We start from the raw sequence: 72089 nt of genomic DNA, 5'->3' as shown, positions 1-72089 counted from the left end.
CACTGTTAGCCTAGAAATATGTGACACATTCGAAACTGGAGTAAGTGCGTTTTGATTGGGTCCAATCTTATATCTAAATGGTTGAATGTTGATTTGAATTTCGTACTGTTGATTTTAGATTGAGATTTTACATAGTTGCAGTGTTGAATTCATTAAAAACTCATGAACACACTTGACCAAGCAGGTGTAATTGTCAAACATTGTTTCCTTTCCATGGCTGCCCTGGTATTTCCTTTTTACGGATAGGAAATAATAACCTAGAGCAGTACATGTAGCGAAATTTATATCCAAATGTCGAAGCTTTGTAACCATGAGATGGATAGAAAGATTTATATATTATTCATGACTAATATACGCCTATTTAACAAGTATTTTGTGTTTTAATGCCATTTCGCAAAATATAAAACACAAAATAACCATACTTTAAGCTGCTTGAAATTGGCTCTACTTTCAAATTAATTCATTTTTGTAAACATGAAAGCAAATATTAACACAAAGGACATAACGCCCTTTCAGATCCAGAAATACTGCTATGCTGGGACAAAATCTACTTATTCAAAAGACATGGTACAATTTTCTCTTCCACGTGCTGGTTGTGATGGTGAACCAAATTCTGGCAAAGAAATGATGCAATGTGGCTGCGGTGATGATCGGTCTTGTTTGGATTGCTTTGGTGAACCAAATGGAGGTAAGTTGAATTGAGCCACGACATGACAAAACCAGCGTATTAAACATATATGATATGATACGATATTGATATGATGTAATATGATTTTGATATGATATGATATAATATTATAGTATTACAATACCTATATTAATATTTTGTTTTTAAACTATAGATGCCCAGCTGGATGAATGTGGTATATGCGGTGGTACGAATAATGAAGTCAATTGTGATGTCGAAGAATGCAAACAAATAAGAAAAGGCTATTGCGAAAGGTTGGGCCTTTCCCTAGTATAAATCACAGAATTATATTAGCTTTACTTTATTCTTTTATATGTATAATGAATTTATGAAACCTGTTTACTAAGTAGTATGAAGCTTTCACTGTTGAAATACATAAAGATACATGCATATGTTTATCAAAAAGGGAATAAGCCTTTCAAAATATAAATGTTCTATTATTTTGATAGAATAAGCAATAATTCATATCATGCAACGCTCTTTCTTATGTGTTTAGATAAAACAGATGCATAGTTATGCAAACAAAATAGAATTTGATTTGTACATTGATTATTGGAAATCAACAGATATGTCAAACTCTAAAACAATTTGATTTATTTCATGTATGTTTTTAAATAGTTTAAGCTGAAATATATAGAAATATGTTTTATTTTGCAGACAAGAAGAATTTAGTGATAGTATGTCTGAAATCTGTTTGGAAGGTGAAACTCTTAACTCTGAGCATATAGACACGTAAGCCGCTCAAGTATTTTTCTGACTTATTTTCTTGTACAAATACCACGCTTTGATTGTTTTTAATTGGCAATCTTCTGCTTTTAAGACAACCAATAAACAGACAGTATGGTTGTTGGTTATCATGTTTATTTTTCGTTTATACATTTGCTGCCCTTCTTGTTAACATTCCGGTTGTATAACTAGCCCTGTCATGTGTGTGAATACCACTCCACATTTTTATACTTGCATTAATATTCGACCCATTTTCAGTCACCTTTGATAAATGATTCGAACTTAATATCAACGGAACTCTGTCGTCGTATAGCAAAATTACATATTATTCCATTTATTCATTTACTATAGGGTTGGAAAGGAAAACATAGAAGATTTTTTATGTTCATGATTTCATTTATAAAAAACATAGTTTGCCTCTAAGGGGCATAAAAGGTCATGTGAATGACGAATTAGGAATATATTCTATAATAAGTGAGTGGTTATGCATTTTTGTTTTGTAAAAAAAATATAATCCAATACTGAAATAACTGAATAATTAAATTAAATTTTGTTTGTACAAAGTACACAGTTATTGCAATAAAATTTCAAGACTTCTTTATGTTTTTAATTTACAGTTGTGGTTTTTGCATAGCAAAAGGAACAGTTATTAAGGAAGATCAATGTGGAGTACCCTGTGGTAATGACGATTGTCTAGATTGTGCTGGAGAAAAGGGTTTGTACGCTGAAAACACATGTGGTGATTGCAAACCGATCGCACAACTCAATGAAAATTGTGGCAATGATGCGATAAAGATAGGAAACATTCATCCTCCTACGTCAATACCTTGGGCCGTTATGAATATAACTGTCAATGTCAGTGGACTGCCGGAAAATGACAGTCCTGATATTTCCGAGTGCCTTTTAGAACCCAAAGAAGAAAGTGAAGTACGTAACATTTAAATTCACTACATCACTTTGTATATGTACATCACATGTACTTTAAGACTTAGTGTTATATTCAGCAATGCAGTAATTTTCAGGAAACCACAATTTGAAATTCATAATATACCGGTATTATTCATCAATTTACAATTTTTCAAATGCATCAAATTTAACATCAATACACAGTCATACTGTGAAAATAAAAAACCTGTTAGGCTAAGAAAATATTTAACGTTTCTCTCAAAATTTATATAAAACTGCTTGCGTTAGTTCCGACGAGATATATGAACAAAGCAGTTGCTGTAATAGGTATTTTTCATTTGAAAGAAACCAATACATTTGAAAGCGCAACGCAATTCTGATTAAGCTAACTCTTGTTAAACACATCAATCATTTGTTGGATACTGATTACAGAAATTAAGACTTGTTGAATGAAAGATTTCTTGATATATCATAGGCGTATTAAACGAAGTAAACGTATGGCTTAGAAACTAAACAAAACAGTTGTTACTAGTTAGTACTTGATCTTAAGATGTAACAGTAACACAAGGCTTTCTTAAACATAAAATAACATGTTTTTATGTTCCTTTTACAATTATCTTTTCAGGAAAACGCCGGAGCACCTGTCGTAACAAAGATTACGTATATAGCAAATAAGCCCTAAATTATCCTGACGATTCAAGCAAAACCATTTACAGGATTATTTGGTATATCTTGTACGATAAACGGACAAACTGCCTCTACAAAGGATAATGACCAGTATCTACACTTACACAATAATCCAGTACTTACATCTGTAGATCCGGTCAAAAGTCTAATATCTGATATAGGGGATGTAAGAATTAGTACAACAATATATTATTCTATTGTTTGGTTATTCAGTTTGAGTGTATCCTACTACAAAATAAGATATTGTTTAAAATTCTGTAGGGTATTGGAACAGAAATACGTCAGCTGCATTCTTTGAGAATCTTTTTCTAAGTAAAGCATTTGAGTAAATAATTATCCTGTGTTTTATTGTTTTAGATAAGACTAGAACAAACATATCATTGATAATAATTGCTGAACATTAGTAGCTCCATAACTTAAGTCTTATTCAAATTAACATTTTTCAAGTTGTTTTTTTTGCAGATAACCATAACAGGAAGTGGTTTCTTGGATACAGGACTGGTTATCTGTGTTAGACCGTGTTTATCAGATGAAGCTTGTTCTTATAAAGATGCCAAAGGAAAGCGTATCAATGATGCACAAGTGATTTGTCCAGCAAAAAGACTTCTCACAAGAAAACGAGGACAAACTTACAATATTTATGTTGTTTTGCAAAAGCTACAAACTGTTGATATTGAAAGGTAGCTACCAATTTATATTTATCTAAGTCTCATTCATGTACATACACAAGCAAAATTCAAAAGCAAACATAAAACACAAAATAGTACATGACCATTCAATCATTGAATTATAAGAGACTAGTAAAACATTATAATAACACCATAAAATATCATACTAATTATAAAATTACATCCAATAATAAATTTTAACTAACTACATAGTACAGATACTATAAATTAATGGAAAGAAATATACATTTATCTATCTATATGATTAAAATAAGTCACTTTTTTATTAGATTGACTTTCAAATTAAAAAAAGAAACAACAATAAATAAAGACGTACATCAAAACATAAAAAACGAAAACAAAACATTACTATACAAATAAAGGACAATTAAAAATTTAAAAAACTGATTTCCCTTAGCTATGTACTGCTTTCTTTACCTATTTTGATAGTAGAATTGCTGTGACGTGTTGATACTAGCATTGTTTGACTTCATAAGCTTGCATTTAACATTCATGTCGCATGTAGTTGCATGAAGATTTAACTTTAGACATTTTAGAGACGTTTAGAACTTCTTACCTTACGTTGCCATTTATATTAATGGTTTAAAACAACAGTCTGTAATATCACAATTAAAACGTATCGGTGTAATTTTGTTTTTGTCTTTCTAAAACTTAAGGATAATTTGACACGTCCGGTGAGCATTTATCTTCATTTGCCAAATTATTTGTATCATTGGGGTGGGAGGGAAATGCAATGTACTTTCATTTATTTGGTTGCTTTTTAGTCATTCTTGTACATAATGCAGTCGACAAAATGGGCAAGTGCACATACGAGTATTTAAAAACTTTGCCCTTGCTGATGCAGGGTTAATATTCCATAATATGATGCTAACCTTATGCCGTTCTAACAGAAAAGCTATAAAGTATGTGCATCAAAAATAGGCCCTATATCATAAAAGTTGAAAATATCATATTGTTTACATTCAAGCTTATTTAAAACGCCTGGTGTGCAGTTTTCTGTGGTTTTACCGGCACCAAGTGCGGTATCAGCAGTCTTAGATAAATATGGATGTCCAAAGCTTATAGTAACATTCAGTACAAAAGTAATCGGTACATCTGGCGATTCATGTGGGGACTACTTTACGGCACCAACACTTATTGGTGAGAAGTTCTTAAATATATCAAGAGGAAAACATATTTTATAATTAGTTCATTTTTTACAATTTTCAGTAACTGACATTAATCTTCTCTTTGGCTATTAATAGTATAATATTCTGCCAATTATGATATATTATGACAGGATATAAAAAATCAGTCTACTTTAAAAGTAGTTATAAAAGAATATTTACACATTGTTGACAATAAAGCGAATCTTTTACTAAGTAATAATTAAATAAGCAGTTATTTTATTCTTGATGTTAATTAATCAAAATTATTACTACATTGATTAAGTGGTAGCAAAATGTTGTATTAAATTATGTCAATCAAGGCCAATTCTCATAATAATTGATCATAATATTGCAGATGACGAGGACAAGTGCCTTCTACTAAAAGGAAGTAACAGAATGCTTATAGAATTTAAGACACCTATAGAAGCAGGAGGGGATCTCATCTTTAAGCCAGGAGTAATTTCAAGTGCAGCTGAACATCACACGGACGATCAACTTGTTGAAAAACTGACAGGCTCTGTCACAGTGACAAATGATGATACAGAAGAAAAGGTGGAATAAGTGTTATGATATTGTTTTGTTGTTTTTTTATTTTGTGTTTTTTTTTATCTTTCTTTGTTTTAAATTGTTATTGTAAACACACCAGTTCTTTAACGACTATATGACAAATTACCCGCTTATTTAAAGACATGAATTTTTTCTAGCTCAAATATACACGGACTTTCTGCCAAACAAAAAAGACTGGAACATTTCATTCATTTATTTATTTTTATCGGTGTTTTGTGGCGGTGATTTATAGAGACCCATTCCGGTCCTTATATTGTCACGATATATATCTGTCGCTTGCTTCCTGTTATAAAGTCATATTAGAAATATACCCGGTAATTTACTTGAAAAGTTTCAAAGAATCAAACACATTCAAATCCTTTATGGAACTAATTTTCTCATAAGACTTCTAGAAAATCAAGCCTCTCAAAATCAACATTACTTACAGTACAAAATCGTTTACATAAACGTATTTGACGTGTAAAGACTTTGTTTTGTCAACGTGCAATCTACAAAACGAATGCATTTTTGTCCAACCTTAAGCGATAGTTTACACTAAACGTCCCTCATCCTTGGTTTTCTATGTTAATAATATTTCTTCTTTTATTTTCTCATGCACACCCCAAAGATTAACTTTTTTCGTCAAATTAATTGCGAAATGAATTGGTTTTTTTTATTTCGGTGCAATACAATTTTATCCATTGGCTTACCAAATGTGATATATATTGTTGTTTAAACTGGGGGTACTTCTCCAGAGCAATCAGAAAAAAAAACAAGAATAAAGATCAGCAAGGCAAAGGCAACGTTCACAGGACGCGGCCCCCGACACACTCGGATTGACTTTATACTAGAAATATAATAACAATACAATGAATATTCATGTAAAATTTCAGAGATCAAACTTGAACCTTTCTTATCATTAGTTCAGGCAGAAATGTTTAACTAAATAAACTCAATATATTACCAATTTTTACATTTACATGACAAAAATTGGTTTTATAGATTAAGTATTTTTCAATCAAAATGGCTATAATCCAACTTTAGTATTAGTTTTATTACTTTTTTTATCATTCTTATACAATATTATTTTTAACAAAGGGGAAGCCCATTGTAAAGATTGACTCTCAGACAATGAAGAAAGTTGGCTGCTCTCCTGTAACAGTGAAGCTAAAAATTAGAAATCTTGGATGCTGGGATATTGTTGTCAATTGGATAGTGTCAGCGACTGGCGCGGGTGAGCATTTTACATTAAATGGTGCAAGACGCTATGGAATATTAGAGTTCATTGACTTTACTATTGCAAATGAATACCACAAAACTGGTTGTTAGGGACGTCAAAAGTTACATGCATGCATTGAAATAACAAAATTGGCTTTAAACAAACTGTAAATTGGGAAACCTAAATATCACACTTTGTTTTATTTACTCTTTAACTTCTTCGTTGATATACTGCAATGGTTCTGGAGGTGGAAGCTATTGCCAATGCTCCTTAGCAACGGCTTAAACTATAATAGAATATCAGCCATTAAATATCAGGAACAGTTATGGCCTATTTACCAGTAAAACAGTTACGTGACAGTATCCTATGGATTACTTATAACTGATGTTCTTTTTTATATCTATGGAACAAAACTTTGTCTCACAATAATGTACAATATGTCTTGAATTAAACATTTATGTACATTCTAATTACAAAAGCGAATGTCTTGATAATGAAAGACGAAGAAAGCCAGTAAAGAGATTGCAAAAAAATGTTCCTGAATATGCCACTTAAGTATCTTTTATCTATCAGTTGTATATTTGTTCGGAAAGTAGTTGTGTTATTTATTTTTAGATGCAGCACATGTCACTTCTTTACAAGAGAAGTTAGGTACATCAACAAGTTTCACAATCACGGGAAGCGACGTATGTTTTACGTAAAATTAAATAATCATATTTTAATATTTGAATCTTCTCATAACAAATACACGTATAAATAACATATATATACATATATACATATACGATATTTTATGATAAATAAATTCAATAAAAATGTATCGCTTATTGTTTTAGAAATATACAATATTTAGAAATAATTAGTATACATGTATATCGCACAATCTGATATAAAAAATGTATGACATGTATTCAAAAGAAGGATTAACTATATGTTGTATGTTTCGAATTAAATCATAGCACAATGAAGATGTATAATTTTAATGATTCTTCATTTCGCTTTGCAAGTGGACTTCGATTCAATTCTTACACGCTGCATGCTTATTTAATAGTTTTTCTCACTTAACTATGACATACGGCAAATTCAATAAATTAGCAAAATCAATCATTTTGTACGTTTTCTTTTAAATTATTATGACTCGTTTTAGCTGCAAGAGGGTGTACCCTATATTTTTACCGCTAAGTGGACGGCAGGAAAGTACAGTGGAGAAGATTCGACTACAATCATAAAAGACTCGGATTCGACGGCAGCTGTAAAAATACGTGGAATTATGGAAGATGATACTGATATAAATGAAGCTTTAGTTATCAAAGCTAAGCTTAGTCTTTGTGACGGTGATGTAAGTATATTTTTACAATTTTGAAAGGGCATTATTAAAAATAGACACTTTATATAGCATAATCAATAGGATTTATAACAATTGTGATTATAATTTTGATTAATACCTACAAAAAGATAAATTCCTTAATTTAATTCATTTATTTAATAAACACGTCAGCGGTCTTCTATTTGTCTGTGCAGTTCATGTTTTGTTTTTTGTTTTTTCTTCAATATTTCTATCGGTGAATATACTTCTTTCAGCATAAAACAATGATAATGGGTCTTTTCAAATACAGATTAAGCCTTTCACTGATTATATATTATTTCCATTAATTAAGGTGGAAAATTAAGAAAGTTGTATCTTGTTTCTTTGAATTAATGGTGAAATAAAGATTAATGCAATGTCAATGCTTAAGGAGGGGAATTACGAAATATGCATTTTCCTAATTAAGGTGAATGTGGAATGACAAAAAATGTATTTTAATGGAATAAGTAAGTACCTCTTCACAGGTAAATCGAAATAAAATTTACAATTAAACATGTGATTATACTTGTTTTTTACGCTTTAAATTTACATTGATATTTAGATATTTCTATATTTACTTTATGTACTTTTCACCGGCCTCTCAGCTTCCGTATAAATTGACGGTTTGCAGGTTTGGTTTCGAGAGATACTGGATGAGAAAACTATTTAATAAAGTTTATAAATTGGGGTTTATAATGCAAGTCATCAATTAATATGATAAAGAACAAAATCTGAATTTATATTTAATATATCCAGAGATAATTGATATTTTTAATTGCACAATAAAAAGCTTATACAATTTGAAAAAATGTTTGACTAGACTTTCTTGTTGTAGAAATCCATCCCAGCCATAACCTGGTCGCTAACTCCTCCTGACTATAGTTTAGAGCCGAAATTTAAGACATTTATACCAAAGGGACAGCTTAAACCACGCACGCAATATAACCTCACTTGCAAAGGTAACAAATTAAATATAACTGCTTTAACTTCTGGCCAGCAATAAATCAAAAATATAATTCATCTTATACATATGGAGTTTTTTTCTTCTTTTTTCAAAACTTAAAAAGCAAAAAAAAAGGAAAATTGCTTTATAAGTGAAAAAAAAAATGAAAACAACAATTTATACTTTTTTACATTTTTTTACTAATAATCTGTGTTTATCTTTATGTAACATTCATTTGATATGCAACCTGTTTATATCTAAAGGAATAAGACAATACATTTCCATTGTACAATTAAACATAAACATCGTTTTTCTATGATTTATGTTACAGTGACAAGAGATGGTGCCAGTGAAATTAATAGATTTGTTGCATTCAAAACCAGACCCCTTCCAATTAAACCACTGATTGAGACAATCACTGGGCGCCCTACTTATGACGACACAGTCACGTTGACATGTTCCGACATATTTGATACGGCAGCTGATAAAAGTGATTATGAATATTCATGGAGCTGTAATGTGAGTTGCTATGAATAAGTAATATACATGTGCTCTTTATGAATATCTTTATGAATAGCAATGCTCCTACTGAATATTCAATAACTCGTTATATAAGCTCTTAATATTTATTGATATTCAGAGTGAGTTGATATGAATATGTATAGACTTGCAACGTAAGTTCTATAAATATTCATTCATTTTGTGAGTCTGTATGAATATTCCTAGACTAATTACGTCAGTTTTTGAATATCTCTATATGCTTCAAGAGGTAAAAGGCAAAATTTTTTTGAAAAAGGAAAAGGAGTCACTCCTCGGAGGCAATGAAAATTACAAAGATATATGGAAATTCCAGACACGGTTTCATTGAATCTATTTTTGAGAGATGGTGTAAAAGTTCAAAATCTGTCACGCCTAGACTTAGTGGAAAAACAATAAAAATAATTGTATTTACTGATATGGATAGCAGGATGCAAACATTTTTTTTACTCATCACATGCTTATTAAATTTCAGGATAACGTTATCACAGGTACAGAAGATGAAAATGATTTTAGACCATGCTTTGAATACTCCGACGCTGACAAGAAGTATATTCCAATTGAAAGATCTGGACATACAATTTCGTTGGGAAAATCTGACAGGATGCAGCCTAGAAATGGACTTAACCTCATGTAAATTTTGAATATTTCATTACAAGCCTTTTTATGCAACAATTTGTATTAATATTGAAAACGTGATAAATATCAGAGATTTTAATGAAATAAAAATATCCAAAGCTTTTTTATGAGTTTGTTGTTAAAAATATGTTACTAAAGTGTAAATGTTTATTTGTAAATAATATTATTGAAAGTTAAGGGGTTTTATTGTTAATGTTTGTTCTTATATAGACCAACGTGTTTATGTACTTATGATATCTTTTTATTTTTATTAATCATTTTAAATAGCCAATAAAAAGATTTAAACATAGATTGCACCACATAACATAAGATATTTTAATAAGCATAAATGAAATGTTGCTCTTCCTTGTTGATCTTGTGTTTTTCATATTGTATAAACATTGAGTAATTAAGTAATGCTCGATTATGTAATAATTTACATGTCATGTAGTTGTGGCTTATTAAAATTTCAGACAAATATGGACTTGTGAAATGAGGCGAAAATCGGAAATGGACTTAATATACCGCTCTAGTCAGAAGCTTGAGTTTTCAGAAGAATTGATCCAGCTTCAGGTCCCAGAAATTGACAGTAAAACACCAGAGATGATATATCTATCAGAGGATGACAGTTTTGTTGTTAAGATACATGCAAAGGTTAGAAAAGGCACAGGTTGCAAATGGTGGACCAATGATATGGACGGTAAATTATCAGTCTTACCTCGCAAGACTTTCATAACTTGGTGAATAAGAAAAATAAACAAATCTAGCAATTTTACATATTTGAATTTAAGGATGCTTACTAAAGTTCAAATGATTTTAGTCTCAAATCAGATTTTTTAAATATTGAATAGATATTATTTATTTAAAATGAGGAGCTAGTTTGAGTAGTATTTTTGAAAGAGTATGATAAATTGCGTCATTTGATCTGGGACATACGATAACTCGTATGTCCCAGATTTGATTAAACAGTATAAAACTTCAAAAATCATGTATTCCTTAGATTTATAGATATTTCTGTATTTAATCATAGAAACGCTTTTACAGATCGCTCAGAAGCATCAGAAAACATTCTACTTGATCCTACAAATTTTCGAATCAGTGGCCGTTTGGGAAAAGAAAATATCAAATACAGTGAGACGTCATATGAGATGTGCCACATAAAGCTAAATTTACACGATGCCAACCTGATTCCAGCACAACGTTATGTTTTGAAACTATTTGCTTACAATAAAGATAGTAAATTCTTAGTACTGAATTCTCGAGAATTCAAAGTAATGGTTGTGCCGCATCCCAAACCTGGAATAATCAAGGTATGAATGATTTGTTGATTTTCAAATCAAAACTGTTTCTTGCGTATTTCTTTCTGTGAATCCAATAATTAACGTCATTATTTTTGCTTCATTTTCATTAGATTTTTATATTTTTCTATCGGTAATTGGCGACTGTAAAGCTTCTCAGGAAGCTTCACTGCTCCGTGCATCCTCTCCATTGATAAATTGTGTTTTCATTCATTTGATTTTAATTGTGTTTATTTTGACAATTATAACTTGAATATCAACTTGCACAATGTAGTGCTTTGTGTTTATTTCTTAGAATTGTATCTTTCGTTGCTAATAGCTTCATCCAAATAAATATTTAAATATTTTTTTCTGATTTAAAGCGTAAACCTACAAAGCAGTTTTATTTCAGAAGCTCAGCAAGGGTACAAGCGGTTTTCACATACATAGATAATATCATAGTTTAGGTATGTGGATCACATGTTCCGGTAGGGATTTTTGTTTTCAGATTGAAGCAGATGATGATACCATTATTGCTCTGAAAACAAAAGTGAGAATTCTTTTATCTGGCTGGCAAGATGACCTGAATGATGCTGCACTTCAATGTAATTTTTATTACACGAATCTGGACAGCCAAGTGAAACAGATCAGGAGAATGAATACAGTACCAATAAACATTGATGAGCAGAAAGAAACTACGCTCTCCGAGGGTAATGCGTCTTTCACGTAATAATTCCACTGAGATATTTAATTGACCAATGCATCTTAAATCTACATGCCTCCAGATGATATAAATCAAACTTTGGAAAAATGTACTTAGATGTTAGGAAAAGTAAAAAGTTTCAACCTTCAAGTAATATTTTACATATTATGTGCGATTAATGACTGATTTTTCAGTATATACATCTCTATTTCTACTGCGTTACTAACGCAGTAAAGCTTATTTATGCATATTTTGACCACTTTTTGGTAATTAACCTGGTTTGTTAGTGTCATTAATAATGTGTAATTTGCTTTCTTTTGTTTACTTCACAATATTACACTTTCAAATACATTTTCAAAATTTTCATGAAAATTAGCATGAATCTGGAGGCGTGCTGCTTTAATAAATGAGCCAAATTTGTCAAATTCTGGGTCGTCTGTACTATTTATCGCATTTTTTTGCACACTCTTTCACATGAATTATCACATACCGGGTCGTCTTTGCTTTGTATCTAGAATTCTTGTAGGCACTTCAAGCATAAATCTTACAAATTGCATTGTTAAAACAATACCGTGCATTTAAATTCTTACCTAAGCTGTTCAAACAATACAGTTTTTACCTTTTATATTCATAGCATGCATCTTAATGTTTTCAATCAGTTTATACCTTTCATATTCAAATTTCAGGTAGAAATAAAATTGAGGTGGAATGTTGCAATATCTTCAATAAATGTTCGCGAAAAGAAGCTGACGAAATTATTACAGCAGACCCCATTGACCAGGAAGAAGTTTTGAATGTGATTAGTACCACATTGCCTCAATTATTGAGTTTAGGTAAGAGTATGCATATTTCTGAAAAAGTCATTGGATAAGTATATTGCTTAATGACAGATTAATTTATAAATTTGTGAGTTTAAAACAATTCCAAATAAGCGGCGGATTTTATTTGGCAAATTAAAAAGAAACAAAGTAAAAGACGTATTTTGGAATATTATTCCTTGAACAGATATGTCATTTAGTTGCATGAAATGATCGTTCAAAGACGCAAAAGCCTGTTTCTTAAATCTTAAATAGACTAATAAATGGTTAATATTCCTATGTCATCTACTTGTAAATATAGATACTGAAGGGGTTTTATCCTTTGTTGCGGAATTAAAGAAATCAATGAAAAAGAAGGTTGTCGATGTCGTCAAGAAAGAAAACGCTGAAAAGAGTCTTAAACAAGCTATGCAGAAAGCCATCAAACGAGCGTTTGAAACTGCTAGGTATTTGTTGTACCATATTTTTCAAGTCTTTTATTTAAATATTATTTAGAATTGTACGAAATTAAGAACCAGTTATATGATAAACTAGTAAAGTGCTCTAATGTGCTTTGTATCAATGATTTTATCAAAGACTAAACTATGGTAACATATTCTAACACTTAATTTTTAGTTTTCCATGAACAAATCTTAAATTACCATACAGTAAAAGCAAAATAAAAGTCTATAACTATAAAAAGTTATAATTCAATATGAAAAAAGCGTTTTCATTTAAAAAAAAAGATCATTTATAGAATTTATCAAATTATTACAATGTATACACATGTCTTTGAAGATCTTTCATCACGACATTATTGTTGTGCTTGTGGTATTTTTAGTTTCAACTTTTTGGCATTTTCTAGTTGGGTGGTTCCAATATTCCTACTTGAATAATGTTGAATCACCCTTAGGATATGTTGCCTGCTTTTTAAATTTGTCTTTTGACGTCTTATCTGTGATACGCAGGCTTCATAACCTCAGATCCCCTTTCAAAATTCCATTTTATTTAGTTCCGCCCATTGTTTTCTCGTTTAGGACACACGCATTTGTTTACTTGGGGACCATATGCCGCTTTTCATGGAATGGCACAAACGTGTCACATTGAAGGTTCCATGATAACCGCCATATGAACACATCTGCGGATGTTTCAAAATTCTAAATTGTACCAGTTCATGTTAAATGTTGAATTCTGCTTAAGCCGGTGCTAGGGGGCGTGGACGGTAACTTGCACTTACCATTACCGTCCATGAACAGGCTCAATCAAACCGAGCCTGCAACATTTTCAATTTTGCCGTGTTGGGCTTTCTTTAGGGATTTTGTATTTATCTTTTTTACTTATGTACATGTATTTTCATAGTTATTTTGTTGAGATTTTTATCTTCTTTCTCAAGTTCAGTAAATACTTAATTCTAATTTTCAGTAATTAGTAAAACATTTTGCAATAATTTCTCATTTTTCTCTATTCATGCATTTAACTTGATCAGTTCCATCTATTCATAGCAGATTTTAGCAATAAACCTTCGAGATCGCGCAAAGGCGGCAAATTTACCGTAGCCTTGGATAAATTGAGCCTGTTCATGAACAACAGTGGTAATAGCAAGCCAGGCAGGATTTAATCTGTTCAGGTTTCAAAGCAACTATCAAGAAAAACAGTCCTTTCATACAACTATTTAAGCTTTTCATAGCAATGAGAAAATATTGTCGTAGTACAGAAAATATTACAGGAAATTAAATTAGGCCAGGAGTATTAATATGGTTCGTCTTAATTTCAGAGACATTACCTCGAAACTATCGGCACTCCAGCAGACTGTTGATGTTGTAGATTCACCTGCGGATTTAGATGAAGGTGCTAAAGAGGATGTAAAACAGAATGTTAAGGCCATTCTTGAAGAAGCAGTTGGAACTGGTAAACAAAATTACGTTTCTATTATTTTCTTTTCTATTTAATCGGGATTGGAGTCATTGACGGGGATTTCATTTATTATGAAACTGTATAAAATTTGCAAATATATACTTATTATATTTCTTGAAAAGAAAAGAAAAAGAAATATTTATGACAGGTAATTCTATTTCGTAGTTGTGCAGAATTCGAAATGAGTATAAAACTAACTTTTGCTAATAATAATTACTTTACTTTGATTGCTAATGATTTAATATTTAATTGAATTAATCATTTAATGAACAAGTCTTTTATTTGTGTAGGAAACTAATAACTTATAGGCTCCCGAATCCGTTCATGGAACCAACCAGTACTGAGCAATATGTGTAAAGTTCTTTGCACAAGGAAACCACGCCTTGCCCCTTACGAGGTTTAAATGCCCGCGACTATAGTGATCCTTGCGTTTACCACTCGTCTATGCCGCCAACGAAAATTTGCGATTTTTGACTTTTTAATAGGGCGGATGATACTGCCCCTGTACTTGATTGCTCCAGCAAAACCCACTGAAATTAAAGTTTCAATTCAAATTACGCTTAAACTAAGCTTATTAATTATCGAACTTGTGGAACCTCACATATTTCGCCGGGTTTTGCGACAAAATTAGCGTTTCCATTATTTATTCTTGTCTGTTTCAATATTGAAATATATATGACATGTTTTATCAGTCTGTATCTTGGTTCTATATTTTGTATCACTTTTAGAAGTTTTACCCATATAATATCTTCGAACATAATGAAATTTTCTTTTACATGCAAATTATCTATTCTAAGATATGAATGTAAATATTAACAAGGAAGAGCAGAACCTCATATTTCATTTATAATATTCACAGATAAAAGAAGAAAAAAGCGATCAACGACTGAAACTTCTAAACCCAAGGGACTTACAGCATCTGCAGTATGTAAACCAGATTTTTAAATACGCTTCATATTTACAGTGCATTTGAATAATTTCTAATTGAATTATTTAAATTCCAAAACGATATTTTTGCTGAATGATAATTTTAATGAAATATGTATTTTGTTAAAGAATTGAGGACACAGGAAAACATTACACAATTTTTTACAATTTTGCTACCCTTGCCGACGTTATGACGATGTGTGTCTATTTTTCAGGCTAGCATTGGATTGAAAGCATTAGATTCGCTTATAAGTAAAGAGACTATTACACAAGAAGACGCTAACTTTTTCAAGACCGTAGTTGATGAAGTCATGGTGGCAATGTGTATCAATTTTACTGGTTCCGAACCCTGGTTGGCTCCGGCTGAGCTCTCGTATGTCAGGTTACATAAAACTAATCTAGACGGATATGCGTCAATTCAATCCGACGTCAGCTGTTCCACGTGCCCTGAAGTTGATTATCCAGCTAAGGTAGAAACATTTACAAGCGCTGTAATACTATACATTTGTATTTAATTGTATGATACTCCACGTTTTGTAACGTCGCTTTTCATTAGATAATCGTGACGTTTATAACTTTATTTTATTAGTTATAAAGATCGTTGACAGGTTATACGGGCCTATATAAACGGTTATTTGTAAATATAACCCGAGCAGTTATAACGAATTTATAATACAGCAAGCATCATTTTTAGAGAAAATTTTTTGATAACTAATAACATACATGTAAATATTGGGCTGTACTAACATCACGTATCACATACGATCTGAGATATTATTAATGATACCGTATTGACGTTGATAACTGAATTGGTAATTAAGTGTAAAAACGAATAAATTTGACATTACATTGTATTGTATCTCGATCCAAAACTGTCCTTGGCTTTCATGGAGAGAACTGATTGGAGGTAAAATTGAATTAGATCAACAAAATATGTTAAACAAACCATAGAAATGTTAAATGAAAATGAAAAAGTCCTTAAAACATTCCTGGATTTTCAGCAAATAAAATCGCTAAACGGAATTAAGAATTATTGCACTTTAACAATAATACGCTTAAGTTATGTTAGACCCTTCGGAGCTAAGATTTTCTATTTTTGGATTGTTCTTTTGTGATTTTGTATCATTTTGTAGTTGTAAATGAATTTTCTTCACTATAATTGTTATAAAGTGGGAATAACACTGACACAAACACTTAAAATTAGTTATTGCATTTTATCTTCTTGAGTTATTACACATAACAGCTTGATTTCATAGACATAGTTAAAAGAAAGATCTCAAAAGCAGCTGTTAACTTTTGGTTACTTGTAATGTTGGGAACTTACTCATTGAGACCGTGCTAGGGGGCATTAATGATGTTAATGCATTAATGCATTTCCATTATATCTAGTTAGTAGAAGAAGAAGAAATTTTCAAATATTTTCTTTTGTTGTCATCGCTTTCAGTGGATTTCGTCCTCCAATATATTATTTCTCAAATAATTTTTAAAAACATTTTCAGGTAAATTACGGAAGCTATTTAGAATCATATTTCAATGATTCGTGGCAGTGTACTTTTTACGACAAATGCATAGATGTGTGCGTTGCTACAGCACAGATAAATATAGACTATGTGTCCTTCACAGCTAAAACGGAAGTTGTTGCACCAACTAGGAGAAGCGACATTATTATCCTGAAAATGATAAGTCCAGAAAATTATGCTGTTGAAGAACTGACTAGTCTTTCTACGCCTATCGAAGCTACCTTAACTATAAATGGTACCATGGATATGGACAAATACGACTATAAGGTATGCCTTTGATTTAAGATTGAATAGTTCTGCCAACAGTTTTTACAATTAATTGACACTTTCAATGGGTAAATTTTGTATTAACACGTTAATTGACTGATATTCTATGTTAAATAGATGAATAGTAAATGATGTTGTTATATTTAAAAACATTTAAAAGTGCCCAAAAGCATTAATCATTTTCCCACTGACATCTGGAATATGAAGTGGTTATTTAAACAGAAAATAAATCTAGTTTATCAAATATATATCTGTTATTTAACATGTTAACACGAAAGCTAAGCCAACCAGTTAAATATATAATTTAGTGATAATTGATGATAAACGGGTCTCGACAAATGTGTGTTTTTTCCAATCTAATCCGTAGGTACAAACAATTTTTACCGTGCACTACCCGTTACAATAAAAAAAGTCAATCTGTTGCTTTTACGGATTAGCCAGGAAAGTGCAGTCAGGCATTTGGCAATTTCTAGCTTATTAAGGTTTTCATTGTTAAGTGTGTCGGGGCTGTGTCCTGTGAATGTTACCTTTGCCTTGCTGATCTTTGTTCTCGATTCTTCTTCATGGTAACATTACGTTTCATTAACTGAGACAAAAATTTAGAGAACGAATCTGTACTCCTTAATAAGACAAAACTGAACTGTTATTTTAATGTGTGTCCAGCATCGCGCAGAACTTGTGAAACAGTAAGGTAGACAAATTGTTACATTTGTAAGTCTGCGGCAAACTCCCGACTGCTTAACAGAAAGCATCTCTTACGGCCTATTTTTAATTTTCCTAATTCAACACATTATAATAAGCATTTTCAATATTTTTGCAGTGTCTAATGTGGGTGTCTGACAATTGGTCTGATCAACAGTGCAATATCACAATCCCATCTATTGACCTAACTGCGTCACAACACACCGCCGTTTGTACCTGTAACGCTCTTGGTATAATCAGGTAATTTATTACATTTTTTCAAATTTTCAAATAAGAAATGTGTTGTTTTTATCTTTAGCAATATTTAATTGTACATGTAGTTGTTTTTTTCCTTCAAAAAATATTGCAAGATCTTGAACAAGTTCCGTTAAAATAAATCCACAATTTTCAATTATCATGTAGTTGTTATTTTTACAAAACGTTTTTAATCATATGTCTATATGCACAGTATACATATATATGTTTTTAATTTATTTTCAGTATTTTCCAAGAGGTGAAACAAGAGCAGGTTGTAACAAGTAGGTGTTGTATTATTCTATTTACTCTTTGTCCTATTATTAATGGTATTTGAATTATCAATTCATACATGCCTGCGTATTAGACTGGATGTTCCCACTTTATGTCCACCGGTACTGGAAATGTTATATAACATTCTGATGGTGTGTATTAATACGCTTCTAAAAGAAAAGGCGCGAAATATAAATATAAGCTTTCTTATTTTTTTTTCAAAATATAATCTATAAAACAAATATGCTGGATCAAGAATCAAACACTGACTGTAGACACAGCTAAGGGGAAATTCGGCTGTCTCGGAATTGCAGTTACACAGAACTTTACCATCGAGTTAGATATTCCTGTCTGTACCGGTAGCAGATGTAAGATTATCAGACTTAGATTATACGATTTAAGGAATGTCAGCAGCAAGCTTGCTTACATTTCTAGGACGAGTTTAAAGGTCAAACAGCCTAAAAATATGCAATATGAGATGAAAATGCAAAATGTAGCAGAGAAAAATACTCAAGACTTAAGTTGAAAATCAATTTTTGTACAATTTTAGCCTGATCTGCAACGTTTTTTTTTCCAGTTTTCGGTCATTTTGCGCAATAAAAATAATCATTCTGGGAAAACGGGATGAGGGAATTATCAGAGATTTTGCAAACATGTTTATAACCAAGGCCCACATCAAATGGTACACAAGTCTCGAAAAAAATAATACCCATCTCTTCATTAAAAAAATCTCCGTGGAGTTCTTTTAATATAAGTGTACATGAAATGGCAACGCATGTTAGATTATTTCAGTCAGTCATAAAACGACGTAAACGAGAATTTCACTGTTTAATGGTTCAGTGTTGTATCAAGAAAAGGCGTATATATAACATTACATGATAAAACAAGCGAAGCACTACGTGTATACAAAACATTCTTCCATATAATTATGGTATTAACTTAATTTGAAATAATTACAAAGCGTATCGAAGATTTATAAGATTCACAAAAACTATAAATTCTAAAACTATCACGGTAAGTACATCTATAGTCTGTAAAATATGCTCATATTTCTTTCGTATAAAAATGTAGATTCTTGACGCACAAATTTTGTAACTTTGACTTAATTTCAGCCACAACACAATCCACGACTACTATCACTACCACCGTTGTCAGTTCCTCAAAGGATACCAATACAGTATCAAGCACAAACACCCCACCACCGTCAAAACAAATGAAAGACAGCACGACATCGGTGAAAGTCGAGTTCACATTTGTAGATGATTACGATACAGCTGTTGGTAATTCAGTGTCAGCCTTCAATAACAAGGTCAAAGAAGACATCGTTACTGGTACAGGAATCAACAGCAACTGCATCAAGAATTTCAAATCAGAAAAAGGTAATATTGCACTTCGTAGTTAAGTGTTTGTCTATCACGCTTGAAATGTACATATTTTCAGGTAGCAAGCTGCTTGGCAGACTCCTTTTATTATTAATTGATTGATATGGCCCAATGAAATCGTTTATTCCAGACAAAATAACCTTCCAATGCCTTTCATAGTTTAATATAATTGCACAAACAATTTTAATAAGATTTCATTTTATATATATTTCATAAATTTAGCCATTTGCAACTTACTATAACGATTGGTATATAATCGTCGCGACTGGCCATTGAAATTCTAATTAAGTTGACGTCATTTTTATTTTATATTATTTTATTAAAATACCTTTTTTCTGGAAAGGTTCCATTGTTATATCGTTTGAGCTGCAACAAGCTGGATCCAGTCTTACCCTCGGGCAGATCGTTTACAAGGTGGAAAATGCTATAAAAACAGACGCTATAACTTTCACGACACCTAGCGGAGGGTCTCTTTCCATCAAAGCCGGAAGTTTCGGATATGATGAAGTTGAGGATGATGATGACGACAAAGAAGATGGCGACGGGAATGAGTCAGGTAAGTAAATTGTGCCTATTTCATCCAGAAAACTTTCTAAGATAACCATATGTGTAATGGTATGTGCAGATTTACCTTTTGGCCATTATCTTGCAAATGTTAATTCATTTACATGTTCTGGTGATGAAAGTCAAAGAAAATGTTATTGACCTTCGGTTTGAGGGCTCGCCCTTTAACATCCAAGAACAATTTTACAGCAGTTACAATGGTCAGTAAAAAAACAACCTGTTGTGGGTCTGACTATCTGTGAGACTTTGTAATAACATAAAAATGATGATATAAGCCTTTATTAGCCTTGATATTACAAAACAAATGACATATCTATATTTCATTTGTGGCCTTCTGAACAATAAAAAAGACTCAGTCTTTACACTGTAAATTATTTACATCATTTGATTGATTTGACAGACACCCTTTTTAAATAATAAATATCAATTTTAATTCATAAATAATTTAACAGATATACTGCTTTTTAACACTTGTAACATTATGACATAGGTACGATGAAGTTGATGGAAAAAGTATATTATTATTGATCTGTAAGATTTTCTTTGATACTTGTTTTGTAAAAGATTTCATATAATTTATCGAAATTGTAAAATATTGTGACATATTGATTAGAAAAACATGTTATACTCCGAGCATTGGAACGCAAGCCCATCTGCATTTTTGAAATCTTTATTTCTTTATTTTTTTTCAGCATCGGCAGTGGACATTTTTCTTTCGAATTTGACCCTCCTTGTCTGTTTCTTAACTTTCTTAATTTCATATCTGCTCAATTAGACCTTTTAAATATTAATTGATGAGGTGAATGATGACAGTGTTTTGGAACATAATTCCTTTACGCCTCATCTGACACTTTAAAAGGAAATATGCATATCTACAATGGTCTTGTATTCGTTGGATTTCCTTGAATAAATAAGAAAATAAATGAATAAACAAGCACAATATAGAATTTCAGTTTGTCTTCATGATTTCTGTTACAAATTTTGTATTCGGAAATTTCGGAAGTATTTTAGTACGTTATAAAACAAGCTAAAAGTTGGGTAATCATTTTCATGATGAATTAACAAGAATGTAAGTTTTTTATTTTTATTTTTGTCTGGTGTCGGGTTTATAATACTTTGATATAAGTATCTAAAATGATATTTGTCCACAAAACTCTATTTATATACATGTATATAAAATTCACATGCACAAACGTATAGTGTTTAAAAATAACGAGACAGAACAATAATAAACTATAGGTAATTCGTATAAGTATAGTTATATTTCATTAACCCATATAAACAATACTCCTATTTCAATTATTTTCATGCAAATTACTGATGCTATAAAGCGGTGATGTCAATCATTTAAAAATACTATTATCCAGAGCAAGGTAAACTACAGGATCAACATATACTCTGTCCTTATGGGACAACCCCGAACCAATCCTTGATTCCCATAAACTATTACTTTTGACAATTGCAATTATTGAATACATCTTCTGACAACAAAGCACAATTATACGAGTATATTCACAGATATAGTGGTTAACTCACATACATCGCCTTTTTAGTGATATATATACTTCTTCACATTATTTTTGAATTGTTTTTCAGAAAACTTTGTTCATGTTTTACAAGCAATATTTTTTTGAAAAATGTTTAATAAATGATTTATCTTTAATTTTCTAGATTTCTCCAATGACAAATATGTACTTAACTATTTAGAAATTCATTGGTTTCAATTTGATTGTTTTTTTTTTTCTTTCAATGTTTTATTGAATGTTCCTGTAGCTCAAATGTGAGCTCTTGCTATGGTGTTATTTTTTCTCTCCTGTTTTTTTTCTGTCTATGAATTTAATTTTCAATGACTTTGTTACATGTATATATTAATAAATGCATAACTTTACGACTTCGGTGTTTTAGATGGGTCATGCGCATTATATTTGCAGGCCATAGATGAGCTGTTTTTCAGTTAAGGCTTTGTTTACTAGTAAATTATTGCCAATTTTGTTTTATTGCAAAACATTAAAAAAAAACACGAATAATTTGCTATTCCAGGAAATCTGCCAATCATAATTGGAGCAGCTCTCGGTGGACTGGTTATCGTCTGCGTCACAATTATTGTTATACTGCTCGTTTTGAAGAGCAAAAAGAAGAGAACACATCCAACTCGCAGCGTTTCTGATGGTCCGACGCCGAGTAAGATATTTTCATATCTGTTGATATTTTATTATTTCGTATGTACAAATCTTAAGTGTATAAAGTAATTATTGTTTATAGTGGGATAAGAAATGAGTACAAACTACTTAGAATGAATAGAATGTCAGTATGCTTTATTAACAGGGAGAGGGTGTGCATGATTTTTTTCCATATCTACTTAAAATGGCAGAGGTATATTTTGTTCTAGAACTTTTTTTCTTTTTGTATACAATATACATGTACGTTAAATCATATAGACATTCTATGTTACAAAACTTTAAAGAAATGACCATACGCTTATGTAAACAACATAATTTTACTGTTTTTAAATTTAATATAAATATTTTATTAGATATAACTTTTTACACTTTTTATTTCATATAAATAATTTATCTGCCATGCATCGTCTTACAAACTTCAAATGAACGTCAATATGACATGAAGAAAACAAAAAGCATCACGACAATCAAACGCCTGTTAAGTTAAAACTATAAACAGAATAACACGAATGTTATCGAATTTTAATAAGTTACTGAGCATTGCATACCTTTACCTCATCTTTTATAGACCTTTTTACGACGCGAAAAATCGACCGGATGTAGTATTTTCTCGCGCGTGCGCAATCTGCGTAGGGCGTGGAAATGTGGAAACGTATTTATTATCAAGAAAAGAGGTTAACTTAACTTTGGTTAAAATAGATCATATAAAATGCCAAGAGATTCATATAACATATGAAATAGAGGTTAATTATCATTCTGAAAAGGTGAAAAAGGTGAAACAGAAACAGGTGATAACTCGTGTTCATGAACATGTGTTAAGTTTTCACTTTACCTGATTTGATCCTTTATCCAAGTTGACTGCGATGCCAAACAGAAAATCTATGTCAAATAATTTTACAAAATCTTGGTAAGTTTAGAACATTTCCTAGTGGGTAGTGAAGTAACACACATTTTATCCGGTTTAAAGTAACACATGTAAGGCACGTCGCACTTTTGGTCACTTAACAAAATTAATTCCGAACATTGATGAGATCGATTGGTTTTAATTACGATTATCATAATTTTACATAATTAACTATGTCATGGCATTAAAACGTCCCGGTTGAATGATTTGGTCAATAAACAACCTTGCCAATTCACGTACATAACCAGAACCAATTGTGTAATATTATGTAATACAGGGGTAATAAAATTTATACTTAACACCCTGCTGTTTCAATTCAAATTATTTATGAAAAAGTCGTCTAATGATTAAAAGAGGAATTGTGTCATTGAATTATTTGCCCCCCCCCCCCCGTATTTTTTTAACATTCAATATAAATATCAGTTCACGTTTTACGTACTTACCGCTTTAATTCATCCCAAAATTACTGTTTTCCTTGTGACGTCACTTGAAATCGCGTTTATTTAAGTTTTTATTACGACCTCTGATTTAGGACGTCGGTGCTTTAATAATGCCACTAGGAAACTTTCGTACACCATAGCGTTTTTTTTTTATCAAAACAAACTTTCTAAAACTAATGATTAATCTTTCAGATTACAATTGTTATGAAATTGTGGAGTACTGATATAATACAATCTTTCTTTATTACTTTCTGCCCTTCGCAGAATGCACATGCGCGAAATGCAACATACGTTACTATGGAAATATCGTATCGTAAAAAGGTCTATAGTTTATACGTCATATATACATGTATTCATGTTATAAAGAGCTAAGATCTAAACACAAATTAAACTGGCATTGTACTATTTCTTTGAATGCGTGTTGTAACATATGTATTTATGTTGCTATTTAATGCAAACTTATATATTTGTTTTCCTTCACATACCTGCTATAATAGCCTTTTATAAAGCATTAACATGTTAACCTTTTCTTTTCAAGTAAAACAATGCACAATAAGTAGTGTAAAGTGTAAGAGTGTCATGCATTATTTATATCGTGAACAATATCGAACATATAATTTATGAATATATTTGATGCTTTTTTGTATGAAGGATATGCCACACCTCCACCAACGTACTCTGTGACACAGCCACCACCACCATATCTGTACGAGGATCCACCAAAAGTGAACAAATGGATCGAAGATGAACTGAATGAGACAAAACTGCCGCTTGATAACCAGCGACCACCAAGTTCCGGGAGTGGTGGAAGTAAAGATCTTTTCTTGCGTATTTGTAAAGTTGAAATATTCCGAACTTTGAAAATGCATATGCACTTTTGGGTTCATAGGATAAAATTACTTTAGGTTCTTGAATCAAATTACAAATATTTTACTCATTTATTTGATACTAGAATTATATATTTTATTCACAAAGCCTCTACAAATGTTTGGCAGTAAGGGGTAGTATATAATTATATTACATTTTTTTCGGCCAAGATACAGTACAAGAAGTTGCAAAATATTCTCCGGTGTGAATTTGGTTCCAGATAGCAAGATTTTCTTTTATAGGTAGAGATTTTGGTTTTATTCAGGTGCCTGTTAATGCATTACTTCCCAGGATTGGCACATTTAGTCTTTTCAACGGCCGCAAGTCAAGAAATAGTACTATTTGAGGTTTAACATATGATCAAGTTAATATATAAAACGGTCGTATGAGTGTACGACAATCGTTGATCAAAATTGTTGGTACAACGGGGCATTGATTATTATGCGAAAAACGTGAAAATAAATTATTTAGTTCGATCGTTTTGTTTCTGCATAAAACCTTATCACAAATAAGAAGCTATTCACTTGTTTCATATTATGTTGAAAATATCGACATATAATTTGTGTATTGCAGGTGGATCCTCATATGAGCTGAAGTTAAAGAAGAAAGGACGTGAATGTGGACCTACTCCGGTCGGCGAGTAGGAGCAGCAAGTACATTACTAACAGATGTGTAACATCCGGTGCAAAAACAAAAATATGTTTATCTTTCAAACAAAGAGATAATTATATAAAAAAAGAAACATTATGAAAATGGTACATTGTACAAAAGTATTTTTAAAAATGTAGGCTACAGAACCTACAATAAATTGTTTTAGGTAAATTGTAAAATAAAAATTGGTATACAAATGGCACCGAGGATAATGGCTTTTTAACGAAATGTACAAACGGACTTGCAAATTGTTACTAGTCGCTTCAAAACTGATTTTATGTATTATTGAGATTTATATAAAGAACTGCTATGAACACAAAAAATATCTATAAATTATTGTGTGCTTAGGATTAAGGTACTCGGTAACCCATATTTTTTAAATAGCAGATTAATTATAATGTGATAAATTTAACTTCCCAAATAATTCCTCAGATAATGTTTGGAGTTTTTCACAAAATTGTAGTTTTGAAGTGACAGTTTAATTTCTTTTAATATTGTTTCTAACTTTCTACTTTTAGATAATTTCTGAAATGCTTTTAAAATCATCATCTTCATCATCGCCATTTTATTGTCACTTGAATATAATTTCCAGCTAGTGTTTCCAATTTTCATTTTCTGAATACATATTTCTAATTACATAAGTACACTGACGACTATAAATAGTTATATAAAAAAACTTTTCAAATATGATATCTTGAAAAAAATAATTGACCCTAGTCTTGAGAAGGGTTAGAACTATTTTTATCATAAAGTTTGCACTTTATGATAGTTTAGGTACTTCAGATAAACAGAAAGTAAAATACATTTGCATATAAAAAAGAAGAAATAAGTGATTTTAAAACAGTAAACACAAACGTTCCAACAGACCGATGTGACTAATGTGACTGTGTTCACTAATACATTTGTGTCATGTAGTACGACTTCGATCACCAACTGTAGTATTTTTACGAAATCTGAAATAATTGCGTATGTCTGGTCAAGTTGATCGCACTTTGGTTTATGTGTTGGCTTGCATCATGGCGGTGATCAAATTATGTTTATAATAATGCGGCGCACATGTTACATTTCGTCGTCATCTTAGAACCAGAAGAAGGGTCGTTTAGACTGGTCAGTCCACAGTTACCAAATGACGTCACTTTTGTTAAATGAAATGGTAACTCGGACTAATTTTGAATTTTGTTTAAGTCGAGAGCGTAGACAGTAGCTTGAATTTTCCAGTAAAGTCCATAAACATGCTCAGTCAAACCGAGATTGTAACAATCATTTTTGCCGGTTTTGCCATTCTTTTGGGATTTTTATTTAAAGAAGATACCACGGTTGGTGATCGAAGTCGCACTTATATTCGCATGTTTCATTAAACTAGTAATTGTAATAAGTACCTCTGACTTTTGAAATTCCGTCCTATTTTATATATACTCTTTTAGCAATGAAAATATGCTCCACCAACATAAACTAATTGCACGGGACATTTACCAGTGACTATTAATAATTTAGTATTCCTATGTAAAAGTATCCATTAAAAAATGAGTATAGATACATGAAATATTTGCTTTTCAAAGTCATGTTATCTTAAACATGTGATACTGATACAGATATTTAAATACTTAAGTAAAGAACATTATATATCTATAAAATGATCAGAAAACAAATAGGCGGTCTTATTTCATGACAACAGCAAAGAAAATTTCTACTTTCATGGTAAAGAGGAATTACATTATATTTTAACATCATCAAATTAAGCTGAATTAACTATATATTTCAACGGATTGACTTTTATATAATGGTATAGTTGATATTTGAAAATGTTTAGGATAAAATAGAAAAAAACTGTCTAAAATATAAACAAAAACTGCCAACTCTTTTTTTTTAATTGAATTTCAAAGATATATTCCGATGGATATTTTAGATATGTCCTTGTTAAATAGTGAGTTATTGACCATTTATGTAAAGTCGACCATAAAACTGAACTTAATAATGGCAAAATGAACTGTTCACTCACTTTACACCGGAAACTAATTTTGTATGGAGCATATTTTTATTCTTTATTGTGTGTTAACCGAATTATTTCGCCCATATGATGTATATTTTCCGATAATGTTATTAGTGCGTTAAGTCTCTTGTCTAAGTATTTTGTTAAGATTGAAATTAACTCCTGTTCTATTATCAAATTTGATTGGATGATTAATATCTTCTTCAAATTGCAACTGTTTCAGAATGATTGTGTATCTATATTTTTTTAACAATGGTAAGCGAATGATATTTTCAAATTGTTTTAAACTGCCTTTTATAGAAATACATGTACATGTAATAAATATTACAGCACGGCAGTTAACATGTGTCACAGTTGTTCCTCTTTTTCAAATGACAATAGCTAAATTCTTTATAAAGCATATCATATTATTTGATATGACGGTAACATGACATTTCTCATAAGTTTTATTTTATAGATACAATAGTTTCACAGCTCGTTTGTAATGTTTAAAACAACTAAAAATGATATTTTAACCAATGTAAACTATGGGCAAAATAAATCGTAAAGCTATTCAATGTTATGTTCTTATTTTGTGGCAATATTCTTACACCTAAATGGTCTCAGTGACCACCTAAAAAATCTCTAAGTGGGCACTTTTACAGTCAGTGTCAACTGTACGGTCTTCGTGGCTACCTAAATGTCTCAAATGCCACCTATATGGTCAGAGTGGCCACCTAAGTGGTCTAAGTGGCAACTTTACTAGTAGTGGGATTGAGTGGTCATCTTAGTGGTCTAAATAGCAATGTAAATGGTTTCAGTGACCATCTTAATTGACTTAGTGACCAACTATGTGGTCCTTTAGGCCAATGTGTATACATGTACATAGACTGAAATGATAACTTTGGAATAGTAAATGTTCCTTTTAAACCTGCCATTCCTTGTAACAAAATGTGCACATCTATTCCTATGGAAAGCAAACAAATATTGAAACTCATTGACTAAACCCTTGGACCTTCAATAATTCTTCGAAATGGTTTGCTGCATGAAGTCTAAAATCAATGTATATATTTGATAACACTTGGACGAAGATCTGCCAATCTCAATGGTAAACGTTATTGAACGAAATTCATTCAAGAGTTAACTACAATTTCCACGGAGCCTTCTTGTACATACTGCTTAGAATCACTTGTAGTGTGGTTTCTCCAACAGCAAAACGAGTCGCATGGCGTTGTACAGCTTCAAGTTTACAGACTTGGCTATGCTGACCCCAGACGGTAGAGAAGTACTCTAGGGTTCTGCCAACCAGCGAATTATATGCCATTTCTTCCGTTTTCCTGAGACAGGAGAAACAGGTTACCTTGTGAGTTAATCATAAGGCTGTTGTTCTTGGTGATTGCATCTACTTGAAGCCTTCTGGGGTGGTCCTCTGAGAGGGTGATATCAAGATACTGAGTAGTAAGCAACAGGAATGGGCTTTTAGCTAGTTCTTCACAGTTGGACGGTATATATAACTAATCAGTCAGTCATGTTTCCACTGCTGAAGTTTGTTCAGTCCGGCCCCCCTGTAGGATGGCGTATGTACAGATCAATCAATCTAGACCTCATGTACTGACTCAATCAAAACTAGTCTGCAATTTTCATGTTATTTCGTTGTGATTAATGCTTCCGCGGGATCACCTTTTTCCTGATTTTAGACATCTCTAGATTTTATCTTCCTAAAGAGAAGTAAATTATCAGCAAAGAGGTAAATTGTTGATCTTTGTGTTCATATCCAAAAATTCGTGGACTTTCTTTGTTGCGTAAAATATATTTGAGATATTAATTTAAAATTCTTACACTGTTTAGAAGAATTAATAACAAATAAACACAGAAAAATTCATGTGAGTAGCTTCTTACATTACAACAATATTTCATTTTACATAAACACATGTCGGCGACAGCGGCGCACTCCAAAAAGTTATTGACGTCAACGTCATAATATTAACGTACAACTTGTGCTTCAACGTTACGCAGTCAATGACGGTTACTGCTTCTCAAATGAATATTTTTATACCACTTTAACACTAATGATCGTGAAATTTCCTTTTCTCTGTTCGTCTGCTGATTTTTATCAAATGTTTTTGTAGGTGTCATTTCCAAATTACAACAAAATTGATGATCGTTTATGATCGTGCGATTTTCTTATTACTGCGTGTCCGTCATTTTCCCGTTGTAAACAATAAAGGCGTCTGGCGTTTCTAGCGATATAAACAAAAATAAATGGAAATGACATCCATTATTTTAAAGAATTACTTAAATGACATCATAGAAGAAACATGCGATGTTAAACGGGTTTTCTACGTTAATGTTTTAGTTTTTTTAGCAAGAAACATACGTTGACTTACTACGCTTTTCTACCGTGCGCCGGGTGCCGTGTATGGTCTTATCTAAAAGCAATATAAAATCATTATTTATAGACACAATTAACTGTTCCTTTTAAAATGTATTGATAATATTTTACAATGTATGCTGATAAATTTTCATTACAATACACGTTGACGTTCAAGAGATATTTAAAAAGTCCACGAATTTTTGGATAACCCCTCGTATTGTTAAATTTGACATGTCGTTTATGTATAAAATTAGCAAAAAATGGCTTTAAAGTCTCAGAGTACCCAGCAACTGATAAAGAATAAAAATGTCCCTAAACCAAGACATGTTGACTTCTTCCAGATAGAAAGCTGTTGGTATACAAGCTTTTAAAGAAGCCTGTGATGACGGACTTATCAAAGACTTATTTAAGTCTAATACTAATAGAATAGCATCGAGTTCATCATCAGCATGAATCGGTGTGGTCAAGTCATTGAGTGTCTTGATTTGATAGACTGAGCCTCAAAAATCGTTTTTCCTGTTGGACCAACCATACAATTTTAATCATAATCAATAGCCTTTTGTTGGGCCAACACACAAAGTGTATAGTCATCGCTGGTCCTCTGTCGGGCCAACGAATCAATTTTAATCATATTCAATGGCACTTCGTTGGGCCAACCACGCAAAGGTAATATCCATCGCTGGCCCAACGTATTGGGCCAACGTCTCAATTTAAATCACATTCAATGGCACTTTGTTTGACCAGCCGAACAAAATTAATAGTCATCGCTGACTGGCCCTCTGTTGGACCAACCATATTCAATGGCCCTTTGTTGTGTCAACCATACAAATTTAATCATAAGCGCTGCTCAAACGTATTGGACCGACTACACAATTTTAATCATAATCATTTGCCCTGCATTGGGTCAGCAACTGAACCAAACCAACTGTACAGAGCTATAAAAACGTAAACAGACAGAAATAAGCAATGATAATTACACTATCATAAATGTCAAAATCTCAAAAGAAAGTAATGAATTTAATTACATCATAATTGAATAAAATAACCGAGTAATTGTGCTAAACATCAAATAGACACAAATCTGCTGGTAACTATATGGCAAAGGTTAGTCTCGTTACTATTTCTTTTTAAATTATTAGATGAATGAGTATGTATAAAAGTTAGTTTTCTCAATTTTCTCCATCTTGTGTTTTGACATCATTCTTTTCCTGCTCACACCTTCATGGTTTATTTCATTGTCACATCCGCTTTTCATGGAATGACACTACTGTGTCACATTAAAGATTCCATGATAACCGCCGTGTGAACACATCTGCGGATGTTTCTAAATTCAAAATTCACCATTTTTGTGTTTAAATGTTGAATTCTGCTTAAGCCGGTGCTAGGGGGCGTGGACGGTAACTTGCACTTTCCAGTACTGTCCATGAACAGGCTCAATCAAACCGAGTCTGCAACATTTTACAATTTTGCCGTGTTGGGCTTTCTTTAGGGATTCTGTTTTTCTTTATTTTTAGAATATCGCTTCCTTTTCAATTCACTATTTGATGCGTCCCCTAAATGTATTTCCTCGTACAGCAATTAATAATGTCATAACTTTAAATTTTACTTATAAATTGTTTGTACTTGCATTTGTGTATGTTATTACAACTTAAATAATCATTTGTGAAGCAATAGCAATGAAGTTAGATAATTTTGTCATAACAAAATATACAAAACTTATAAAAAAAAAAGATATACTTACATTTTTCAAGTGTTCAGGCTAGATAAAAAAGTTCACAGTTCTGTAAAATTTGCGTCTGAGCACGGCAAAATTGAAAATGTTGCAGGCTCGGTTTGATTGAGCCTGTTCATGGACGGTACTGTCAAGTGCAAACTACCGTCCACATCTAGATGGAAAAGATAACCATTTCATATCCAGTGATATGCTTCATTTTTAATGGTTAGGGAAAAATTTTGTTTTACTTTTCTACATATACTGTGAAGAATTGTGATGGATAAAACGTGAATATACTTTACTAAGTATATATTCATCAGCACTTGACATAACTTAAACGTATTCATGTTTCGATGCAGTTTCTGATTTTAATAATGTACATAGGCCTATAAATTAATCCTGTAAAAATGAAAAAAATGAATAAACAAAAGACCACTGTAGTTCTATTGTACATTATAATTCTAATTTATGGTTGTTCCAACGTTGGTCCAACGACAAGTTTAAATACTGCATTATTACAGTAAGCAAAATGCAGATAAATCGCTGGCGAAAAGCCGTAGTTGGTTTGGTAATGGTCCAACAGATGTATTTTCAATACTAAACAATGCTAGTTTGGTTGGCCCATCATCGGATATTCTTTGACGATTCTCCGTGGTTGGTCAAATGACTTTATGTTTACAGGGAAGCCGTATGGTCCAGAAAAATATGCATACTGGTCAAGGTGATTGTTTCTCAACCCAGGGATCGTTGGTTTGAGTCCTAGCAGGGCAGACTAGTGAGTGGTTGAATCAATAAATTTTCATCACAAATTAGCTAAAATTAAACTATATCTTTAAAGCATAATTTTTATCTCTCAACTTACTTAACAGAAATCGTGAAATGTGTAAAAACATTTACATGTACTGTTTATGCATAAACCAGTTTCTTTCAACTTCCAGATTATAAATCTTTAGTTTTGTATGTATTGAATACAGTACGGATTAAACTTCACAGTTTTTTTTAATAACTATAGTGATACTAATATCTTTATTTAGAGAATGTAACCCATTTTAAGAATATACAACAGCAAATTTGTTTTGATTGAATTTGTCCTGAATTGAATGTGATTTTGTCCTGCTCTGGAATTTCAATTACAAATACTAAAATTTAGCTTACAAAAGAAAAGAATCTGGTCAGACTGCCATTCTACAGACTACACGGATGTGCAGGCTGTCATGGTTCTATACTAGTAACGGTTCCAGCTCGGTATGGTTTTTATTAAAACGTAAAATTTACGTCTAATTACGTTAGCGATAACCTGTAAGTTGTGTGTGTATTTGAGTTATACTCGCCACAGAAGAGTATTAGTCATTTTATATTTCGGAGGATAGTGCAAGATACAGATATAGAAAGATGCCCCAAATCCAGAAACTTCTCCTGGCTCTTTAGCGTGCCAAATGTTAAAGCACTCATACTTAAAGTCTCGAAAGACTGATTAGTAAATTAAGTTGGCCAGCCCGGGAATCGAACCCACAATGTCGAGATTACAAGTCTCGCGCTCTAACCGATTGAGCTATGCAGGGTGACTAACTTGTAAGTTGAAGTTTGATGTTTATTTTGTTAATCTATCAATCAGAATCACCATGATCAAGAAACATTGAATGTGGGTAACTAGGTAGGGGAAGTAATTTCTGCGGGAGTTTGTAAAAAATGTGACCGCAGTTGCTTCCATTTGTACGACTAAATTACCTTCTCTTTTTTTTGGAGTTACATTTTTAAAAAAATATAGGTACATGTAGATGGAAATGTGACGTTTATTAAGCTAGTTGAAGATATATTTGCTTGTTGAGTTTTAATAAAATTGTTTATTTCAAAGTGTGCTTAGTCATGATTGTTGGATCAATTAAAAAAATAACAGGTCTGTCGACTCAAGTCAAGTGATATTTATTTAATCTTCGTTTGATGTATGTGTATCAGTAAACCAGAAAGAAAAGTACATAAAAACAAAAAAAAAAAAAAGCTTCTTTACATGTATACAAGTTTGTTATTTTATAGACTACAATAAAATAGGCCTATAACCTGGGACTTACCATTCTTTTTAAGTCTCAGTTATTATATACTAATCAGAGTCCCTCTTTAGAAAAAAAAACTTTTAAGGTAGATAAAACATATGGGATGAAAAATACAAAGATTATGAATATTACCAAAGCTAGTTTAAGATAATATTAATTAATCGACTCACCAGACAGTCAGTGCACACTCCCTATTTCCTCATGTTTATCCCAACTTACGCTCATGTTTATAAATACGCAAGATTAGAAGTGTGCGAAATAATAGTTCTATATGTTGTGGCACGGACTTATATTACAAATATAAATCCGTGGTTGTGAGATCTCTGGACTATTTGAATACCTTAAACTTTATTTTCGAGTCTTCAAAGGACACGATCATGAAGATAATTGGACCCCTTAATTTCTATTGTTCATTTAAATAATGTTATGTATTTTTTAGAGCTAATTTAATAGGTTTTTATCTTCTTTCTTTAAAAAAAAAAATCATACAATGCATAGATCATGGTATTGAGCTAAAGAATCGTCAAGTAGATAAAAAAAAATATTCGCACTATCGTTATTTTATCATTATAAGCATAATTATGTTGATGTTGTGCGGCTGAAAAGTATTAATATATACATGTAGTTCAAGGTCGCTGAAATAATAGTAAATTCAATGATGCGTATAAAAACAAACAAATATGCGAACATATTTGTTAACCATAACTAAAATATTATAAATTCTTGTGAATTATATAATATTTACTAATTCAACAGTTTTGACGTTTAACTTTTAGAAAAATTGTTACTTTTTGAAATGATTAAATAAAAAAATATTGTAACTACTTTTTTACGCGTTCGATTCTTGCTCATTGGATTGCAGTAAATCGGCGCAAATTTCCCGCCACAACTCGCGTGCGAGTAATTGCACCAATGTCGGCCATTGTTCGGTTTTGACGGAAGGTGGGGTACAGTCAAAATAATCATCAAATATGGTTCTTTCAGAAGACGGAGAGGACAAACTAGAGGAAAAGTATGACGAGTTATGTCTTGATCTTAACATGGACCGGAAAACAAAGGAAGAGGCATGGAAAAATTACGAAAAAATCAAGAAAAACTACACATTAGAGGTAAACGACTTCCGCAAATCGGCCATTTTTTCCCAAATTTGTGTATTTATTTTGTGTTATGAGTTCCTTAAAATATGTGGATCGCCCTTGCATTTGTGCGTTTGATCAATTTAATTTATCGCTAATGATGGATAATGTATATATTTACAGGGGGACCAGATTCATTGGTTATCATGTGCACTTTACGAGTCGTGCAGAAGAACTGTCGTACCAACTGTAGGGAGGGGAACTGTTGAAGGCAACTGCGTCTCCTTGACAAGATTACTTAGATCCTCAAAATTTAGGTATATTCCTTAGCTCTGAAAAGTTCTTGGTACTATGTTCAGCAAGTGTTCATTTTAAAAAACATCGTTTCCTAGGTTTTTGTTTACAAATATAGATCTGTCATTTTTTTCATGCATGTTACTGTATGAAATGTAAGAATCCAGTGTCGACATAATGATTAAGAGTGAAGCTTTACACAAACCAAACATTCCTTCCTTTACTAGACTTTGTTGTTGGAGTTTCTATATTTTGATGCATAACTTCTGTTTTAAACTTAAAAAACTTACCTGTTGTATATTTATTTAAAAAAGTCTTGTGTGCTGTGTTTTCAGTTTGATACAGTTTTTCAACAAAATGAAAAAGTGGTCAGATATGGCAAGTCTGTCCCAAGAGTTTAGAGACAAAGTAGAAAGACTGGAACGAAACTTTGCCGTTTCAACTGTGATATTTAAGAAGTTTGAGCCGATTTTTCTAGACATTTTCAAAAGTCCTGCTGATGAGGCGCCGCGGCAACCAAGGAGTAGGAAACAGAGGTTTGTAGAAATATTGTCACTTAAAGAAATCTTGTGTTAGAAATTTATTTATGGCTTATATGTAGTCGCCATATATGACTTGTCTTCGAAATTTATTTTTAACTTGTATATAGTCGTCATTTGACCTATATACATGCATATATATGTTCTATTCACAAGGAAAAGTTGTTGATTTTATCAAATTTGAATAGATTATTGATCAACATAAAAAAATTGGTGATAGATCAACATCTTTGCTATAAACAACAGATTATTTTCGTGTCATTTTAGACAAAAAAAATTTATATTTACATTTTCACTAACTTGTAAAAATTTTAATATTGAAATACCTTTTGTTATAGCACAGAGCTGTTAAAACATATAATCAATTAAATTTGTATCATGTTTCATTATATAGCAATGCTTTCACTATATTTACTTTATTACTTTTACTTGTAGGAAATTACCATGTTCATTAGTTGAGGTGTTTAATTTTTGCTGGACAATGTTTGTACAAGTGAAAGGTAAGAAACTGATATAACTAGTCATTTAAGTATTGATTGAAAGACTGCCTAAAAATAAATCAGTTGGATATTATAATTTAGTGCTGTTGTGCCATAAGATTTAATATTTAGTATCTTTATTAATGTATTTTCAACTTTATGTAGAAATTTAATTACGTTTTGATTATTACTGAGAATTACTTTGTAATCATAACATAAGATTCTGATTCAGCCAGGAACTACAAATTCTGTCTTTAAGAGTCAAGCCAGTCAGCTTATATGGTAGGTCTTTGGTTGTACTCGAGTACCCGAAAGAAGTTAGTCTTAGCTACCAGTATAGAGCCAGTTCAGCCAGCAGGCTGCTTGTAACATAGTGCAGTATGGCAAGGCTCTATCAATTTCGAATTTCCATTTCAAAATGGAAAGTTGTCAAGCTAATTCAAGAAATTCAGCAAGTTTCAGGTTTAAGTTAGAAAGCTATATGTTCATTGTTTACCAACTAAATGAAATTGTAAAAATAATGTTTTAATTTTTCTGATTATAGGTAACTTTCCTGCAATCAGCGACGATTTGGTAAACTCGTACCATTTATTATTGTGCAATATAGACTGGTTTTATACAAATGCCCTCCTTGGAGGAAGAAAAGATCTCTTGAATCCAAATTTCTCAGGTAAATAGCATATCTTTAGAAATTGACTAGCCAGTAGAAACATGATAATAGTGTGAAATTAATCACAAATAAAAAAGGGTGTATCTGATGTCTTGCAAAAACATTATGCCTGCTGTTTTTTACACAGCACATAAGAACCAAAGTTTTTTACAAATGACTATAGATATTGTTTACACTTAGAGCAGAGTGTAGTTTCTTCATCATTGTCAGTTGTTTTTCACATGTTATACATATATGTTTTGGTTTTATTGTATTTGTAATCAAACATAAGGTGATATGGCATATATGTATTACCCATTTGATCATCAAAAGTTGTGTTACCAGTTAAGGAATGATACCTACATTATTTAGAATAATGTTCTACAAGTATGTTACTTTATTTGTTTCCAGGGTTACCAGAAGGGTTCCATGCAAGGGACTGGAAGCCCCCATCTGAGCCCCCTTGTATAATGAAGCATTTATGTGATAAACACGAAGGTCTGGAGATAGAGGCCAAAGTGATAAAAGAACACTGGTGGAAACCACATCTTAAAAAATTATTTGATAAAAAGGTAAATGGATTCTCAGAATATTTCCAGGAAATACTTTATTTCTCTCTGTATAAAAAAATAAATGAGCCGTGTCACAACAAAACCAACATAATTGGTTTGCGACCGGCATGGATCCAGACCAGCCTGCGCATCTGCACAGTCTGATCAGGATCCATGCTGTTCGCTTACAAACTCTATAACAGATTTGCAGTGCCATCATGTTTTATACATTTGGCATAATTCTGGGCTTAATTTTAAAAAATAAAACAATTCAGGTGTCTCTGTGTACAAGGGATCGGGATGATTCTGAAATACCTGAAATTAAGTCATAATTTCTAAAATTAATTTTATGAAAGAACACTTCCAAAATATAGTATATTTCCTTAAAAGTAAATGGCACATGCACAAAATGATCACTGAATTGGTATTACTCTATATAAATAGAGCGTAATATATTTCTCCGGAACATTTTATTCTGTTTGCATACAATATTCATGTGTGTTAAATAACAGAGACTACATGTAATTTATCAGAATTATTAATAAATTCCAGGAAAATCTGGATCATATTTAGCATTTATCTCTTTACATGCATATTTTGTATAACAAGGTTGCCATGAATTTTGAACAGTTCATTCAAAATTTGAAAGGTTTGTAATATAAAAACTGAGCTACCAACCGCATTTCGGAACCTCTGAGGTTCTGCTCAGGTGCCCATTCATACCTGAAATAATGCATGGAAGACCGAAGAGCACCCAAGGTCTTCCTCCACCGATAAAGCTAGAAAGTCGCCATATGACCTATAATGTGTTGGTGCCAATAAAAAAATACAACATAAAACAATCAACTGCATTGATATGCAGATTAGCTTAGCTTTATACCTGTGGCAGGGTTCATCACTTTCTGTTTAGCAGATTTATGTTACTGTAAAGAAGTCAAATGAATGAAATTTTTAATTTCTACTATGCATGCATTTACTGATAAGATTAACCAAAGACAGGGCCTAGTTGGCCTGCTTTCTAATGAAATGATTGACCGATGGATAATATATTATCTTATAGTTATAAAAATCATCTTACAGTTCATAGGCATTTCTAAATGTGACAAAACCATCTCTAAACTTGAATAAGGGAAAAGTTAAATACTGATTCTGTCAGCAGTTTGTGTTGCTCTTGTCGGATTGTTAATTCTCTTGGTCCTCTGATTTTACAGATATAAGCAGTATAACATCTTATTAATTATATTGTAGGAGTTATTTTTTCTCTTTGTATTTTTAGGTTTTAAAAGGCAAGCCTGACACACTATCATCTGTACTAGAAATAGGGAACTTTGAGGCAAACAAGTAAGTATATAGTTATGTTGCAAATAGTTAAGTTGTAAACGATCTGTTAATGTTTTTGTAGTTTTATTTTACTCAGGCTTTTTTTTCCCTTATCATATTGGGTAATACCATTAACACCAGCATAATATTTGGCAATGCATTTGCAAATTCAATTAAGAATGCATGATTTACAGAATTTTCATTTATTCATAAAAAAAGACATTAACTGTTGTAGTACTTCTCTAAAAACAGGGGTTTTACTTATTTGTATAACAGAGGTTTATGAAAGGCTTCCTCCCAATAGAAATTTCATTGAAAATCATGCAACTTTCCCAAACATTCAAACTTATACTAGATTTTTATGCCCCCACAGAGTGGGAGCATATAGCGTTGCACTTGTCCGTCCGAGTGTCCGTCCGTCCATCTGTCCGTCCGTCCGTACGTCTGTCCGTACGTCCCAAAATCTTGTGAACGCAACTCCTCTTAGACGGGATGGCAGATTTTGCTTAAACTTCCAGGGATGAACAACCTTAATGTGTAGATGGTAGTAAAGGAAGGAATTTTTGCTGCGACCAAATTTAACAGAATTATGGCCCTTTGTTGATTTTTTCACTATATACTCTGTAGAAATTTTGTGAACGCAACTCCTCTTAAACCGGATGGCAGATTTTGCTTAAAATTCAGGGATGGACAACCTTAATGTGTAGATGGTAGTAAAGGAAGGAATTTTTGCTGCGACCAAATTTAACAGAATTATGGCCCTTTGTTGATTTTTTCACTATATACTATGTAGAAATTTTGTTAACGCAACTCCTCTTAAACTGGATGGCAGATTTTGCTTAAACTTCCAGGGATGAACAACCTTAATGTGTAGATGGTAGTAAAGGAAGGAATTTTTGCTGCAACTAAATTTAACAGAATTATGGCCCTTTGTTGATTTTTTCACTATATACTTTGTAGAAATTTTGTGAACGCAACTCCTCTTAAACCGGATGGCAGATTTTGCTTAAAATTCAGGGATGGACAACCTTAATTTGTAGATGGTAGTAAAGGAAGGAATTTTTGCTGCGACTAAATTTAACAGAATTATGGCCCTTTGTTGATTTTTTCACTATATACTATGTAGAAATTTTGTGAACGCAACTCCTCTTAAACTGGATGGCAGATTTTGCTTAAATAATATATTTTATATATATTATAAAATATTTGACCTAGAGTCATAAGATTGACAGAACAGTGGCGTGTGGGGGCATCCGTGTCCTATGGACACATTTCTAGTTACTTTTCCAAATCAGCAATTTTTAGAGATAATTCTTTCCGGCATAATACATTTAAAACATGTACTGGTTAATTTGAAAATGGAATAACTTGGTAAAGGGCACTGTTCACCGACTTGGAAAAAATTAGACTGTTTAAGAAGTAAGTGCCTCTTCCCAATTGAATTCTTCTTTAACATCATGCAGTGTGTCCCAAAATTCTGAAGTTAACCAGCTTTTTTCCTTTCCAAATTTGCAATTTTAGCGATTATTTTTCCTTTCCCAAAATCAAGAAGCTACAGCCTCTTCCCAGTCTAGTGAGAAAGAAAACACTGGTGAGAAATGTAATGGGGAAAAAAATGGCCTGTAAAATTTTAAGTATTGAAATTATTTTTAAAAATGTGTGATGTGTGAAATAAGACTTGCATATGTTGTATATGTAATACAAAATTGTTTTCTTTGTCACCAACTTTTCTTCATTAATAATATATCATTGCTTATATTCGTAGTAAATATTGATCATACTTATATATGTGCACCCATTGATAAAAAAGGTGCAGACATGTATTTTAGAGTAAAATTTGTAGCCATTTTGTCAAAATAACATTGTCCATGGGTTGAAACATTGTCTTACATTGGTTGTTAAGTTGTTATATACACTGCAGTTTGTTTTATTAACATGTGTTACTTTACAGGGTTGCATTTTGGTCTGTTACATAGTTTATGGTTAGATATTATACTAAGATTTGTTTGACAATTGTAAATGTGGACAGCCTCTCCGCCTATTTAAATTGTTTTTACGATTTTGAAGCAGTAAAATGTATCTGGGATATAAGATAGCAACTAGAGTAGGCTGTGAAGGACAACTTCCCAGCACTATTTTCATTAGCAACATATATCACTTAAAACTAGATTGATGCATTCTTTTACTGATGTTTTCCTTTTCAACTTTACTTTTCTGATTCTTACTGTTTTAAATCATTACCATAATTATGGTGGAAATCCAACAAAATCTTTTCAGTCCTAATAATCACCTGGAAGTGTGATGCTAGACTTTTACCCGAGTTGACCTGCTCGAAGTCACAGCCAGTCAGCTTTTACCTGCAGTCTGAACAAGCTCTATACTGTTGGCAACTCAATTTTTGTATTTCTAAATGACCAATAATTTTTCTCAGACATTGAGTGGAATGGCCAATTTGTATGAAATTATGTGTATTTAAGTAGTCCGTAACTTAGGGAGAAGTAGGCAGTTACTTGTTTAGTTATCCAGGAAAGTTGGTCCTAAGATGGATCAGCAGAGTATGCAAGAATCATAGTAAAAAGATCATGATTATGCCCCCATTTCGAAGAAAAGGGGGTATATTGCTTTGCACTTGTCGGTCCGTAGACCAAATGGTTTCCGAGTGATAACTAAAGAACCCTTAGGCCTAGGAACTTCAAACTTGGTATGGTGATTGGTCATGACCAGTAGATGACCCCTATTGATTTTGGGGTCAAGGGGTCAAAGGTCAAGGTCACATTGACCTTGTAAGCAAAAACGGTTTCTGATCAATAACTAAAGAACCTTAAGGCCTAGGAACTTCAAACTTGGTATGGTGATTGGTCATGAACAGTAGATGACCCCTATTGATTTTGGGGTCAAGGGGTCAAAGGTCAAGGTCACATTGACCTTGTAAGCAAAAACGGTTTCCGATCAATAACTAAAGAACCTTAAGGCCTAGGAACTTCAAACTTGGTATGGTGATTGGTCATGAACAGTAGATGACCCCTATTGATTTTGGGGTCAAGGGGTCAAAGGTCAAGGTCACATTGACCTTGTAAGCAAAACCGTGTTCCGATCAATAACTAAAGAACTTTAAGGCTTAGGAACTTCAAACTTGGTATGGTGATTGGTCATGATCAGTAGATGACCCCTATTGATTTTGGGGTCAAGGGGTCAAAGGTCAAGGTCACATTGACTTTGTAGGTAGAAACGGTTTCAGGTCAATAACGAAAGAAGGACTTCAAACTTGATATGGTGATTGGTCATGAACAGTTGATGACCCCTATTGATTTTGGGGTCAAGGGGTCAAAGGTCAAGGTCACATTGACCTCTTAGGTAAAAACGGTTTCCAATCAATAACTAAAGAACCTTAAGGCCTAGGAACTTCAAACTTGGTATGGTGATTGGTCATGAACAGTAGATGACCCCTATTGATTTTGGGGTCATGGGATCAAAGGTCAAGGTCACATTGACCTTGTAAGCAAAAACGTGTTCCGATCAATAACTAAAGATATTTAAGGCTTAGGAACTTCAAACTTGGTATGGTGATTGGTCATGATCAGTAGATGACCCCTATTGATTTTGGGGTCAAGGGGTCAAAGGTCAAGGTGACATTGACCTCTTAGGTAAAAACGGTTTCCGATCAATAACTAAAGAACCCTTAGGCCTAGGAACTTCAAATTTGGTATGGTGATTGGTCATGACCAGTAGATGACCCCTATTGATATTGGGGTTAAGGGGTCAAAGGGCAAGGTCACATTGACCTTGTAAGTAAAAATGCTTTCAAATCAATGACTTAAGAACCCTTTGGCCTAGGAACTTCAAACATGGTATGGTGATTGGTCATGACCAGCAGATGACCTATTGATTTTGGGGTCAAGGGGTCAAAGGTCAAGGTCACATTGAGGTTGTATGTATGTTTCCGATCAATTAACTAAAAACGCTTAGGCCTAGGACCTTCAAACTTTGTATGATGATTGGTCGTGACCAGCATATGACCCCTATTGAGTTTTGGGTCAAGGGGTCAAAGGTTAAGGTCATGACCAGTAGATACTTGATAACCCTTATTAATTGTTTGATCACTGGGTCAGAAGTAATGCATAATAACCTTATCACATGACTAATTGGCTGCTGATAGGGGGCATACATGTTTTACAAACATATCTTGTTATACTTTGTGACAAAATAATGTCAGAAAATGTGTACTTTAGCATGTCTTGCCTTAACAGCACAGATGATCCTTAAATATTATCTTTATAAAAAGGATAGATGGAGTAGTGTGTAAGAATAAGATCATACTTTTGGGTCAATGGTACATAATTTGTACCAATTGGATGCTATTTGTTCACCTTGACCGACCTGCAACTTTGCAAAAAAGTGAGTGATTCTCAGATAGATGATAATATGAAATAAATTGGTAGCCTAAATGGCTAGGTCATATTAAAGGATAAATATTAGAGCACTTTACTTTGTGGAAGTCAGAACTCCAGTTACATATATACACACTAGATTGAAAAATACTTGAAATGCATTGTTACAATAATCAACCTCAGACAGTAAAATGTATGTTTTACACTCTCACATAAAAACCAATATGGTAGCTTTCAGGTAAAGGTTGTGAGTCAAAGGTCAAAATTAATTCTAGTTGCGTTTGTCTTGGCAATGGGATTCAAAATCTTTGCACAAATCTCAACCTCTGTCAAGATCAAAAGGTTAAATGTCAGTTTTTGATCTACAGCAGTGTTAGAAATTAGCAGTAGTCCTATAGCCCCTGACTACTAAATTTCTCCTCAGGCTACCAAGTTTTCACAGTAACAAGCCCGACCAGGCTACTGTATTTTCAGAGGCAATATAAACAACTGTTTTGAACAAGTGAATCATGCTAGTGAAATGTCTTTTGGGCTAGTGAATATTCCAGTCTGGTAGCCCGACCAGCCTAGTGGATTCGAATCCTAATTTCTTACACTGCTACAGCAGTTTGTCTGAACAATTACTCTCTTTATATTAAATTTTTTGAAATTATTTCGCACAATCTTTAGTAAGTTTGTGGGTTAGGCATAAGAAATAACTAATGTGTAGCTTGAGGTCAGGGTCTACTTAAAATATTTCTTTAGAACAGTATATCAGAACAATAGCTCATTAATTAATGAGGAAATCTTGAAATAACTGGTCACAAGCAGGAACATATTTTCAAAGTCACTATTGGCAACTAAAATTGGCAGTTGGTGAACTACAACTTTGATGACTTGTATGGAAGGGTATTAAGGCAAAAATTACATCTTGCCTTCTTACGTTATATTGTGCTTTCTGACTTGTACATCTTGGATTCTTACTGTTACATTTTGCATTATAACATGCACACAATGCATACAAGCTTGCACATCTTGCATTATGACTTGCACAATTTGCTTTAAATTGCATGAATGGTTCCTGATTTGACTATCTTCAAATTTGTTTACGTTAAAGTTAAATGTTTGATGTTAAAATCAGTTCAGTTTAATCATAATGATCGTTAGCAGTCTACATTTAATGTGTACAAAAATAGGAAACCTATGTAAATTGATTATACATGTATAAATAAGACACGGAAGCACGCACTGTGTACAATACAACAAGGCAGTTTGTAAACTACACTCTTTTTGTGCCCCCACGATAGTGGCGGGCATTTAAATTTACCCTTGTCCGTACGTCCTTCCTTCCGTCCGTCCGTTCACTTTTGTGTCGCACGTAACTCAAAAAGTATTTGACCTAGAGTCATGAAACTTTACAGGAATGTTGATCAGCATGCGTAGTTGTGCACCTGGGTATTTTCGTCTAGATATTTTTAGTATTTTCAGAGTTATTGCCCTTGACTTAGTAAAATTTTGCAATTTTCAACTTGTGTCGCATGTAACTCAAAAAGTATTTGACCTAGAGTCATGAAACTTTACAGGAATGTTGATCAGCATGTGTTGTTGTGCACCTGGGTATTTTTGTGTGGATATTTTTAGCTCACCTGATACAAAGTGACAGGGTGAGTTTTGTGATCGCTTTTAGTCCGGCGTCCGTCCGGCATCTCTCCGGCGTCCGTCCGTAAACTTTTACTTTAAATGACATCTCCTCATAAACCACTAAGCCAATTTCATCCAAACTTCACAGGAATGTTCCTTTGGTGGTCACCTTTAAAAATTGTTCCAAGAATTTAATTCCATGCAGAACTCTGGTTGCCATGGCAACCGAAAGAAAAAACTTTAAATATCTTCTTTTAAAAAACCGTAAGAGCTAGAGCTTAGATATTTGGCATGAAACATCTTCTAGTGAGTGTCTACCAAGTTTGTTCAAATAAAAGCCCTGGGGTCAAAATTGGCCTTGCCCCGGGGGGGTCATTGATTTTCCCTATATACATATAGTAAAAACTTAAAAAATCTTCTTTTAAAGAACCAAAAGAGCTACAGCTAAGATATTTAGCATGAAACATGTTCTAATGGGTGTCTACCAAGTTTGTTCAAATAAAAGCCCTGGGGTTAAAATTGGCCTGCCCCGGGGGGTCATTGATTTTCCCTATATGCATATAGTAAAAACTTAAAAAATCTTCTTTTAAAGAACTCAAAGAGCTATGGCTAAGATATTTAGCATCAAACATGTTCTTATAGGTGTCTACCAAGTTTGTTCAAATAAAAGCTCTGGGGTCAAAATTGGCCCCGCCCCAGGGGGGTCATTGATTTTCCCTATATGCATATAGTAAAAACTTAAAAAATCTTCTTTTAAAGAACCAAAAGAGTTAAAGCTAAGATATTTAGCATGAAACATGTTCTAATAAGTGTCTACCAAGTTTGTTCAAATAAATGCCCTTGGGTCAAAATTGGCCCCACCCTGGGGGGTCATTGATTTTCCCCATATACATATAGTAAAAACTTAAAAAATCTTCTCTTTAAAAACCATAAGAGCTAGAGCTCAGATATTTGGCATGAAACATCTTCTAGTGAGTGTCTACCTAGTTTGTTCAAATAAAAGCCCTGGGGGTCAAAATTGGCCCCGCCCCGGGGGTCATTGATTTTCCCCATATACATATAGTAAAAACTTAAAAAATCTTCTTTTAAAGAACCAAAAGAGCTACAGCTAAGATATTTAGCATGAAACATGTTCTAATGGGTGTCTACCAAGTTTGTTCAAATAAAAGCCCTGTGGTCAAAATTGGCCCCGCCCCAGGGGGTCATTGATTTTCCCTATATGCATATAGTAAAAACTTAAAAAACCTTCTTTTAAAGAACTCAAAGAGCTATGGCTAAGATATTTAGCATCAAACATGTTCTAATAGGTGTCTACCAAGTTTGTTCAAATAAAAGCCTTGGGGTCAAAATTGGCCCCGCCCCAGGGGGTCATTGATTTTCCCTATATGCATATAGTAAAAACTTAAAAAAATCTTCTTTTAAAGAACCAAAAGAGCTAGAGCTAAGATTTTTAGCATGAAACATGTTCTAATAAGTGTCTACCAAGTTTGTTCAAATAAAAGCCCTGGGGTCAAAATTGGCCCCGCCCGGGGGGGTCATTGATTTTCCCTATATGCATATAGTAAAAACTTAAAAAATCTTCTTTTAAAGAACCAAAAGAGCTAGAGCTAAGATATTTAGCATGAAACATGTTCTAATGGGTGTCTACCAAGTTTGTTCAAATAAAAGCCCTGGGGTCAAAATTTGCCCCGTCCCGGGGGGTCTTTTATTTTCCCTATATGCATATAGTAAAAACTTAAAAAATCTTCTTTTAAAGAACTCAAAGAGCTATGGCTAAGATATTAAGCATGAAACATCTTTTAGTGAGTGTCTACAAAGTTTGTTCAAATTAAAGACCTGGGGTCAAAGTTGGCCCCGTCCCGGGGGTCATTGATTTTCTTTATATGTGTATAGCAAAAACTTTATAATCTTCTTTGAAAAAACCCAAATAGCTAGAGTTTAGATATTAAGCTTGAAACATCTTCTAGTAAGTGTCCACAAAGTTTGTTCAAATAAAAGCCCTGGGGTCAAAACTGGCCCGGCCCCAGGGGTGTCATTGTTTTTAACTATATGTGTATTATAGTAAAAACTTAAAAAAAAATCTTCTTTCAAAAAGCCCAATGAGCTAGAGCTTAGATGTTTAGCATGAAACATCTTCTTATGGGTGTCTACCGAGTTTGTGCAAATAAAAGCCCTTGGGTTAAATTGGCCCTGCAGCGTTTTGGTTTGGGGGCCTATATACAGGTGAGCGACCTCAGGGCCATCACGGCCCTCTTGTTAGTATTTTCAGAGTTTTTGCCCTTGACTTATTAAAATTTTGCAATTTTCAACTTGTGTCGCATGTAACTCAAAAAGTATTTGACCTAGAGTCATGAAACTTTACAGGAATGTTGATCAGCATGTGTTGTTGTGCACCTGGGTATTTTCGTCTGGATATTTATAGTATTTTCGGAGTAATTGCCCTTTACTTAGTAAAATTTTGCAATTTTCAACTTGTGTCGCATGTAACTCAAAAAGTATTTGACCTAGAGTCATGAAACTTTACAGGAATGTTGATCAGCATGTTTAGTTGTGCACCTGGGTATTATTGGCTTGATATTTTTGGTATTTTCAGAGTTATTGCCCTTGACTTAGTAAAATTTTGCAATTTTCAACCTGTGCCGCACGTAACTCAAAAAGTATTTGACTAGAGTCATGTAACTTTACAGGAATATTGATCATCATGTGCAGTTGTGCACCAGGTATTTTCGTCTGGATTTATTTAGTATTTTTAGAGTTATTGCCCTTCACTTAGAAAATTTTTGCAATTTTCAACTTGTGTCTCAAGTTACTGAAAAAAGGATTTGACATAGTCATTAAACCTTAGGGGCAGTTTGCTCAGTATATTTAGATTTGCACCTGGGGTTTCGCTTGTGGATTTATCCAGTATTTGTAGAGTTATTTCCCTTGACTTTGTACAAAGATTGACAGAACAGTGGCGCGGTGGGGGCACCCGTGTCCTATGGACACATTTCTAGTTTATGACAGAGAGCGCAAGTTCGGAAACATGTACGGAACCATACAGAAATTACCAAAAATATACGAGCATCTGGAATATCGATCATTTTCCATACCCAAGCACTTTGAACAACTGTTCTATTTTATAATTATTTTGTTGATAAAAAAATAATGCTAAAATCATTGATTTGGAAATGTGCAACTTGTCATTGTCAGCTGGAAGTATAATTTGACCCACACAGTTTCAGTAATAAATACAAAAATTGGTTAAATCGTTTTGTATATATGTTTACCTTATTTGCTCCATAGTGGAAATGAAAATTTTAAAACAAAGGGACATAACTTGGTAAAATGAATCCGAATCGCAATACGGACTTTACCGAGACTATAACTGTAGCGCCACCTGACAGCATAATGTGGATGTCGCATATTATTACACCAGATGTCGCGTCATATTATGCTTGCTGCATTCGGCTTTCGGCTATGCGTCATTCTACCTTATGACATTCGTCATTCAAGCTGAGTAAATAGACCCAAATACAAACAGTTGCAGGTTAAGTTATTGAATTAATATACCAGATCAACAAATGAATAATAATTGATCGTTAAATAATGATATCAACATACAATTAAGCAAGACGCACACAGTAGAAAGCATAATGTGCATGTAAGAAAGCAACATGTAAAAGTCAGAATGCAAGATGTACAAGTCAGAATCCAAGATGTACAAGTTAGAAAGCACGATGTAACGTAAGAAAGCAAGATGTAATTTTTGCGTTAATACCCTTCCATAGACTTGGGCAGGTTTGCCCATGTTTATATTTCCCACAATATTTCCTTGTGTTTTATTTTCAATTTCGATTTTTACCTTGTTGCTATTCCCTGAAAATAGACTTTTTTGTCTAGGATATTAGGACTTCACTTGTAGGTCGTAAACAACTAAATTTTTACAAGCGTTTGCATGACCTTGACAATATAGTCGCTATATTTGCATTGTAAAAAGAATAAAAAAGAAGAAAGGATGTGGAATTTCATGAGATGTGGAATTTCATGAAGGAGTCAAGGCCAAAGATGCCATAAAATATATGAGTGAAGAATAAATAAGTTGACTAGAGATTGAATTAGTTAAAAAACATTGTATTTTCTTTATTATAGTCCAGATTTAGGTCTGAGCTAATTAAAGTTAAACTGGGCTGCTTGATTAGAAAAGCTATGAGCCCAACTGGCTAACTAAATTTCAGAGTCATTTTATATCCCTGACAAGTAATGAAAAAAAACATCGTATGTGAAGCCCATTTTTGTACCTTCAAAGGCCTAGGTAACACATGGAGATTTAAGTGGTGTTTTTGCAAAACAGTTTAGACAAATCTGTTGACAGTATGAGAAATTGTTAAATAATTTGACAATGTTGAGAAAAGGAATATTATATCTTTAGACCTTTTGAAGTGGACTAAATACTAGGCCTTCTGTTATTTTCAGATCTGTTATTTTCAAGATATATTATAAAAAGAAATATTCTAAAGGTTTTGCGGTTATAAAACTTTTTTTGAGCTCATGTCTTTAATCTGGGGATTTTCATTGGTCAATATGCCTGTTTCCGACCAAACAGATTCTTATGTCTCAGCTTGAGATAAAATAAAAATCTCTTGAAAACCTTCAACCATAGTTTTATAACATTGACATGAGCTACATAGATATTGATAATAAAATCCCTAATTTTCAGAATGGATTGTTCCATGATTAAAGCAAGACTATTCCATTATACAAATTCAGTGGAGCAAGATTGAGTCTTATACTTGTCAAAACTAATTTGACCACACAAGTTTAACCAAACTGGCTTTAATAGTTGGTTAACCAAATGTATATTGATATTACACCTTTGAAAGTGTTAGAAAAAAAGAAAAATACTGGCAGGGTATCAAGTTTGAATCTTTGATCAAGATCTGTTTTCATTTCGTGCTTGCTTGGTGTGTTTAAATAAAGACTTTATAAGTAATTGTAGCATTGAAGATATTGAAAGAAATTGACTTTCTATTGTTGAAATACTCTGTAAGCCTTTAATAAGCATGTAACGTGTAATTATGAAAGGCTTTATAATGTTGCGCATTGATTGAATTGGCTAAAAATAGGAAAGTATGAAAAGTCAGATCTATATTAATTTAAGTTAACCAATGTGATTAGTTTGTAGTTAAACAAATTAAATGTCATAAAAGTAAGAAACACTTAAAAAAAATTTTTTTAACTGTTTGTAATATGACTTTTCTAACAGTTATTTCAATTTAAGGTGGGGGGGGGGGGAATACAATTTCATTAAAGAGGGAAAAATAAAAAATAAAGTAGTTTTGCCTCATCAATAAAAAGAAACAAAGGAAAAAGTTTGCAGCAATGTACTATTTGTTATTCATTTAATCCTAGATTTAACCCCTACCTTGTTTTATATTAAGTGGTTTGCTTTGGCTTACATGAAATATTGATCAATACTGACAGCTGATCAGCTTCAAATTTTGAGTCGCGCCATGACAAAACCAACATAATGGGTTAGCGACCAGCATGGATCCAGACCAGCCGCCCAGTCTGATCAGGATCTATTCTGTTCGCTATCAGTTTCTCTACTTGTTATAGGGTTTGTAAGCGAACGGCATGGATGCGCATGCTGGTCTGGATCCATGCTGGTCGCAAACCCATTATGTTGGTTTTGTCATGACACGGCTCTTTTCATCTTTATATCCTTTAAAAATTGGACTGTTCCTATGATGGAAGCTTGAAAAGTCTATTATGGATATTAAGATATTAACATACTAGATTAATGAACAAGATGGTTTGAAAAAAATTATTGTCTTATTGATTATTGTCTTGAATTTATATGACTGATGCAGATCCAGATTTAGGAGTCAGTGGTTAAATTACATGCTTCTCCATTTACTCAAATGATTCAACTTCAAATTTCTATTTATGTATCTTTATAATTGAAAATGCAAAGGAAATAAGTCTTTTTTGTTACCGTCAATTCAACTAGAAGGGATGGTCATTTATTTTATGTTCAAAATCTTAACTTGTCTGTTCTTTTTTCAACACATCACATTACGGCCATCTTTAAAATAGTTTTTGATTTGAAGCTGTTGTATTGGCTCATACCTCTAAAAAAAAAAATGTTTGTCACACAAAAAATTTTAAAGATGGCTCGTCTATTTAAAATTTTCTTTTATTATTTGGACTGTTGATATGATTTGTTCTGTGAAAAAGTGAGTATCAAATGTTATTTATTTTCGTTACTGTTCATGTTATAGCCCTTAAGCTGCTAGAACGGAAATTGATTAACCTGTCAGGGAACGTAAAGTGTCCTGTAACTAAATACTATGAGTACTTAGGCTACAACTGGTCCTGTAAACTCTTACTTGTAAATACAAGCTGACAAGCTGAATTTTGTAGAGTGGAATTTTCGATCTCTGCCTTTGCCACCGGTAAACAGGTAGGCCAGTCTACACAATCATGTAGTCTGAAAAGGCTCAGGCTGTTGATTGACTTAATGTTATATTTTCATCTATATTCTCCCAAAATTTGATAAAATTTTGACATTCTCATATATAAAAACTGGACAGGCCTCCTTTAAATAAAATTCAGCAGGTTAAGGGTTAGTTGAGTTGTTTAATGTTTGTATGTTTCGTGTTATTGATTTGCTATGTTATGTTACAGTGATGCAATTAATGAAGCGTATGACGAATTTCCACTTGCATACAGCAGGTTAGTACATCGTCTGTGGTTTTAAAACTTCAAGGTTATGACTAACGATTCCCCGGCTTCTTCTTAAGTACCTTGTTGCTAAATATTGTCAAACAGAATTTACTTGAAAAGATAATACTAGAAATAGAAAAGATTGTAGACAAATGGAGAAAATGAGCATTTTGTTAAAAATTTTGTTTTAAAAGTCGAGTTAGGGGGACCGGCTATAGTAATACGGTTTAACAACCATGTACAAAGCTATTGTGTGTCTGAATGTAACTTCAGGCTGACCAAACTCAAGCCCATGTGCTTTTTGATTTTACAGACATTTTTGTACTGAAATCCTTCCAATTCCTTGAAAACGAAAATAGAATTTTTTTTAGCAAAGTTGAATAAAGCTTAAAGAGTATTTTTTCTTTCTAATAATGCAAGATATTAAGAAACAAAAATTGACAGGTCATTTATCTTAAATTAAATTATTGTTTATTGCCAGGGTAACTAGTTTTTCCAATATTTAGTTCAAGTATATATTTTTCAACCTTATTTATATACGGAAATCAGTTTCTTTATCATTCCTTTCATGTTGTAACAAACTTAATTTTTATGTCAAAATGTGTTTTATTCTGCAAATTTTAGTTAGTCTAACCTTTTAGCAAAATCACAGAATGACAAAAAGGCATTTGAAAACGAAAAACAAATATATTTTTTAGTCACCTCGGTTACCAAAGCAAATCACCGTGCTCTGAATTTTTAAGATTGACAAATTTCGAATTTCAAATGCATTTATTAGGCTAACCTGCTGTGCGAGATGTTTGGGGCACTGTAATGTACTTTACTTACATGTATTCACTCTTGTTCTCATTTAGTGTTGATTATTTATCCTTTCTTTTATGCTGACGAATTTACGCATTTTAGCAGGGGGAGGAACAAAAACTTGCAAAAAAGTATTTTTTCAGGAACATGTGGCCTTTGTTTCAATATACATGTGCAAGGGATTTAAAATCAAATTAAAACTTGTCAAATTTTGGTCTGCTATTAAGAGGTTGGTAGGACTGTGAAAGTGAAGTTACATTTTACTTCATGGTGATGAAAATAAAAAAAATTGAACCTTGCTTTAACCATCAGTTATGCCTTTCCTTCACTTTAACACTTACCATGCTTAATAGTTTAAATGGACTCGTCCATATTTCAACCTGGGCAAAACGATCATTTTCAGGGAAAATTTCAAAATGTTCTTACTGAATAGTGAACAGTTCAGACGATGACTAGATGGCACGGATGTGCCGGCTGCTCGCGGTCTGTTCTGGTAGCATAGATAGTGCGCTTCAGTCACAGCCAGCAGGCTATTGATTAAGAATATCTGTCCAGAGTTTTCACTTTGAAATTCCTGTACTTAGCAATGGATTCTTCCAAAATCGTTGAAGGACTAGTCCACTTTGCAGAATAAGGGGGTGTAATGGTTCAAGGTACAAGTTCACATTTTGTTTTTTTACAGATTTACAGTGCTGCAGAGACTTTGTTTGGACCGTTTTGCCAGATCAATCTGTGATTTTGTTTGCTTTGCTTAATGTTCATATGTTGTGTAAAAGCCAACACATATTAAATTATTGACTCGTAGATATTTTGTTAAAGCTTGTATAAAAGTTACGTCTCATTCCCATTTCACATGATTTTTTTAGAAGAATTCATTTGGATAATAGTTTGTGTGAAAAACAAACAAAAACCCAAGTACATTGTAGCATTGGATTGAAACCAAAGTAATTATTAGTCTTTGTTTTCAGTATAGAGCCATGCCTGCTTGAAGGTCTGCGCAGTCTGACATGGCTTTATGCTGTTTACTGACAAATTTCAAATTTACATCTTACGTCCGAAATTTTGATAATGGACCAGTGCTCTTTTCACTTTTACTGGAATGGTTGCAAGGCCCATAAAAAGGAGAAAATTATGTCACATGGGAATAAGTGGGAAATTTAGAAACAAATGGAACAGTCTGTCTTATGTTAAATTGTGATAAATACCAGTATGTTTTAACACAATAATAGCCATCTCGTATCAAAATTTCAAATCCATCTTTTAAATTCAGCAGGTTAAAGGTTGATAATAGTTACATGAAGCTTATAGTTGTAATATAAATCTATTTAAGATGTGAAGGCTTTTACATTTGGTTATATTTTGTTTTGTTTGCGTTTTTCATTTCACATTACTCTGTTATATTTTCTTTCATACTTGCTTAACCTTCTTGTTGAAAAAAAAGTCAATTTTGTTTCCATATTTCATACTAACATCATGTTCGAAATAGTAATCAGTTATGTTGGTTCATACTGATTTGTTGAATCGCACACACTTGATCTAATAGTAAATTATTTCCTTTTTGCGTGGGTTCATTGATAACTCTAGATTTCATCATCTCTATATTTACTTAAGTTGTTTTTAAGATTTAAAAGGCGATGTTAAAGAGGTATCAATTGTGAAAAGTTTTTTTTAATATGTATAAGTTCACATTTGTTATAAAGTCAAATGTATGTGTTGAGTTCTTATTAGACCTTTATTTTCAGGACAGATTTTAATGAAATATTCCCACTTCATGTGGTTTTAGATGTGAAACTGTTTAAGATTATTCTGTGAAGTTCATTAGCATATATGTGTTTTCGAATGCCTTTTAGAGCAGTGACTATCTGTACTATACTGACTGACCAGACTTTTCTTGTCGCTTCTTTAATGATAAGATGACATGAATCAAGCATGCACATCTTAACTATTACTACACGGACTTGTCCATCCTTCAATCCAGACAAAAAAATCATTCCATCATTTTTTTTGATAAATTTCAAAGTAAGTTCTAACTGAATAGCAAACTGCGTGCAAAAGCCATGATGACAGCTGATCTTCGTCTGCACTGGTCACATAGGTAGTCATTTGCAGCCAGTAGGCTCAGGTGGTCACATGGGTGGTCATTAGCGGTGGTCACATTGGTAGTCATTTGCTGTCAGCAGGCTAAGGTTGTCACATGGGTGGTCATTAGCGGGCCAGCAGGCTAAGGTGGTCCCATGGGTAGTCATTTGGGGGGGCTAAGGTGGTCACATGGTTAAGTCATTTGCGGTCAGCAGGCTAAGGTGGTCACATTGTTTAGTCATTTGCCACCAGCAAGCTAGTGTTGTCACATTGGTAGTCATTTTAAGTCTTATATTATAAATGCTTGAATAGGACTTTTAAAATATTAAAAGAAACTTGAATTAAGGAGCATTTTAATATAGAATTGATGTTGATATTTCACATACACAAAATTTATCTGATGAAGCTAGCAACATATCATAATTCATGAAAATACAGAAAACTGAAAAAGTCAATTAAAACGATACTTCTGTTATTTACAGAAAAGCTGTAAACAATGCCTATGAGGAGTATGTGCTCAGTGTTGGCGATTTTGACGAGCGTATTTTCCTGGATGATGATGCAGATGAAGAGATCGGAACTCCCGCCAAGTCTAGGGAAGACGTTACGGGAGAATTGAAGGAGAGAATGCAACAGCGAACAAGTTTACAGCAACATGTTGATCAGGTGAGTAGAATTATACCTCTACACCTATTGTCTCCCTTGATCATACCTCTACCCCTATTGTTGCCCTTGATAAGGTGACTAACCCTTTTGCCTCCCTTGATCATTCCTCTACACCTATTGTCTCCCTTGATCAGATGACTCCATCTACCCCTATTGTCTCCCTTGATCATACCTCTACCCCTATTGTCTCCCTTGATGATACCTCTACCCCTATTGTCTCCCTTGATCATACCTCTACCCCTATTGTCTCCCTTGATCATATCTCTACCCCTATTGTCTCCCTTGATCATACCTCTACCCCTATTGTCTCCCTTGATCAGGTGACTCATCCCTTTTTGTCTCCCTTGATCAGGTGAGTAGAATTACATCTACCCCTGTTGCCTCCCTTGAGAATGAAAGTTTTTCTTCTTCACTGGTTGTGTAAATTGATTCCATCCCAGGAGAATGAAAGTTATTGGTCTCCCCTGATTATAATAAAATAATTTTCTCCATGGTGGTGAAAATTGTCTTGTTAGGAGTGGAAATTTATTGTCTCATCATGAAGTACGGTTACTGAAAAAGGAAGTTTAAATTTTTATGATTATAGGTGAAATATTTTTGTTCTAATGTTTCATTAAAGCAAAGATATTGCCATTCATTAAGTATTTTTAGAAACTACCACAAAATAATTTTCATGTAAAAAATGTTTCTATAATAACGTGCTCATTAATTTTAATAAGGGTATTTCTTGAAATTGAGATTTTGTGAATGCATTTATTAAATGATGTAAACAGAACAAAGAAGAAAAGGAAATGGAAAAGAAATCAGTTTAGCAAAATATTTTTGTTTTACTATTTTATTCACCTTCCATATTGTCTTTGATGCCAGATTTGTTGTATAAACATGTGTATTTAATGGGTTATTACAACAGTTCTTTCAATTTGCTGTATTATTTGTTAGTATGTTGCCAGGCGTTGCAATTGATTAGTAAGTAGAGTGTGGCCTAGATATTAAATCTAATCAGGCTGGTGTATCTGTAAATGAATGCTGCAATTTAAAGGAGTTATCTCATACATTTACAGGGTTTTCATTATTAAAAGAATGGCGATCAATATCATAGGTTGAAATGCTGTTAAAATCGGTGTAAATTAAAAAATCCCCCTTGAACCTGGGACAAATCATTTGTTTTCATTGGCACATCTTTTGCACCAGATAAAAATGAAAACCTTCGATTAATCATGAAAATGTTTTGGGTTTATAAAAATGTAGGCCAATTCCTTCCAAGGATATTATGAATGCATAGAGTACAGAAAATAAGGAAAGATTCACCTTTAGTCGGCTGAAATGGAAAATATTAGGCCTTTGCAACCAGTAAAGAGTGTGCAGGCTCCCTTTGCCACCGGTACGGAGTCAGGCCAGCACACACAGGTTCTTTACTAGTTGTACAGGCCCATCATTTTCAGCATGCAAAGACAAAATGCAAGTTGATCTATGATGTAAACCATGTCAAACTTTAGATGTAAGAAAAGTAATGTAAACGTAAAGTAGAACACAATATTATTGATGCTATTCAAAAGCCTACCAAAACAATAGATAGCGTTACTGAAATTTTATAACTTTAATTTTGACTAGGGAAAAATTTCGCTATCTTGTAGAAATATTGCAAAGTTTGCTTTTTTAGCAGAGTTTAAATCAATAAAAATATTTAAATCACAGAGATGCTTGGAAAATTTTCTATTTATTAGTAGTTTTAAAAAAAGATAGCCGGAGAAATATTTTTTTTTTTATAACTTACATCCTGTTAATTGAAATGTAAACAAGTTTGGACTTGCTTTATGTATTGGCAAATGGTTTGAACAAAGAACGTTATAGTGTCGTATTAGGTACACTAGAGTTTAACTTCGGTTTATAAACAAGGTAGGCAATATATAGGGTGAAACGTGTATTGGCTTTTAAACTGGGTGATCAGCTGTTCAGTGAATTGAAGTGGCGGGAAAGGATGTTAAGGAATGAAATGATGTTTTTAAATGCGTAATATTTTAAGGATATGGTCGGAAATGAGGTCAGGAGGGCTTTGAATTATAGATTGGAGATGGTAGGAAAATGGATACTAAAGGGGTAAAGGAAAACAATGGGTGTAAAGGAAATTGTGGGAAATTCAACTGACATGAATGGGCAGGATAGCAGTTTATGAAAATGTGCAGGGATTTTATTGGGCTTTGGAAAATAGAGAAAGAAATAGAAAAAAATAAAAATGTTGTGGTGAATTGACAATTGCTAATTTCAGGGATATTTGTACTGCAGATTGTTATGTTTTTTAGAGTTTTTAAGCCTTGAATGTTAAGAAGGCAGGGCAGTGTGCAATGACATAATTAATTTAAGAAGATATTTTTCTGTTGGAATTTCAAGTCTTTTGTTCTTTATTTGTATATATATTGTGGTGAATATACCTGTAAAAAAATGGACCAGTCTACTTGATTATTTGCAAGAATTTTTACTTTGGATGAATGTTTTTATTGTGAAATTTTAAGAACTTATAGAATGCTGCGAGGATTGAGGAAATTGTATTCTATGCCGAGATGATGCTTTATTCATTACTGCATAAATACATCGAAAGCAGAAAAACACAAAAACTAGAACATACTAAATTACAAAGATGTGTTTGCGATAGTCCACAAATGTGGCCATACCCAAATAGTCCATGTATACAACTTTCTTTTGAGCAGACACGCAGCCTGGCTCCATCAACACCTCTGACAGGCAGACGGTACCTTAAAGAGAAGGATCCAACAATTACACCGGTGTCCACGGCAACTCAAAGTGTGAGCAGATTGCAACATTTACTGTCTGGAAGAAAAACAGCGCCAAGTGATACTTTACAAGAAATACTTATGTAAGTTTACTTTATACTTGTTTTATTCAGTAAATCGTCCTTTGTTTCGATACTTTTCCCAAAACAGGTTTATTAAAGACTTTCCGTGAAATATTTCTCTAAGTTTTCTTGATACAATTATATACAATTGTTCATTCTGTTTTAATCAGAAATGATAGAAATGGTGCCAGTTATAGTACTATACTACTATGCGACATAATTTAATATATATATTTTGAATACCATTTCTTTATTGTCTTAAATTTGTTGGGGCATCCATGGCTTAGTGGTTTAGGTTGTTGACTTCAAACCACCGCCTGTCACTGCTGTAGACTCTAACTTGCGAGGAAGATATGCAGCTAGCTGAGGTAGATCTTCTGAGGTGCAGCTTGTACCTGAAATAATGCATGGAGGTGCACCTGAGGTTTTCCTCCACTAGTAAAGCAGGAAAATTGCCATACGAACTTTACTGGTGCAACATAAAACCCAACCCCAAGAAAGAAGAAATTTTCCCCAATTATGTAGTATAGAATTTGACTTAAGGACCGTGGTTTAATGAGTTTAAGCTTCTTTACGAAGGCACATATCTGATGACAGCTGTCCTGCACTACATATTTGAATGATTAAAAGTAGCATGCCTTCAGATAAGTACAATAATTTTTCAAAAAGATTAGATTGAAATTTTTTTTACACAAGTCGGGATTCTTAATACATGTCAAATTTGATGACTGGTTACCTACAGGAAAAATTTCTTAACAGACACTTGAGTTTGTTACTGCCTACTTGGTGATATAGACTTGGACATTCCAAAAGTCATGTCCAATGGACCTGAACAGTAAAATTTTGCTTGGTCTGAGATTAATTATGTACTTGTCATTCTAACTATCCAGTAATAGTTAAGGATTTTGAATTTTACTTTTACCCAAACAATGCAATTGATTATTTTAAAGTTTTTTTTCCCATTAAAAGGTCCTTTCTGAAAAAGCTAGTCTTTTAGGTGACATATTTGCCGAACAAAGTTAAAAATAATATTGAAAAATTGTTGGGGGTGGGGACATAAAAACGAACAAGAAACATTTTGATGAAACTCGATGAAAGAGATTCTTTGGTGGTACGGTACATTAATAGCTTTAATACGCTAAATTAATGAACCTGTGGAAAATATCAATATAATCATAAAATATATTGGGAAGTGCAGGTAATATTGTAAAATGGGTGTTTTTAATGCCTTTCGAAAAAAAAAATGCTTTACAAGTTTTCTAGGCCCTAGCTTTAACCATTAGGGAACAATAAAAGAACCAATACAGTTTTGTGGCTGTGCCATGTACCTGTCCACATCATTAAACTTTGGACTAGTTTGTCTGGGAAGTAAAAATACCAAAAGCATTATTAGAGAAAAATAGCAATATTGAGATTTTTAATCTACATGTCAATATATTGATTTAAAGCACAGGCTCTCAGATTTCTGTTTGTTTAAAGGAGAAAGAGAAATAAAAAGTCTTAATCCTTATCTTTGGGAAAGTGAAAGTAGTAGACACTGCTAGGCATGCCATCCTATATAAAAAATGGAAGTATTGGTTGTTTATGTTAGTATGACAGAATATTTATCAAAATGATGAAATTACATCTTTATATCTGTCTCATATTTTTGCATTGTTTAAATATACAAGCTGTGATCAATGACGAATAAAACATTGAAAACTTGGTTATCACCTTCTAACAGATGCTAAGCATTCACAATTTCTTTTTGATATTTATAAATAAGAATTGTGTTCAATAATAATATTTTGAGATATATATAAAAAAAATTCACCCCCTACCTTCCCTACCCAAACTTCCATTTGCAGAAGGAGTGGGAAATAAAGATAAGAAAAAATAAAATTTTTGTTTAACCCTTGACCTTCTGTTACCAATTGGCCAGTCAGATCAGGCTCTATACTATAGTCGTATTAACTTTTCAAGTTTTCTTGATGCACACAATTTGGTAGTGAACAGTACTGTGGACAAGTTCATACAGGATATTTAGCAGGGCCAGTTAGCTTTCCGGAGATAGCTAGCTAATTCTATCTTGCCATGCCTCTGCAATGCCTTGAACATTGGTTAAACTTCATTAGCTAAGTCAGAAAATCTCCTGATCAGACAACTGTCACTGTGAATAAAAAAAATGAAATAGATCCAGGTACAAAAAAAAATAAAATATTACTACATAAAAAAAGTTGAAAATTTTGCGAAAAAATTGGAAAGTTAAACAAAGAGCTGGAATGTAGCCAGGGCTGAAAGAATGGAAAGATTTGAGGTGAAGGTCAATATATTTGTGACAAGTTAGCATATATTATGTTGATTTTTAAGATTTCTGTAATGAAAATCAATTTTGATTGATTACTTAAATAAACATTATGGTATTTTTGTGTAGATTTCAAAAGTGATACTTTAATCTAATGTTAACACTTTAAGATCTGTCCTGACATCAGTCAAACCCTTGTGTAAACTGTATGTGCTGCTTTGTGCACTCAATTTTTTTTTACATTAAATTAAATTCTTGAAATAAAGTGTAATTTTATGAAGTTAAAAGAAAGGTGAACTATAATGTGAAGAGTTTTAAACACCCATACACACTTATCCCCGGGAAGATTTTTTTATTGACATGAATTTCTCAAGCTTTGTCATGTTGAAGTGCTTAAGTCCCGGTAATCCAATTTATCAAAGCATCATTTAACTAGTCTTATTGTGACAATCTTTACCCCTATACCGTTTACTTTAATTTGACCACTTGACATATTCATTGACATTTTGACCCTAATTGCTCCCCATGAAAACAGATTAAATGCCAATTTTGTATATAAAATTAGGGTACTTGAAAAGTTCGGGGAGGTTTTTAGTAAGTGCCCAGTATTAAAGATCTGTTGGTAAAATAGGTAGGTTAGTGAAGACCAAATAGCCGGCTTTAATAATAATACTTGGTAGAGAGTAGATTTATATAATTATATGATGTGAAATTCTATCTGAATTTTAACAGTTCAAAGTTCTTTGTAGGGTTGTTTGGTTCAAGGATTTTTTAAAAAAAATAATTTTTTTTGGGGGGGGGGGTCAAAGTAAAGAATCTAGTAAAAAAGGGTTGAAATTTAACACAAATTTATGATTATAAACAAATCTTTAGCAATAAGGAAGAAAAAAATATAATGCTTCACTAGAATTTTGGTGGCTCTTGTTTAATTGAATTATGGCTCTTTTTAACTCTGAAAATTCTTTGGTCTTAAATCCGAGATACATGACTATGTAGTGTTCATAATAATATTTGTATTTTTGTGAATGAAACCTTCCTCCTTGTTAATCCCGGCATTATCCAGACTCTTGTTTTATTAACAAGCACTGGAAATAGTTTAGTGTGCTAATGTTAGTAACTTTTTCTCAAATGAGAGGATTTTACCACTTTCACATCCCCCTTGTGGCTGAAGGGTTGCTTTTAAGGCTTGAGCCATCAGAAATGCAGTCGTAGTTTAGCATTGTACTATCTATCATAAGAGGTGACTAGATGTGTTTGAATTGCTGGAGTTTGTGCATCTCTTAGCTCCAGCAGGTGAGGTTGTTTGACCTCTGGTGTTGCTTTAAGTTTGTAACACTTAAACTTTAGCCAAAATCATCTTTCCAGTTTTGGTGTTGTATGACTTAAATTGTGTTGGTGCGCCATGAATTAAAACAAACAAATCCACTTTGACATCATATTTCAGATGACATAAATGTTCATAAGGTTCTGTAATCTTTAATTTATGATCAAATTCAACACAGAGTCCAAAAACGTTAGATATTTGTCATAACAATATTGAATATTTAATGTTTTGCAGAGAGCTAGGTGGTGAGGCGCTGATGGACACAATTACACAAAGGGTCAAAGACATGGGAGAAATCTTCTGTAATAATTATGTCCAGGTATGTAAAGTTTAAATATGGGGGAAATCTTCTATAATAATAATGTCCAGGTATAAAGTTTAAATGTGGGGGAAATCTTCTGTAATAATAATGTCCAGGTATGTAAAATTTAAATATGGGAATAATCTTCTATAATAATAATGTCCAGGTATAAAGTTTAAATGTGGGGGAAATCTATGATAATCATGTCCAGGTATGTAAAGTTTAAATGTGGGGGGAAATCTTCTGTAATAATTATGTCCAGGTATGTAAAATTTAAATATGGGAATAATCTTCTATAATAATAATGTCCAGGTATAAAGTTTAAATGTGGGGGAAATCTATGATAATCATGTCCAGGTATGTAAAGTTTAAATGTGGGGGAAATCTTCTGTAATAATTATGTCCAGGTATGTAAAAGTTTAAATACGGGGGAAATCTGTGATAATTATATCCAGGTATGTAAAAGTTTAAATACGGTAGAAATCTTCTGTAATAATAATGTCCAGATATGTAAAAGTTTAAATATGGGAGAAGATGTAAAAACTGCTTGAGGGGACTGAATTTCTGTAACAGTGTTCATCTATATCAAATGAGGTAGTTATTAATCTAAGGGAGGATAATACCACACTGATGTACACAGTGCAACGCAGCAAAAATAAACCATGCAAAAAATGCTTTAAAAGAAAAATGTAATGTAAGTTTGAAGAGATGCTCAGTAAATGTGTGTGTACAATTTTCAAAAATGACGGTCTGTGTAATCAGAGTAATTTACAGATATGTTTTATTACAGGCATCAGAGAGCCATCCAGGAAGCCAGCTTGACTTCGCAAAACGGCGACTTCAGCTCGGTGAAAGCCTATACTTCAAAACATTAGAGGAAATTCTCACCAGTGAGAGGAAAAGAGCAGAAAATTGCAAAGATCATAAAAGCAATGTAACAGTAAGTGGAACAACAATGAAGTCAATTGTTTCTTTTGCTAGACTATTTGAAGAATAGTATCTCCAAAATACTGAACAAAATGGGTTGAAACTGTTCACAATCCAAAGCACATTACATTAACATAGATAGTAACAGAATTATGGCCCTTTTTGATTTTAGAAAATTCTAACAAATATACAGGCTCTTGTTATACTGTCTAGCACTGAGAATAGAAGAGCATGCTGTCCCAATGACAGCTCTTGTTCTCCTAAAGTTGTTACGCTGCAACAGTGAAATGTATTGTAAAAATTTCAGAAATACTTATACAGTTTCAACCCTTTATGATAATTTCTCTAGAACCAAATAATGAGGCTTTTTATTAACTGCACTAGAATATTTAAGTAAACAGAATAAAATGATTCGTAAAGAATTATTCATTGACTGTTTCAAGTGAGTTAAGCAACGATTTCATACATTATGTTATACTCCTTCATAAAAAGTTTATAATAACAGTTTTATAGGTTCTTTGATAAGATTCTTACTTTTTACAAAATGGTACAAGGTCTGCCCTTAAGCTCAGTAGGGGAGGGCATGAAACTGATAAACAAGGGGTGACAACACTTGTCCGAAACTTTGGCCAGGAATAACTTTTCTGTGAACATTGTCTATTGGTTATTTGTCACTCCCAGCTGTTTCAGAAATTTAGTTGGGTGTTAGTACTCCGAGTCACTTGTGGAGAAATTAGTAATTATTATACCCCCGCACAACAAAGTTGTAAGGGGGGTATACTGGAATCAGCTTGTCCGCTCGACCGGCCGTCCGGCTGTCTGTCGGTTTTTTCTTGTCCCCCCATTAACTTAAGATTCCTTTGACCCACAGTCTTCATATTTGGCATGGAGGTTGATCATGACCATAAGATGACCCCTATTGATTTTGAGGTCACTGGGTCAAAGGTCACAGGGACCTTGACAAAAAAATAAGTTTTTCCCCTCAATTGCTTAAGAATGCCTGTCCCCAGTGTATTGATTTTGACATTTTCACATTTGAAGCATGTAGAATACATAACTTAGCAATGCACTGGCTAAGTAACCTCAGATTTGGCAGGGAAGTTGTCCTTGAGCTCTAAATGGCCACTGTTGATTCTGACAAAGTGGTATGCGGGGGTATTCACGCCATGGCAGTGGCAGTTCTAGTTTGTCCAATAATTACTAATTTCTCCACAAGTGACTTGGAGTACCAGTGTTTTTTTTCACCAAAATATTCGGCGAAATTCGGCCCCATTCCCCCCTCAAAATAGTATGTTTTTTCCCCACTCAAAGCCTAAATTTCCCCCTATATGGCAGCCTGAATATGCCTGCAATAAATTTCATTTTTTTTTTGCAACTAACTGCCGAAAAATGTTTTATTTAATGCCTGTAAGAGTTACTGTTAAGCAAGGTTGTTTACAAATCGTTCTCTGGTAGGTAAGGGGAGCTACTCCCGGGGACCCAACAAGTTTAACATGCAACACATCAATATTTTAGATATGTACAGTAGAACTTCTATGAGTCGAACTTCGATTAGTCGATTTTCTCGATGTGTCGAAGAAAAATGAAAGTCCGGACTTTCCCCCCTATATATTCCTTATAAAAACCTATTTATGAGTCGAAATTTTATGTGTCGAATTTTTCGATGTGTCGAGGTTTTTTCGTGGTCCGTATAAAGTAAATCTAGTGCAATTTACAACAAATAAGTCGAAGTCCTTGGATTGTTTTGACACCTTTGATCTCGAGACATTTTTCACACCTTATCTGGCTGCGAAGACAATTTCGAATCAACTTGTGTGATAGGTGTTAATAACACAGCCGTGTGTTCAAACAGCCTTTGTTTGCGATAAAATGTGTGATAAAATGCTTTAATCGTAACTATTTAATTGCCGTAGTGGTATTTGAAAGTAAACAGTAAGAACTACTTTCATTTGAAAACATCCTTGACCCGGTGTCGCGTGAGAATAACACGCGTAATATTTACTATAAGCAGGTTTAGTTATCGCCCTTTCGTATTCATACGCCTTTTGTAACTCTTTTGAATATGTCAACGGGTAGTCCAAATTATTAGCCGTGAAAAACGTTATTTAACATGCTATATTTATCATTGTAAAATGTAAATATCAGATTAATGTTGGAAAAACATGAAATAGGTTTCGTCATAGATCTTATAATTAGGACTAGTCACGGGTCGAAATTTTGTCATGGAATTGAGAGCGATTCATCAGTCGAAGTCCCGGTGTGTCGAAGTTTTTACGCAAGTCCGTTCAACTTCGACTTACCGAAGTTCTACTGTATATTAAGAAAAAGATATGTATTTTAAACTTGTGTTGCAAGAGTTGCTCCCCTTTTCCACCTATAAAATAAGTAAACAAATAAAATTCCCCCTCTAATTGCATTTTTCCCCCTCCAAAGGGCACCGACCCCCTTCCCCTAAAAGTGAAAAAAAACACCGAGTACCGTCAGCCTGTTAGGTTGATCAGTTGCCGAGACATGATAAAAAAATGTGTTTAAATTGGCTTAAAACCAGGAAAACAAACAAAATAGAACCAGAGCATAATTTTTGTTTAAGAGAAAAGCATGTAATGTTATCATTTATTGATGCTGTACGATGATATATTTCAGGGATTATTGGAGCACGACTTGTTTCACAGATCATTGTTTGCCTGTTGTCTGGAGATCATTATCTTCTCATACAACTCTCAGAGGTATAGCTTATCTGATCATGTATTTATCCCCCCTTTTTCAAATTTGATAAGTTTGTGAATGTTTAAAAAACAGTTGTTTTTTTCAAGTAGCATCAGCACTGTTGAATATTAATGTAAATTGGAAATCAATCTATAATAATAATAATTAATACAAAATTAACGTGTGAATAATGGCACACAGTATATCCAGTTTAAGTAGATACAATTAATAGAACAGGATCTCTTGTGACCTTTAGGGACTCGATTACTTGGAATACAAACGCAATACCTTTAGGAGTCACTGAATCTGAATGACCAAAACTTTAAAATGAAAAGGTGGAAATAATTTTAGGGGCTTTCATGAGAAATACAGTATCATAACAAGTGCTGGAAAGTTGATATTACATTATCAAGTTCCTTCCAACACGATATTGAAGTATTTGAATTAACAATCTATATTGTAATAGGTTAAGACTTCTGGCTTGTCATACGAAATCATAATATTATGATATAAAATTGAGAAAATAAGAATCCCTAAAGAAAGCCCAACACAGCAAAAAATTTGTCTATGTTGTCTGTAATCAATTTAAAGTGGCATTAAGCTTTTTTTTTCACTGTCAAATTGAGCTGAATTATTCAATGTATTTCCAAAAAGAATGACTACTCAAATGGTAATTGACCAATAATTGATATTGAAAAATGTTAGATATATGATTTAAAAACATAATTTAAAAACTGACTGAAATATATAAAAGATAGCTCCACTCTTTTTCTGAGTATCACATGAACATTGCATGGTAATTTGGAACTTATTGATAATAATTTCAGTGTGTCACAGCACAGAGCTTATTTTTAAAGTGACATTATCATGGGTGCAAGTTTTCCGGCATGTGCCGGAAGTTCCGGTTTTTCACGTGCCGGAGGGATCATTTTTGCGAATCGCGTAAATCCGTTGAGATATTTGGAGGGGTATGGTGCGGGTCTACTCTTTCAAACTGAGAATTACCACCGATTAGAAGTTCATAATCGAGAACGCTATATAACATACGGATGCTCACGGTTGTTCTCGAAGCGTCAATAGTAAACTTTCGCGGAAACTGCCGATAGTTTCCGAAGATATACGAGATATTTACGAAAACATGTATTATTAATCCCGGCATGCAATTTTATCCGTGAATTTATTACAACGATTTAGATTGGCGCGCTAATTATAATCATCCAATGAAAAAGCGGCTTTGTTACCGATTCGGCTACAGAGTAATATGTAAACAGAAAGTAATGTACAATTTGTTAGTCAAAATGAAGTTTCTACACGAAGGATTTAATACAAAAGATATCGAGAAGACCTCAAAAAATAAATGGAGATGGGAATGGTTGTCTGTATGTGATCGAAACGGGGATAACTACGGAAACTGGCTGGAAAAGCCAGACGTTCCCGGCGTAGCTTTCTGCACTGTATGTAGAAAATTCATCAAGTATGAATCCAGCGGGAAAAAAATAATTAAATGCACGCAGACGATCCGAACCATATGAAAAACAAACTTACTGTGAAACATAACCAGGCTTGTTTTAATTATCTTTTTTGAAAACAATTTATTGTTTGTATGGAATCAGGGTCAGCTCAGCCCTAATTAAAACGTAAACTCGGTACAAATCAACTCAATTTTCAATTTATTTAAATATTGGTTTGTTTTATCACTCTTTACTGTTGGAACCACAATATTAAATAGTGGAAACAATATATGAATGCACATTTCTTTTTGTGTTGAAATGTTTTTGTTTATATAATTAAGAAAGAGAGAGAGAAAAGAAAATGATTATGTAAGCAATATTTAAGTGAAAATACTATACTACAGTATGTATGTTATCTGGCATGTAATCATTCAAGGGAATTTCATTTTAGGCTTTCAAATGTGCTATAATGCAGGAGCTTCCGGGGGCCTCCGGCCCCCTGAACCCCTGGCCGGGCGTTGCCCTGGACCCACCGGGGGCCCTTGCGGCCCCCTGGCCCCCAAACAAATAGTTCAGGTTTTTCAAAATTTTTAACTTGCACCCATGCATTATGCTCATATTTTCTAGTCAAGTTAAATTGACTTTTTATTTCAAAAGATTGTTAAAATAGTGTTTGACCAGCAGTTTATTTTAGAAAATGTTGTTGATAAAATTTAAAATCTGCCTTAGATATAAAAAGACTGCCCCACTCTTTTTATAACTGAACGTTTCAGGTAAATTAATTCTAATTGATATTTACAGAAATTCAATCCGAGATTTTTATATTGTTTATATGAATTAAATTAAAAGGAATTCTGGCTATATAAAAACTTATTTTAACTTTCACCTGTTCACTCAATGTATACCCTTGAATGAGCATAATGTCACTTTAATTTTCAAAAGGTGTTTTATAAAATCTTAAACATTTATGATAAGTTATTAACAACTTTTGTTTTTACCCATGATTCATAATTTTTGTATTTTACCCATGGACAGACTATGTCACTTAAAACGATAAGGGATGTTCAGAAAAAGAAGCTGACATCAGCTGAAACCAATGGAAGGAAATAGTGTAATGAGTAAATGTGATAAAAAAATACATGATAACATAAAATTTCGAATTTTTCCTTAAAACGTCACAAAATTCCCCTTCCCTGTATTGATATTTTATTGATTTTTAGCTCGACTATTCGACAAGAATAAGTAGAGCTATTGTAGTCACCCGAGTGTAGGCGCGTCGGCGTAACCACTTATGTTAAAGTTTTTGTAATAGTTCAAATATTTTCAAAGTCCATTGACATATGGCTTTGAAACTTTGCACACTTGTTCACCATCATGACCCCAATCTGTAAACAGGAGGAGGTAACTGTATTAAGCATTTTTTTTTACTATCAAGCACTAAGAATAGTCGAGCGTTGCTGTCCTACCAACAGCTCTTGTTTTGTAGATTGATTATTAAATGTGGTTTAAAAACATGATAGTTTGAAGGAAATAAATAAAATGTCTTGAAATGATGAAAATTTGCCCAAAATATAAACAAGAGCAGGTGTCCCATCAAAAACACATGTCTATTTTAACTATGCCATTGTTACTTCATGGTTTTAATTTATTATTTCTTAAAGGCACAGTATGAAGCTGAAATTAATTTTTACATTAGAAAGGGCAAACATGATCAATAATGTTTACACAATGGTTTAAGAAAATGTTAAATGTTTGTTACCTGAAGAAAGTAGTGACAGATGTGAAATAATTTGTCATAAAAGTGGCAAAATGAAAACAAAGTATTTTGTCGTCTATACAATATAATTATTCACTGTAAGTGTACTTATTGCCAAATAGCAACAGTTGAAAAGGATGGTTCCGGTTATTGGCCAATGAGTAACTTTTTGGATACTGTAAAAGTACTTAACATTATTAGGCTTTTTAGAAATGAAAGCATTTGTAAGGCATATTGGGCCTTTAATGTACATATTCCTTAGCAGTGATGTCAAAATGTGGTCAGAAAAAGACAGCAGAAAATATAAGTCTTATTGAAATAATTAACAAGAGGTTTAAAAGCTATATTTTGTTATCTGATATTGATATATTTCATTCTGAATCAATGTCAGCTCTACTTCCTTCATTTACCTTCCATTTATAACTAGTGTAGACTTCATCTTGCAAATTGTTTTTTTTGAAAGTAATTGTTAATTCATGAACTTTGCTGTAACTGTACTTAAGTGTCTTAATTCTAGAAAATATAAAAGGGTCTTGCATTGGAGGGCTTTCAAGTGCATAGATTCCAGACAAGGAATATATCAAATGGAATTATTTACATATTCATCAGTTATGCTGAAAGAACACAGATACATTGATAAAATTATGGTGTTAATCTATTGTTAAGCTGATGCATGAAAAATTAATTGTAAAAATAGATTAGATCAGACCCTTTTGAAGTGGTAATTGGACCTATGTTTTCATATTTAATTAGTAAGTTGTTTCAATCACAAATTGTTTTACCCTTGTTTAATACTTTCATGGTTAATTGAATCTTCAATTTTTAAGTAGTATATTAAAGTATTGTCATGTTCACTTTCTGTAAGCCATCAAAGACTTGGTGATGTAGAAGTTTAGAAGATGAAAGGTTAAAATGCTAGTAGATGTTAAATTTACAGTAAGATAAAATGTGTATGTCTGGTATATAATAATGATTTGTTTGTTTTTCAGGATGTTTCCATGGATTGTAGATATATTTGATTTAAGTCCGTACCATTTCTACAAGGTGATAGAGATTATTGTAAGAGAAGAGGAAGGCTTGTCACGGGACGTGGTCAAACATCTTAATCATGTAAGTATACCCTTGTTTGTATTTGTGTCGTATTTCATATACTTAGGTTGGAAACTGATGAAATATCGCTTCTTTCTCATAAGCTGGATGTTGAACTCAGATCTTGACCATTGAATATACTAATCTTTGTCAAATTAAGTAAAGTTCATAATAGCTTTATGTATGTAGTGGCATTTTGCGTATTGGGAACTCTTCTGCCTTAATCTGATTTTCTCTCCTACTATTTTGGGTTTTAATGAAGACTCGATTATATTTATAGGGACTTGATTGTATTTATAAGGTCTTCATGGTTGTATTCATGAGGGCTTGATCATATTATGAGGTTTTGGTTGTATGTATGATGACTTGATTGTATTTATGAGGACTTGATAATATTTATGAGGGCTTGATTGTATTTATGAGGTATTGATTGTATTTATGAGAGGTTCTTGATTGTATTTATGAGGTATTGATTGTATTTATGAGAGGCTCTTGATTGTATTTATGAGGTATTGATTGTATTTATGAGGTTTTCATGATTGTATTTATGAGGGTATAATCATATTCACAGATAGAGGAATGTATCTTGGAGAGCTTGGCATGGAGAGGTGACTCACCAGTGTGGGAGGCAATAAAATCACAGAACTCAGATGTCCCACAGTCTGCTGAGGTAACTTGATTTTACATCAAAGGTTTAAAGTGTTCCTTATATTCTACAAAGTAACAAAATGAGGTTTCAATTATAACAGGAGAAAAGAAATTATTTGACATTTAAGGGAAAGCTTTGGCTGTGGTATAAAGGAAGAATCAAGTAGAACTGACACCATGGTTTAATACTATAGTGTTGAAATTTTAAAATGTGACTTATTACTTTGCTGGAAGAAGGTCTTAAAGACCCCTCTTTGTGCATGCCTCCAGATGAGCCAAAAATCCCAAAATATTCCAAGAAAATCAATATTGAGAAAAATGCACTAAACTTTAAGAAAGGTAAATCATTAAAGGGATATTCAGGCAAAATAATGACCAAAATATTAAAATGATCTTATGTACTCAAATCAGGCTAAAATGACATTTCTTGAAGTTTCAGCATGAATTTCTGTTTGAATTTTATATATTTTGGGTTTGAAACGTAAATATATCTATATATGTTGAACAAAATTTAGACGCCAATAGAATCACCAAATAGTTTTAAAACAAGTCAGGTGACTTGAACCAACCCTTTAAGTTAAAATAACAGATATTTTGGATATTGTATGATTGAAACAAGTCTATGTCATTCATTTGAGAAGTTCTTTAACGTTTCCAGAGTTCACTTTGACAAAATATTGCGAAATCATAGTGCTCTAACCTGACCCACGCGGGTCAAGTTAGGAAACCACCATTTTATTTTTTATATGGAAAAAAAATTTGTTCCATTGACTGTCTAATATATTCATTTTGAGGGCATTTACAGAATAATGAATGAAAAATTCAAAACTAAGAAATTAAAATTTTGCCTGTGTCTCCCTTTAAAAATCCAAGTTATATTTTACATGTTATATGCAGTTTAAGACTGATTTTGCAGTATTTTATCACCATATTTCTACTGCGTTACTAACTCAGTAAGGGCTGTTTTTGCATATATTGACCTCTTTTTGGTAATTATTGTGGATTGTAAGTGCTGATTATAATTTTTAAATTACTTTATTTGTTCACCTCACATTATTTTACTTTTAAATACATTTCCAAAATTTTTATGTAAATTAACATGAGTGTGGAGGCGTGCTGCTTTAAGATCTTCTTTGGGCTTAGTTCATCGGTCATTGCAAGTAAAAGGTCATCATATGTTTATACCAATATGGCCTTGACTTCTAAACCCAAACAATGGAAGAAGATTTTTGATGATATTAGGCATCTTTTCATTCCTATCCCATTTTCTGTTTCAGGTATCCTTACCTGCTAATTCAGACCCGTCAAAGTTAAGTTTACGGCGAATTGTTCTAGACAAGAAAACACAGAATACAAAAGGTATTTTTCTCGACATTTATAAGTAAAAATTATAAACCAACTGAATTGAAATAATTGTTATGTAGTGATTTTGACATTTGTTATTTTGTTACTGTTTTTTATCCCGGTATTACATTCTTTACAGTTTACACTTTATTATTTCTAGAATTTTTTGGGTAGGACAATAACATACCTGATAAAATTTAAGTTAATGTCAGAAATTTGCTCTATTTGTAAATTCAAAATTCCTTCCCAGTAGGAAAAGTCAGAATTGTGACAAATGCATCAATAAAGCATATGAAAAGATACAAGCTTATATACCTTCGCAATTCAATTCAGTGAGGTTATGCAAGTGACAAGTTTGTTAAATGATAAAATATGATACAAATATCTATTCACAAGTGTGATTAAATACTTTTTCAGATCCTTTGTTATCACCAACGGGACCTTCAGCTGCAGACAAAATTTAGCTCCTTCTCCTG

The 72089-nt window shown here is 32.8% G+C and overlaps 3 protein-coding genes across 4 annotated transcripts in view; all 3 read left to right on the top strand.

The window, feature by feature from the left end:
* The window catches only part of LOC132726341 (uncharacterized), a 35836-nt gene extending 31002 nt beyond the window's left edge, over positions 1-4834 (top strand). Inside the window, exons 41-48 of the mRNA XM_060711652.1 lie at positions 1-40; positions 517-688; positions 843-942; positions 1346-1420; positions 2032-2341; positions 2946-3173; positions 3470-3687; positions 4664-4834. The exon at positions 1-40 is cut by the window's left edge and continues 93 nt beyond it. Coding sequence (XP_060567635.1) covers positions 1-40; positions 517-688; positions 843-942; positions 1346-1420; positions 2032-2341; positions 2946-3002 — 754 coding nt within the window. The 3' untranslated portion in view covers positions 3003-3173; positions 3470-3687; positions 4664-4834. The remainder of the gene's footprint in view (positions 41-516; positions 689-842; positions 943-1345; positions 1421-2031; positions 2342-2945; positions 3174-3469; positions 3688-4663) is intronic.
* Positions 3091-25647, top strand: LOC132726338 (uncharacterized). The gene is made up of 26 exons (XM_060711650.1): positions 3091-3097; positions 3483-3687; positions 4664-4836; positions 5200-5396; positions 6489-6624; positions 7225-7295; positions 7757-7948; positions 8790-8913; positions 9229-9416; positions 9910-10067; positions 10526-10752; positions 11097-11362; positions 11838-12039; positions 12719-12865; positions 13152-13296; positions 14604-14737; positions 15603-15667; positions 15886-16140; positions 17170-17457; positions 18278-18399; positions 18640-18677; positions 19779-20045; positions 20392-20604; positions 22653-22793; positions 24788-24946; positions 25577-25647. The coding sequence occupies exons 1-26, from the start codon at positions 3091-3093 to the stop codon at positions 25645-25647; spliced, it is 4191 nt and encodes a 1396-aa protein (XP_060567633.1).
* Positions 25648-34618: 8971 nt separating this feature from the next.
* Positions 34619-72069, top strand: LOC132726334 (retinoblastoma-like protein 1; the record flags this gene model as incomplete). 2 transcript variants are annotated; one of them, XM_060711645.1, is given in 17 exon segments in its annotated part: positions 34619-34871; positions 35022-35155; positions 35468-35668; positions 36107-36171; positions 36695-36820; positions 37211-37371; positions 38627-38691; positions 51348-51395; positions 54749-54932; positions 57638-57804; positions 61626-61710; positions 62483-62632; positions 65263-65345; positions 69522-69642; positions 70193-70291; positions 71547-71628; positions 72031-72069. In XM_060711645.1, coding segments are annotated over 17 exon segments (1948 nt in total), but the record flags the coding sequence as incomplete, so codon positions are not given.
* Positions 72070-72089: the final 20 nt, after the last annotated feature.

The sequence above is a fragment of the Ruditapes philippinarum genome, unplaced genomic scaffold, assembly GCF_026571515.1.
Source record: "Ruditapes philippinarum isolate M1 unplaced genomic scaffold, ASM2657151v2 ctg775_1_1_1_1, whole genome shotgun sequence".
Classification (NCBI taxonomy): Eukaryota; Metazoa; Mollusca; class Bivalvia; order Venerida; family Veneridae; genus Ruditapes; species Ruditapes philippinarum.
This window is presented reverse-complemented; position numbering and strand designations above follow the sequence as displayed.

What these genes read in the sequence shown, in the direction of transcription:
- LOC132726338 (XM_060711650.1), top strand. An exon ending in TTAGTCTTTGTGACGGTGAT is followed by an intron (nt 7,949 to 8,789) that starts GTAAGTATATTT and finishes TTCTTGTTGTAG; the next exon opens with AAATCCATCCCAGCCATAAC. An exon ending in ATATAACCTCACTTGCAAAG is followed by an intron (nt 8,914 to 9,228) that starts GTAACAAATTAA and finishes TTTATGTTACAG; the next exon opens with TGACAAGAGATGGTGCCAGT.